General features: G+C 39.5%; 1 pseudogene; it reads right to left on the bottom strand.

Annotated features, from left to right (window-relative positions):
* Positions 1-28,339: 28,339 nt before the first annotated feature.
* On the bottom strand, positions 28,340-58,295 carry LOC140666883 (uncharacterized; annotated as a pseudogene).
* Between the last annotated feature and the right edge of the window lie 13,794 nt (positions 58,296-72,089).

Here is a 72,089-nt window from a genome sequence, read left to right as displayed (position 1 = left end):
ATTCGTGGATTACAAGATCTAAATTAGTCTACAGACGTTAAACTCGCTATTATATAACTATATGTATGTATGTATATCATTATAACTAGTAGTAAAGGTTTATATATTTATATATATGTAATAATGGTATAAATGCACATGTAATATGCCGTGATATATTTACAATGGATGGATGAGGAGTGTGTAAGTGTGTATAAATGCATAAATTTAAGACAAGTTTATATTGTGAGAGGTTGAGTGTGTAATTTAAGTGATACGCTTGGAATATGTATGAATTAGTTATAAGATCCGAAACTATTGCGTTACCATGTATATGATACATTGATTATGTGTATGTTAATATACGAATATGCCTGTAATAAGTTTATAATAGGTTTATTGAGAGTGCTTTATTTGTGCGTACTAATGGGTCACTATGTATATAAATTATTTATAGAGTGTGTGTATTTGCGTGTTACTGGGTGGATAATATGTCTATAATAGTCAGATACTGATTAAACATTGTGTAGATGATAAGTTTATAACGCGCGTATTTTTGTATCACCGGGTATATTAAGTGACTATTGTTATATAATTTTATGGTGTGTTTGTTAAGGAGCGTGTATCTATGTAATTATTTCTGGGTGTTCATTATGCGTTTATACTTGGTTTATGTAGTGTATGATGTGTGTATTATCGTACCACCGTATATATAGGTATGGTCATTTTGTTTATTATGCATATGTATATTGTAATTATCATTCATCCTCAATAAAATGATAACGAAGTTTTGAGAATATTATCACGTTCAAGTTATTTCAGACACCTTGTATAAGTAAGAGTTAATTAAGTAATTGTATATATTGAGTGTGACTATTTAACTTTAGTTATCTTCCAGAGCTTTATTCGTTTTAAACTCTTTATGGGATATTTATATTGTTTTCACTATAATATATATATATATATATATGTATTATGAGTGGTTCATTTTAATTATTATTGGTTTTAATTGATTACTTAAATATTGTCTGAGCCTCGAGGAGTTCTTGTCAGGTCATTATAATTTGCCTTTAAAACATCTGTGGATTATGATATCTGCAGCGAGTCGCATATATATATATATATATGTATATGTGCATGCACCAAGTTATCTCCATGGTTGATATATGAAATAATTATAAATGATAGCTGACCGGATTTTTATTGGCAAACCAAATTGGGTTCATGGTAAGGAATTATTATGCAGAAGATGGGTTTGATCGAATCTTTTATTATTGTTAAAATTTGGATTTAATGAAATCACTGCGCTGCGGTGGAATATGAGTAAAATTGACAAGTTATTATATTTGGGTGACAGAATCGTTAGACATGTACGTTATTGTGGTATTAATTCGGCTTTGGGATATAAAACTGCATTTAATAGTGAAGGCATAATTATATATTGGAGGTGCGGATTAAAATAAATAAATTATTAAAGTTGAAAATATGAGGTGTTCCTGAAGCAAAATGGGTCTATAACAATGTGCGCTTAACTTTTTATGGCGGGGCTGTAGCCCTATAAGTTGCTACCTTTTTTGGTTCCTTATGAGTCAAGGCGCCAGGAAATAATTAATTAAGGTCACTGGGCGGGTTTTTTATGTGATGTTTAAATCGTTAAAAATTGGGTGCTTTTCGATGTTGCGACAACTTTTGATATATTGAGAAAAGTGATTTAGACTGTGCATAGGAAGTTGCAATTGCACATACGAGTTACTTGGCTTGCTCAGTTTTAATAATTAATGAAAGTTCATATACAGGGTGTCCCGAAAGTACCGATCGGAGTTTATTATATGAAGCTTATGGAATTTAACCAAATGAATCGGTCGGTTGTTAAACACTATTTTATACTAATGTTTGGATAATATGACAATGTTAGTTCATATACCGGGTGTCAATTTATTAAGGTGAACATGTATCGGGAGTTGTATTTCCGCTCATTCGCAGTTACGATCTCTTTCCTTGAGTGATTTTAGCTTGTTATATAGATTTACTTTATATTTTTGTTATACCGGGTGGTGGTTAATTCTCGATGCGTGTGTCTATGGTGATGTGTACGTGTATGTTTGTGTTTAGTAAGAGTGATGACGACGAGGTGGAGTGAACATTGGTTTATATTATCGCTATTACTTAATTTACGTTATTCTATTGACGCATACTTAATATTATGTTTCCTTTTTATTTTTCAGATACTGCAACTAGAGTGACAAAACTAAATGGGTAATTATAATAAAATTAAGATGTTCGACCGACTTGGTGGGTCGTTTCTCTTCTCTTTTTCAGGTGCTGAGGAGGCGGACCAGAAGGTGATATACCGGGTGGCCGGAAAATAGGTGAGAATTTTCATTGGACAATTAATTAATTATTTTCCTTCATTTTTAGGTAGGTGATAGGGGAGAACCAGTGATGGGGATAAAACAGGAAAAAAAAAGGAAGAAAAAGAAAAAAAAAAGGAAAAGGATGTTTTAGCCGGAAACATAATAAAAGGTATTTATCGGCTTAATCTATTTTTGATAATAACTATATATATATATATGTATATATAAAAAGAAAAGGAAAGTAAAAGAATTTTATAGGTGCTTAACGCTTACTATGTCTACTTAACAGGTGACGTATGGAGTCAACGGACGGCGACTGGTGTCAAGCGGAGGCGCTGGACGTGACACTATCAAGGCCAAGCGACAGGCGTGCAACGCTAGGGTCATTGAGCCGTGCAAATCCGATCCACCTGATCAAAACAGAGCTCGAACATACACAATCCGAACAAATTCCCGAAGCGTCATCTCAATCCCTTTCGGCGAGCTCAGAAATCTAACGGACAAATTCTTATTAGATACGGGTGCTGACATAAACATTATTAAAGCGAATGCCTTGCTCCGAGACACATTAGTATATCAAGATAGAAAAGTCGAAATACAGGGCATAACGAAAGAAAAACAACAAATTCTCGGAACTGTACATCTAAATTCAGAAAACGGCAATCATGAATTTCACGTAGTACCGAGTAAATTTCCATTGACAGAACAAGGAATTATCGGATCAACCTTTTTACGTCTTGAAAATGCAAAAATAGACTTTGAAAAACAAACGGTTACTATACGAAATAATAAAGTATATTTATTAGAATATAGTAATATGTCAACATTATCGACTAGAAGCATATGCCCATGTATAATTAAAGCTAAAAAAAAATAATATTAATGACGGATTAATAAATCGACAAGAAATATCAAACGGCGTATTTCTTATAGATAGCATCGTAAAAGTAATTAACGGTAATATACATACATATGTAATTAACACGACAGAAAAAGAATTGAATATCGAGACACCCATAATTGACGTAGAGCCAGTGTTAATCAACACGAGCCCGAGGGACAGCCCTGCGTGCGTAATTAATTTGGTGATCTCAAATAATCTAACAGATAGATTAATACTATTGAAGGAAAATCTAAAATTAAATCACCTAAATGAAGAACAACTTTCTATATTACCTACGATAGAAAATTATAACGACATATTTCATTTACCGGGAGATAAATTAAAAGGAACAAATCGAATCGCACATTCTATCCCTACTACGGATAACGCTCCTATAGCCGTTAAACAATATAGATACCCACCTATCCACAAGGAAGAGATTAAACAACAAATTAACAAATTACTTGAACAAGATATTATTCAACCGTCTCTTTCATCATTTAATTCACCATTATGGTTGGTACCTAAGAAAGCGGATGCTAATGGTAACAAAATATGGAGATTAGTGATAGATTTTCGTAAATTAAATGATAAAACTATCGGCGATGCTTATTCTTTGCCTAATATAACAGACATTTTAGATCAATTGGGAAAAGATATTTTTCGTGTTTCGATTTAGCGTCGGATTTTCACCAAATTCCGATGAGTCCGCAAGATTCAATAAAAACAGCTTTTAGCACACCTAACGGTCATTTTGAATATAAAAAGATGCCCTTTGGATTAAAGAATGCCCCTGCAACATTCCAACGTTTAATGGATAATGTTTTAGCAGGTTTACAAGGAAATGTTTGTTTTGTTTATTTTGTTGTGCCTCCGTGAGGGGGCACAGAGTTTTTTCAGGATTCGTTCAGGGAAGGCCGGGGATACGGCGGGCAGTGGCCTCTTTTTATTTTAATCTCTCTTCCTTTGCAATATCGTGTATCCTCTTTATTTATATATAATAAATAACATTTTTATTGTCTATAGTGTGATATTTCTCTGGTATGATATTAAGTCACTGCTCCCAGCGAACGTTATGTCACTCGCGTTTATTATCGGTTAAAGTGAGAGAGCGGTATCTCTCGTATGCTCTGTCGCACAGGTAGTCTGATACGCGATGACTTATCTCCGACGCGCGTATATCTCTTAGTTATTCGCGTATGACTCTGTTGAATCTGGTCAACAGCTGCTCGTGACGAGTATTACTCGTTAGAATCTCTTTTACGACTGCCCGTCGCTTCATCGCGGCGGGTGCTGTTCTTTTCTCCGAACTGCATGGTTTTTCGGAGAGGGTCCCTTAGCAACATGACCAAATATGGTTATGTTGCTGAATTCGCGTTTTAGTGCAGGCGAGGAAGTTCAAAATCAAATTTCCTCGCTTGTACTTTTTGCAATTTGGCGACATTTTTCCGGTGCGTCTCCGAGAGCGCTTTCCGGTCTCGCGTTCGCGCTCGGTCTCGGGTGCGCGTGGCTCGCTGCGTCAGCGACTCGCGCGATTATCGCTTCGGTCGCGATGCATTCCTGCATCTTTATAATTATATGTATATATATATATATATATATATTCATTAATTAAATATATAGCCTTTTCTGGGGCTATAACAATTTAGACGATATCGTCATTTATGCGAAATCTTTAGAAGAACATAAACACTTAATCAACTTTTTGAACGATTAAGAGAAGCCGGTCTTAGCTTGCAACCAGATAAATGCGAATTTTTCAAAAAGGAATTGATTTATTTAGGCCATATAATTTCAGACAAAGGGGTAAAACCTAATCCAGAAAAGGTGCAAGCAGTAAAACAATATCCCGTTCCAAGAAATCATAAAGAACTTAGACAATTCTCTTATTATCGACGTTTTATCAAAAATTTTAGCTCGCTTACTCATCCATTTACGTCACTTCTTAAGAAAAATATACCATTTAAATGGGAAATGCGATAGCAAATAAATTTTGAAAAAATTAAACAATTATTGTCAAGTGAGCCTATTTTGCAATATCCAGATCTTAATAAAGAATTTATATTAACTACGGATGCTAGTGATGAAGGAATCGGTGCAATTTTATCACAAGGAAAGATAGGAAATGATCTTCCAACCGTCTATGCTTCTAGAACGCTCAATAAAGCAGAACGTAATTACGACACTACGGAAAAAGAACTCTTAGCCATCGTATGGGTAACAAAGCATTTTCGACCATACTTATATGGTTAAAAATTTAAAATAATTACTGACCATATACCATTAGTTTGGCTTTTTTAATGTTAAAGATCCGTCATCTCGTTTAATGCGTTGGCGATTAAAACTGGAAGAATACGATTACGAAGTTCTACATAAAGAAGGGAAACAAAATACTAATGCGGATGCTCTTTCAAAATATACTGTAAATGTGACATTTGCGGAGGCGGAATTGATTCAGTCCAGCACTTCTTGCTGGAATGTCCCCTCTTTGACGCGCAGAGAGAGATACTGCGAAGCGTCGTACCGGAAGGTGAATGGCAGTGGCCGGATGTGGCACGCTTCTTCGTGTCAAACCCAGAGGCCCTTTCCGTATTCACCGATTTTTGCCGAGAATCCCTCTGGCTGAAGGGATACGAAACGTAGATTAAATATTAGGTAGGCGCGTTGTTCAACCGAAGAGGTCGGAGCCTTCGGGTATGGGGGTGTGAGCCCGTAATCTTCTCGGGACAACCACGCTCTCGAGCAGCGTTCGCGTCGCGTTAGATAAAATTAGGTAGGACTCCATTTACCTTATTACGCCCACCTATCCCACTATTCCCTTCGCCCGACAGGGTCAGAAGCGTTCATCCAGGTCGGGATGCAAATGGACAGGCCTCCCCGTGGTCCCCGTGGGCACGACGGATAAGATAGCGGGGTGAAGGAGTCGGATAGTGGCGAATGCCAGCCGGCGGAGTTTATGTCACCCTAAGGAAGGAAGGATGGGCTTATTCGTCGTGGCCAAACTGTCCATCCTGCACACACGAACCAGCAGGCGCTACTGGATTTTTCCATCGCCCGTCTCGGGACGGTTCCGATAGACAGTGGATGTAAAAATGTGGCGTATGCCTGAAAGGGCGAGGTAGCACGGGCCTTTCCCACTCGTGGGAACGGCTCACACATTAACTGTAAATGTGACAGTCACACACGAACCAGCAGGCGCTACTAGATTTTTCCATCGCCCGTCTCGGGGCGGTTCCGATAGACAGTGGATGTAAAAATGTGGCGTATGCCTTAAAGGGCGAGGTAGCACGGGCCTTTCCCATTCGTGGGAACGGCATCACACATTAACTGTAAATGTGACAGTATCTTGTTGGTGCATACTTTGGATATCAGAAACTTAATAATGCTAATGTTTTTTTTCTTTTTTTGCACCTTTAAGTTAACGACTTAATTATTAATGGTTATATTTATAACGAAGACATTATTAAAGTCTCATTATTTGCTTTAATAAAGCGATGCACCTGTCAAATCTTTTACATTATCTATAAAAAGTCATACCGGGTTTAACAGTGGTTTAATCAAGGGCAAATATATAAATAATAGACTCTGCTTTCCATGTAAAAAGAAAACAATACTTTAAGAACAGATGAGTTATTTGCGATTAATACCTATAAAGATTTTCAAATTAGTGTTTCTATTCTACATAATGTTCTCAATTTTTTACCTATAACTAACACTCCGTTAGATTATATGCATTTGATCTGTTTAGGAGTTATGATAAAATGATACTACTGTGGACGAAAGGTCCAACTTCTATATGTTTAAATGCAAGAGTTATTAATAAAATATCACATTTACAGATTTTACTTAGAAATACTACACCGGTTGATTTTGTTAGAAGACCTAGATCAATAAGAGACGTTAAGCAGTGGAAAGCAGCAGAATTTAGAAATTTTCTATTATAATCAATCCTGTTGTATTAAGAAATATATTACAAGAAAAAATATATACTCATTTTCTCACATTACATGTAGCTGTAACAATTCTTACACGTCGAAATTTATGTCAAGAAGAATTAAAAATTTTGCTGAAGCTTTGCTTCATTATTTTGTGAGTCGATTGAAATATTATACGATAAACAGTACATATCGCATAATGTGCATAATCTTTTACGTATATGTTCTGATGTAAGACTGTATGGTCCACTCGATAATTTTAGTGCGTTCAATTTCGAAAATTTTATGACATTTATAAAAAGACAGTTACGGAAAAATGAAAAGCCATTGCAACAGTTGATTAAAAGGTATAATGAAATTGAAAATTGTAATTTCTTATTTGTAGAATATAATAATAATAATAGTAATAATAAGATATATTCATGTACAAATTTACACAAGAACGGTCCAATACTTGATAACGTTGATGTTGAATTGTAATATCTCAAAATATTAAATGAAAAATTTACTATTAATTGTAAAAATTTTTCTAATAATTGCTGCTTATTATAAAACGGTAAATATATTCTGATTATAAATGTTACACAAAAAATAAAGAAATTTGTGTTATTGGTACAAAATTGAAATATGTAAAAGATTTATATAAATCACCATGTCATGAAATATAATTTTGTGCGTAACATAATATACATATTTTTATAATAAAATATGTATACATAATTTCTACATGATCTTCGTTTATTTTGCGCAACACAGAAATGGATAACGAAAAATATATCATTGCGGAATTTAATGATGGTCTGCAGCTAATACCTGCTACATGGTACAACGCAGATACGTTTACATGTATTTGGCCTAGTCACTTTAAAACAAAGCTTCGTATTAATAAAGCTATAACTACAAAAGAAATAATTACAAAAGGTATGTCTTGTAAATAAATGCGAAATCTACGTAAACATGCACAATAACTAAAGTTTCCAACTCAAAACTATCATATTGTTATGTCCCAGCACCAAAAATTTTTTCATTAGCTTTAAGAAAACACCAAACCTATAATCTAAGTCTAAGTAATAAGTTGCCGACTACATCTTAGCCGATAAGTTACTCATTATATAAGTTATTTATTATATTTGTTACCGACTCTAGCCGATAGTTCAAAAACGCTAATCGTAAATAGCCGCCTTCCCACCATGAGACTCCCCCGCTATTCCGAACCCTTAGATAACCCTTTCTACGCATCCACCCCACTCTTCAACCTTGACCCGCACAAACTAAAGAACGGAACAGTCTCGAAATTTGACACATTAACTCAAGACTTTGAGCGATGCACTTCTTTCTCTAGAAGTGCTCCTCATTCTTGCGATTCCATTTCCAAATACTATTCCACTCCAACACATTTTTCCATATCCATATTCGTTTCTATTTCAGTACGCGATCCTATTTCACACAGTTCCACCTCAACACTATTCTACCTCACACGAGCGTACTCCATACTATTATTTCATTATACTGCATCTGTACACTCAACACCAACTCTCCGCGCCGATAGCTCTCAGATTTTATTCACGCGTTACCTCTGTAAACCATTCAATGTAAGTGTAGCTAAAAATATACATATATTTATGAAATTTCATTATGTACTAATAACTGAAACGTACCTAAAGCCAGTTCGCATCTACGTTCGGCGTCATATTAAGTGCTACTCCGATTCCCCGATAAAACCTGGTTTCGACCATTAACAAAGACCAACAACACAGCGGTGCGGACGATTGCACGCTCATTACTATTCCTATCCTGCTAACATCGTGCTAATATTCTGCACATGCCCCCTCCCTATCTCAAAACCAATGGTCGAACCCAATAAGTACGCGAAATTAATTCGATCTTTTTCGTAGATGCCAAAAATAAGAAGAGGCGGACACAAATATCACGCGCGGCGTTTGAAGCGGATAGCGAGTTCCTCGGGACAAAACGCCTCTATTTCGACTCAGAGTACGAGGCGTACTTCAACACCGCCTTTCGAGCGAAGGAGGCCAAACCTCTGAGGAAAGACATCCGCATAAAATCCATAGGATATTTTCGGTGGCCGTGCAAGCTAACACTGTTAGACACGCAGCGACTGTTCCCCCCTCTGCCGCCTCCGAATTACGTGCCGGGAGACCCAAGGAGGACGCGTTACCTCCAGATACGCGACGAGATTTTATACTTGAACTATGTATTCCACCCCCGAGCATTGGGGTTCCGCGGAACAGCCAATAATATTAGATTAATATTACACGGAACGAAACGTAACAATATCCTGTAATAGAACTACGTAAAACACGAAAACTTGGAAACGTGCACATTTTCTCGTGCCGACGAGAGATACCTTTTACGACCGACCCTTTTTTTTGCTTTCTGCGTTTCACTTGGGCCAGCTCACTCCTGACCGAACCCTTTCAAAATAGTATTTTTCCTTCGCGTTGCTGAGTTCGTTTTACGATTGACCTTTTTTTTTTGCTGTGTTTTGCGTTGACCAGTCTCGATCTCGACCAGGTCTTCCCGAAAAGAATATTTGGCTTCAAAATAATATTCGTTTCAAATAATATATAACGCGCGCTTGTTCTATCCGACAAATTGTAAACAACCAGCATTTAAACCTGATAAATAAATACGAGAAACCTACTTTTCATTATTTGATTATTCGTAGTCCTAGCTACCCCTTCCCCTGTCCTCGACTGCGACTAACAATAACGTTTTATACAAATAATAATAATAACTAACTATAACCTATTAACAACACATCTACATGTGTTACGGACGACTGCGCCCTGCTCAGGAGGGCCACCCCTCCCCTCCAGCCGTCGAAACGCACCGATTAGAGAACGTTCATTGCACCTACATCTCAGGATTTGCTCATAAATCAGAACTTACTCCGTATTGCGCGTCTTGCTTCGTGAATTCAGATAATATCGAGAGGGACTCTTACGCATACTTTAACGTACACCTCGCCATCGACAGCACGCGCTATACTGGTGTATATTGCATGGCCTGTCTCCGTAACCTAGCGGAGTTTTTCCCATTCGACTGCAAACTGTGTGTCAACGCCTACGCCGACTTCCTCAGAGGTTTAGAAATAGAAATATCTCCTACTATTCGTTAGCGGACCCGATTAAAGTATTCGTTAGTGAAACTATTCTTGAGAGATTCACATTGCAAGACTTCTCTTAATCGTTAATCGCCGTTTTCGCCACTGCCGTATCACTACATATACGGCATCTGGTAACATCACCGCCGACAATAAAAAAAAACACAACGCATCGCACCATCACACCTCCTAATACATCGCCTTCAAGAGGTGAAACATTCATCGTTCGGATAGCCTTAGTCGCGGGGAATCCCCAGAAGTTTAGCTTCTGAAATAAGCGACTGATCAGGTGAAAGGTCCGAGCACTCTCTGGAGCCGCGACCCCGCTTGATGTAACAATATCGTGTTTCAGCTTCAGTAGTTCTTCGACTAAAATAAAATACGGGATTCATTTTATTGTCATTCTGCTTTTGCATCAGAATTGCTCCGAACCCATGAATACATCACAGTGTAATTCCGTATTAGCTTTTGGATTATATACAGCTAAAATTGGCGCTTCTACTAATTTATTTTTTAACATTACAAATGCGTTTTGTTCACATTCTTCAATTTTAAACGTAATATTCTTTTTTAGAAGGTGATATAATGGTCGCGCAATAATAAAAAAATCTTTAATTAATCTTCGAAAATATGAAGCTAATCCAACAAAAGAATGGACTTCTTTAATTGTCTTGGGTTCAGGGAAATTCTGTACTGCTATAACACCCCTATCTGTAAGTTGTTTTCCCTCTTTCGATACCTTATAATCTAAATATTTCACCTCCGAGTATAAAAAAGCACACTTCTCCAGTTTCAGTTCGAGTTTATTATTAATTAAAACTGTAAAAACTTTTTTTTAAATCTCAAGATGTAATTCCAATGTCTCAGTCAACTAAAATATCATCTATATAAATTACAACATTGCCATATCTTTTATTAATTATGACATGACTTCATTTACAAACCGTTGAAACAATTGTGGTCCAATCTTAAGGCCGAAAGGCATTCGTAAATACTCGAACTGACTTAATGGAGTTACAAATGATGTATACCTTATCGATTCTGACGCCATTGCAATATGGTAAAAACCGTCTTTAAGGTCCATTGAACTATAAAATCGTTTGCCCCGTAATGCATCCAACTGGTCATCAATCAAGGGTAATGGATAATTGTCGCGTACCAGAATCTTATTTAGCGCGCGATAATTTACGCACATCCTAATATCTCCTGATTTTTTCCGAGTTAACGTAATTGGGGAAGCATACTCTGAAATACTTTTTCTTATTATATTTCTATATAATAAATGCAATAAATCATCTAAAATTTACTGAACTTTTTCTTTTTCTGAAAAACCTAATCTTTGAGTGCCAAATTGCACCGGTTTATCATCTTTCAAAATTAAAGTTGCTTCTATTTTAACATCAGGAATTTCTGGTCTAACAGGTTTTACATAATAGTCGCGAAAGATATTTTCAAATAATTTACGAGTACTTGCCGAAATATCACAACTTACATTGATATTATTGTACTCTGATTCATTCCAAATAAGTAATATTTCGCTTACTGCTTTATCAAAATCTGGATTATTAGTCAAACGATAATTAAAAGATTTTAATGCATTTCTACCTATTAATAATGTAACAGACATCGTGTTATCCGACACTACACCAATAGTTTTATTATATCTATCCATCGTTATATCAGCTTTAATTATTCCTTTTACCTTTAGTTTAGAATTGTTAATACCATGATATCTACTCCATTTCGGTCCTGGAATTTGCAAATTTTTATTATTTATTAAACTTTCCTGAATCAGAGTAATTGGACATCCTGTGTCGATCTGAGCGATACATGAAAATGATATGCCTCCTTGAACCTGTAAATCAGTCACTCTCTGAAATTCATCTCGATGCTCTCCGTGCACATTCACGAAATGAATTCGTCATCCTCGTCGTTCTCTTCGGAATGTTCGTAATTGTCGGATTTGCTTTCCTCTGACACCGATTGTTTATCTTCTTTAATTAGTCCTACTTGTCCGTCGACCTTTCGATTAGTCGAATTAAATTTTTTTTTAACTCGATTCCTTGATTTTCTTATTTCTTGCAGAACAGTCTTTCGCGTAATGGCCTGCCTCCACACTGATAACATTTTATAATGCCTCTAGCATTTAATTTTGGACTGTCTTTTGAGACTGTTTTCGAAGCAGTATTAGACTTGAAGTTCTTAGAATTTTTACGATGAGTTTGAAAGATATCTTTTAAATTAATTCGCTGAAATGCTTTTGAAAGATTGCATCTTCGCTTGATTTTTTAATGTCTTCGATGGTATTCCTTCGATTATATAATCAACTATTTCTTCTTCGCAATTGGAACTTTATTTCCTTTAATCATTTTATCGTGGCAGTAGTCGCTAAATAATTCATTTTTTTCCCACATTCGATTTTCTTTCTAATCTGTTTAAAAGTTGGTTAAACATCGTGTTTATTTTCTCCAAAAGTCTATCCACCTTCATCGACAAATGTTCAACTAGAGAAAAATACCAATCGGCTGCTTTCCCATGCAATTTCGACCCAACCAATATTTTTGCAGCATTTTCATCAAGCTCATATGTATCTCTCAGTAAATTAATTTGAGCTCTCCAACGTTCAAAATCATCGCCTGAACCATTGTATTCACTGAGAAGATTGCTGACATTCTTGATATTCAATGTAGTTCGGGAAACTGTAGACAAACTATTTCTTGGGCTATTTCTTAGTGACGCTCGTAATAAATCATTTTCCCGACGTAATAGTTCGATCTCTCTTTGCATTATTTCACGTTCTCTTGATAATAATTCAATTTCTCGTTGAAAAAAATTATCACCTTCCGGAATGATCTCTCTTGCTCGTACAGTCTCCTCTTGATCGCCATCCTCAGAGTTATCTTCAAATATTTGCTGTTGAATTACTTCAGTCCCCAATCCAGGCCCCAGAAGGATCTGCCTAATGTATCCTTGCAATCAGTTCAGCCTTACATCTTGACGTAGACAATTGATGTTGTCGTAAAATATCTTTTAATTGTATCACACTAAGCGCATTTGCATCCATTTTGTCACAACTAGTACAATAGATTTTCCTTGTATGCATACAGCAATACTTGTTTCAATAAATTCTTCCTTTTGCACGCACACAGCAATGCTAATATGCACACAGCAGTATTCGTCTCGTACGCACATAGCAGTACTAGATTCTTATATCCCACTTCTGAATTTGTAGCAAATAAACACAACTCAAATTTTATAAGAATCTTTTATATTTTTTAAATTGTATAACGTCCATTTATTATTTTCTTTTTTTTATATCTATGTAATGCCGCCTTATTTTATTTCACACCGCCGTGTTATACCCGCTCAACCAACTTCGCGCGCTACAAGATAGACAGAATTTACTTGATAGGACTGAGATTGTTTACAAAATTGACTGCAATGACTGTGACGCAACGTACATCGGACAAACTAAAAAACATTTAAACACACGGATAAAAGAACACAGAAATAACATAAAAATGCACGCTAGCAATCATTCGGTCATTAGCAAACATAGGACAGATTTCATGCATAATTTTAACTGGTCAACACCGACAATATTGCATTGTGAAAAGCATATTAAAAAAAGAGAAATTGCAGAAATGTTTTTTATTAAGTTTTATGATAACAATTAATTTAAAAAAAAGACATTAAAAATTTAAACCCGATTTATATAATAACATTCTCAGTTATTTTTAAAGAACTTTGATCTCAGGCGCGTTTTGTTTGTCACTGTTTTCGAAGATATGCTTAGTCTACTTTTTGACGTGTACGTGTGACGTTTAACTTACAACGCTTTAATTTTTTAACGTCTTGAAAGATACGTTTCATTTGCGAGCTCTGTTGTTAGAGTAAGATAAATGTTAACAAACATAACTTAATAATTATTAAAGTTATTTAATACTGTATTATGTCAATTCTTATGCAAATTGTTGATTTTTACGTTTTAGACTTGAAAAGAACCTAAACCAAAGATCGAAACGTTGTCATCATAAAAAGCTTGTTCTAACTTTGAATAAATGAATTTAGCTTATTTCTGCCAGTTTGGTCGCTTAAATATCAAACCTTCCGAATCATTTCATCACTGGCAATATTAATTATTACTAAAAAATTATTTTGTATAAATTATTGTCAGGTTAATACAGGAAACTGTGACATTGATAAAGATGAAATATTACTTAAATGTACAAACTTTGATGAAACAGATATGTTGGAAATTCAGACAGCTATTGATAACAATGCTTCTTCTGTTAATCTAGAAATAGATAACTATGAATATCGCTCTATGCCAATAACGGAAGAAAATGCATTTACGTATATTTGTGGATACTTATTAAAACGCTGTTTTATAAAGCATACATGTGAAACATGCCAATTACTACTTTTAGAAAAAAAGTAGTAATCTAAATACTTTAAAATTATATAGCTATTTTAGAGTATATGATAAAATAGAAAATACATTTGGCCGTTTGGGACTTCCGCTTCCGGTGCGTTCAATGGTGATACGTGGCGAGTGAGAGATTTCTTCAAGTGAAGTGTACAAAGGTTATAGTAAGAGAGGAGGGCTGAGAGTGTGTGAGGGTGAAAGACGAAGAGTGAGAGTGACGGGTGAATGTGAAGAGAGCAGAGGGAGCGAGATATAGGGAGGAAGAGAGGATCAACAGGCAAGGAAAATAGTGACAATTAGGTATAGAGAATAGAATAGTGAAGAAGGGTAAGTGGGCAAGAGGAAGGAGGCATAGAGAGCTCAGGCATAGAGGAAGGAGTAGACAGAGGGATAAGACGGATAATAAGGGGATAAGGCGTGAACGTAGGGGGCGTTAGGAGAAAATAGAAAGGCGCGAGAAAAAGAAAGCATCAATGGCGGAAGGTATAGGGAGAATCGGGAAGCTTGGAAAGGAGAGAAGAGGGAGCGAGGGGAATATGGAGGATTGGATAAAGAGGAAAAGAGAGGAGTGGGAGAGAAATGAGGAGCAGATATTTGTTAAAAGTAGAAAAACGGCTAGATCTCCGGACAGGAAAGAAGAGAGAGGGTTAGAGGAGATGATGAGGAGGTGAAAGGAAGAAATGGAGGGGATGATGAGAAAGGGAATGAAGGGGTGGAGAAAAGAGTTAAGAGGGATAGAAGAGAGGTGAAAGGAGGAGAAGGAAGAATTAAAAAATTATATTAAGGGGTTAGAGAAGAGGGTAATAGAGTTAGAAAAGGGGAAGAAGGGGACGGGGGAAGGAAAAAGGGGAAAGAGGGGAGATGGTGAGAAGGGTGAAGGAGATAGAAAGGAAGATGGAGATGAAAGATAAAGAAGAGAGAAGGAAGAATATAATAAGAGGAGCGAAGATTAAGAAAGGGAAAAGAAAGGAGATGGTGGAGGAGATCTTAAGGGACATAAGGGCGGAGGTGAAGGTAAAGGAGGTAAAAAAACTAGGAGGTGACAGGGAAAAGATAGGGAAATGGTGTTAGTGAGGCTGGAAGATGAGGAACAGAGAAGGGAGATATGGAAGAAAAAGAGTGGGCTGAGGGGGAGAAAAGAAAGAATTTTGGAAGACTGGACATGGCAGGAAAGGAGGATGAGATGGAAAATGGAAAAGATTGCAAGAAAGGAGAAGACAGAAAGAAGGATAAGGATGGGGTACGGGAGGACGATGATAGAGGATAAGTGGTGGAAATGAGATGAGGAAGAGGAAGGGTTGATAGATGAGGAAGGGTGGAGAAGAGGGGAAGAACAAGGGGGAAACTAGGGAGTAGGGTAAGTGAGGAGAGGAACAAGGCTGAAAAGAAAGGAAGAGAGGAAGAGAAAGGGGAAGAAGGGGAAGAGAGAGGATGGAAAGTGGTTTTTTGGAATGTGGCAGGTTTGAAGAAAAAAGATGAAGAATTCTGGAAAGGGTTAAGAGAGTGAAATGTGGTGATGTTATCGGAGACGTGGTTAGATGAGAAGGGTTGGAAGAGAATGAAAAAGAGGTTACCAAATGAGCTAAAATGGGGGGTACAATTGGCAAAGAGGGAGGGAAAGAGAGAGAGGCCTAAAGGAGATATGTTGATGGGTATAAGGAGAGAGTGGATAGAAAAAGGAAGTGAGATAGAAGGGGGAGTGAAAGGTATAAAGGTGGGGAGGGTGAAATGGAGGGAAGAAAAATGGAGGATGATAGGAGTATACGTGAGGGAGAGATTAGGGAGGATGACAAGGGAATTAGAGAGATGGGTAAGAGTGGAGGAAGAGGGAACGAAAACGTTAATTTCAATGCGAGGACGGCGGAGAGGGAGGAAGAGCAGATGAGGAAGAGGAGGAGGAGAAGGGAAGGCAATCAAAAGATAAAAAGAAGAATAGGGAGGGTAGATATCTGAATAGAATTTTTAAAGGAATGAGGGCTGGGAATCCTTAATGGGAGGACTACAGGAGATGAGGAAGGAGAGTTCACGTTCACAGAAGGGAAGAGTGATTGATTATGTAATAGGAGATGGGGAGGTGGAGGAAAAGATAAGGAATGTAAGGGTGGGGGATAAGAGAGATTCAGACCATCACCCGATAGAAGTATGGGATAAGAGGAGAAGGAAGAGGTAGGGAGGAGAGAAAAAGGAGAGAGAGGTTCTGGAGAAGTGTATGGGATGAAGAGGAAAAAAGAAGTTCAGAGAAAAGCTGGGAGAGATAGAACGAAGAAGCAAGAAGAATGAAGGATGGGAAGAAATCGAAAAAAAGATAAAGGAGGCAATAAAGGTGATGGAGGAGGGAAGGGGAAGAAGAGATAGGGGGAAAGAAGGTTGGTGGGATGTGGAGTGTAGAGAGAGGAAGAGAGCAGTAAGGAAAGAGTTAAGGATTTTGCGAAAGGAAGGAGGGGAGGGGGAGAGGTATAAGAGAAAGAAGGGGGAGTATAAGGAGTTGTGTGAAAGGAAAAAGAAAGAAGATAATGAAAAATGGGAGAAAAGGGCAAGGGAAATTAAGGAGGGGGAAGTATGGGAATTAGTAAATAAAGAGAGGAAAAGAGGTAGAAAGAGAGTAATTGAAGATATCGAGATGGATGAGTGGAGGGAACACTTTATGAGGTTGCTGGGGGAAGTTGAGGAAAGGGTAGTAAGGGGGTATAGGGAGAGGAGGAGGAAGAGATAGACTTAGAAGAATTTAGAGAAGTGATAGGGAGAATAAAGAATGAGAAAGCAACGGGAATAGATAAGATACCAGGGAAAGTGTGGAAGTACGGAGGAAGGAGGTTAGAGAGGTGGACATAGGAGTTTTGTAATAGGGTATGGGGAGAGGATGGGTGGCCTGAGGGATGGAAGGAGGGGATGATAATACCAATAGTAAAAAAGGGGGAGGGAGTGGGAGACTACAGGGGGGTGACATTGATGCCAACATTATATAATACATCTTGTGTATGCGGCAATACTGGCGGAAAAACTGAGAGAAGAAGTGGAGGGGAAAGGAATTGTACCGCCGAATCAGACGGGATTTAGGAAGGGGATGGGGACGATGGATAAAATATATGTATTGAATTATCTGATAGGGAGGCAATTGGAGGGGAGAAGAGGGATGGTGGCATTATGCATGGACTTGACGGCAGCGTTTGATTCAGTAAATAGAGGGATAGTAATGGAAATGATGAGAGGGCGGGGAGTGAGAGAAGGACTGATAAGGAGGATAGAGGAGACTGGGAGAGACAAAAAGTAGGGTAAGGATAGAGTAGCGAATGGGGGAGAGTTTTTGGACGGGGAGGGGAATGAAGCAAGGATGCCCGCTAAGCCCGATGTTATTCAATATATTGATTGCAGATCTGGAGGAGGAAATGGGAAAAGTAAAGTGGGGAGGGGTTGTGTTAGGGGGAGAGAGAATATACACGCTGGCGTATGCGGATGACTTAGTGCTGGTGACGGAAGATGAGAAAGGAATGAGAAGTATGATGGATAGGCTAGAGGTATATGGATAGAAAGGGGCTAGAAGTGAATATAAGGAAGACGAAGATTATGAGGTTCAGGAGAGAGAGGGGAGGAAGGATGTCAAAGAGGAGCTGGAGATGGAAAGGGAAGGAAGTGGAAGAGGTAAAGAAATATAGATATTTAGGATATACGCTACAGAGAAATGGGGGACAGGAGACACAGGTGAGGGAAAGGGTTAGGACGGCAGCTTCAATAATGGGACAGGTATGGGGGATAGGAAAGATAAGATTTGGAAGGGACTGAGGAAGGAGGATATGGCTCTTTGACAGGCTGGTATGGACGGTATTGGGGTATGGGGTAGAGATATGGAGATGGAGAGAGAGGGAGGGGATGGAGAAACTAGAGTAGAGACACTTAAGGTGGGTACTGGGAGTGGATAGCAGGACACCAGGATACATGATAAAGAAAGAACTACAGAGGGAGAAAATAAGAGTGAAAGCGAGAAGAAGAGCATGGGACTACGAGAAAAGGTTAAGGGAAGGAAGGGGGGTTGAGTTAGCAAGGTGTCTAGAAGAGATAAGAGATAGGAGCAAAGTAGGGGAGGTTGGGTCGAAGTGGGAGGAGGAAAGCGAAGGGTTTTTTAAAAATAGAGGGATAAGAATGAAGGAGATGGAGGAAAAGGAAAAGACGGGGGAGGACTGATATAAGGGAATAGAAGATAGCGACAAAGAGAGGCAGAGGAAAGAAAGAAGGGGAAGGATAGAGGAGGCTAGATTTAATAGATGGTATAAAAAAGTTAAGGGATACCGGAATATTTAAAGAAAGAATGGGGAGAGCAGATAGGAAAGGGTGGCTAGATTTAGATTGGGGGGAGATGAAGGAGAGTAGATACTGCGAAGAGCAGGGGAAAAGACAATGTAGACTATGTAGAGGGCAGGAGGAGACGTGGGAGCATATATGGGAGGGTTGTAGGAAGTGAAAGAGAGGAGAAGGGAGCTGGCAGGATAATGTGAGATGGGTTCTGGGAGAGGAGAGGGAGAGAGAGGAATGGATAAGGAAGGTGGAGAGAGAGAGGGATGGGAGGGAGGAAAGTGATAGGAGAGAGAATGAATGAGGGGGAGAGAATGAGAGTGAATGGTAGGATGAAAGGAGAGAATGGAATCGAGGGGAAGGGAAAGAGAAAGGAAAATAAAGTTTTTAAGGCAAGAGGAAGCAGAAGTCCGGCGGAAAGAGGGTGGTGTGTGTGTGTAGGGAGGGTATGCGATTGGGGGGGGACATAGAAGGGTCGCCCACGATCGCAAGCCCTTCAAAAAACAAGTTAGGTTAAGTTAAGATACGTTTAGCGGTAAGTTAGGTTAAGGAAATTTTGTATCGAGTTGAAAACCCCAAGGAGAATCAATAAATATACCTATCTAACTATTTACATTTGACTGTTTGCTTATTCCAAGTTCTCTATTTCTACAATATATTTAAAAAATACATACAAAATTTTTTGAAAATTTCTTTATTATTAAACAATTTAATATAATGCAAAATTTGACATCTATTCTTTCAAAAATAGAATTTTCTCGTCCATGTAATAATTTTCCGAAAATTTATTTAATTAAACTTTATATTAGAATCCGTATATTTTATAATCGAGATTTCAAAGAACAAAGAAAACATAATAAAAAATAACAATTCTACATAATAAATAAAAGTTTATTAATATTAATCTTCATATTTATTAATATTCATAATATTTATATGATAATAGTTATACATATGTATATATGTATAATATTATGTTTCATAATATACATAGTTTAAAATTTGCGCATAATATAATTGTCTGATAATTTAACAATTAATATTTATGTTATTATCTAATTACATACTTGTAATAAATTTTATAATGTATAATTTTTGAAGAATTATATATATTCTCGTATATTTCATTATATTTTAACCAATATTTAATTTCCTTTTAACAAAAGCTTGTTTAATCATGTTTAAGCGTGTGATATGAACTATATGTATACTTAATTATTGATATGCATGTAAATTGCATAATAAATTAATTACTATAATCTGCACGTTAACTGCATCATGCAACTGTGTATGATAATATATAAGGTATAAGAAATCTAATATATTCTTAATTATTGTTGGTTTTCCATTTATTAATAAAATTATATTTAATTTTTATAGATAACTTCTACTGCCATAAATTATGGCAGAAATACAAAAAATTATAGAGGCTTCCGCTTCCGGTGCGTAAGATAGTGACACGTGGTGAGAGTGAGCTGCCGATTAAGCTGTGTGTGAAGTGTGTTAGAGAGTGAGTTAGTTGAGTGAGTGTGCAAGAGGGTGAGAGGGTTTGAGCAGAAGTGAGGAAAAAATAAGAGGAAAGGCGGATGAAGAGGGCTAGGCAAGAGGAAAGACAAAGATAGAACTCGACGGCGAGAAGAGTGACAGTTGGGCGAGGAGCGTATAGTATATAGAGAAGAGACTGAGAAATAGGAACTGGGAGAGATAAATGGCGCGAGAAAATAAAATGGCGAACAGCAAGTTCGGAAAGTTGACGGATGGCAGAGAAAGGAGGGGAAGCTGTGAGAACATAGAGGAGCTTCTAAAAAGAAAGAGAGAGGATCCGAGGGAGGAAGGGGGAGAGGGAATCTTCAGTAAGAGTAGGAAGACGGCAAGATCACCGACGGAGAATAGGGAGGGAGGGTTAGAGAAGATGGGGAGGTGGAGAATAGAAATGGAGGAGATGATGAGGGAGGATCTAAGAGGGATAAAAGAGGAGATCAAGAAGGAGGTCAAAGAGGGGATAAGGGAGCAGAGAAGCTTATTGAGAGAGGAGATAGAGATAATGAGGAGGGAGTTTAGGGAAAGAGAGGAGAGATGGAGAGTGGAGAGGGAGGAAATGAGGGAGTGCATAAAGCGGCTTGAAGAGAAAATTAGGGAACTCGAGAAAAGCAAAGAGGGTAGGGAAAAGTAAAGGGAAGAGAGGAAGAGGGGAAAGAGGAGTGGAGAGAAAGGTGAGAGAGATAGAAAGAAGAATTGAGATGAAGGAGAGGGAGAACAGGAGGAGAAACATCATAATTAGAGGTGTAGAGGTGAAGGAGGAGAGGTGAAGGGAAGCGGTAGAGGAAATTATTAGATCGATAGGAGTGGAAGTGAACGCGAGGGAGGTAAAGAGAATGGCAGGTGAACGAGAGAAAAGGGGAGAGATGATATGAGCAAGATTAGAGAATGAAAAGCAAAGAAGAGAGGTTATGATAAAGAAAAGGAATTTGAGGGTCAGGAGGGAAAGGATCACGGAGGACTGGACACGGGAGGAGAGGAGAATGAAATGGAATTTAGAAGAGATAGCAAGAAGAGAGGACTCTTATGTCTATCTTATACAAGATATACATGGCGGTACTAGAGGATTGAGGGCAGAAGTGAAGGGGAAGGGTCTAATACCACCGAACTAAATGGGCTTCAGAAAGGGGATGGGGACGATGGACAGTGTCTATGTCTTGAATTATTTCATAGAGAGACAGGTGGAAAAGAAAGGGAGGATGGTAGCACTGTTTGTGGATCTGAAGGCGGCTTTTGACTCGGTCAGGGGGGTACTCCTCAAAGCGATGAGAGAGAGGGGGGTGAGGGAAGGCCTGGTCAGGAGGATAGAGGAAGTACTGAGAGAGACGAAGGGGAGAGTAAGGGTAGGGACGGAATTAGGGAAGAGTTTCTAGACAGCAAAGGGAGTGAGGCAGGGATGCTCGCTGAATCCCATCCTTTTTCATATATTGATAGCTGATATAGAGGAGGTGATGGGGAAGGTGAAATGGGGAGGAGTAAGGTTGGGGGAAGGAAAGGTGTACACGCTGGCGTATGCAGATGATATGGTTTTGGTGGCGGAGGAGGAAGGTGGAATGAAAAGCATGATAAGAAGGTTGGAAGAATACATGGATGGAAAGAGGTTGAAGGTCAACGTCTCCAAAACCAAGGTAATGAGGTTCAGAAAAGGAGGGATAGGATGACCAAAATGAGCTAGAGATGGAAAGGGAGGGTTCTAGAAGAGGTAAAGGAATTCAAATATCTGGGATACATGCTGCAAAGGAATGGTGGGCAGGAGACGCAGGTGAGGGATAAGATTAGGAAGGCTGCGGCGGTAATGGGACAGGTATGGGGGATAGGAAAGAGGAGGTTTGGTGGGGACTGGGGAAGAAGGTTATGGCTGTTTGACAGACTGATGTGGACAGTAATGAAATATGGGGTTGGGGGAAAGGGAGGGAATGGAAAGAACAAAGGAGAGATATTTGAAGTGGCTGCTGGGAGTGGATGGGAGAACACCGGGATATCTAGTAAGAGAGGAGTTACATAGAAAAAAATTAAAGGTGACAGCGGGGAGGGGGGCACGAGGTTTCAAAAAGAGGCTAAGGGAAGGGAAAGGAAGCGAACTAGCGAGAAGGTGTTTGGAAGAGATTATGGTCGAGGGAAAGAGGGCAGGAGAGGGATCAGGATGGGAGAGAGAGAGGAAGGAATTTTTTAGGTGAGAGGGTTGAGGATAGAGGAGATAGAGAGTAAAGAGGAAGAGAAGGAGGATTGGTATGGGGGCAGAGGAGAGGGAAAGAAAATTACAGAGGGGGAAGAGATGGGATAAGATAAAGAACTCGTGTTTTAACAGATGGTACGGGGAGGTGAAAGGGATAGGGATACCGGAATATTTGAAGAAGGGATGGGAGGAAAACAGGTGGAAAAGAATAGCGAGATTTAGGCTGGGGGGAGAGGTAAGGGAAAGTAGATACTGGGAGGAAGAGAAGAAAAGGGTATGCAAGTTGTGTGGAGAGGCAAGGGAGACATGGGAGCATGTGTGGGAGAAATGCCGGACATGGAGGGAGAGAGAGGGAAGCTGGCAGGAAAATGTAAGATGAGTGCTGGCGAAAGAAGGAGAGGGGGAGGAGTGGATGAGGGAGATAGAGATAAAGAGGAAAGGGGGAGAGAGGGAGAGAAGAGAAGGGCATAAGGGAGAAGAAGAAGAAGGGAGAGGTTTTAGGAGAGAGAGTGAAAGAGGTTGTTTTGAGTGAGAGTGTTAGTTCGAATGATGGGGCGAAGGGGGGGGGGGTAGAAACATGAGAGTATGATATGGAAGGCAAAAGGAAGCGGAAGCCCTGGATAGGATGTGTGTGTATGTGTGTGTGTGTGCAAACCCTCGGGGGGCATGGTGGCAGGAGGAGGGAGGCCACGGTGCGTCCCGGAGGAGAGGTAGAAGCGGTTTTGAGAGTAGTTTTGTAAGATAGTTTTTAAGATAATTTTAAGTTTTAGGTTAAGACTTAGGTTAAGTTTTAGGATATAAGAGTAATGGTCGAAGATGAGATTGTAATTTAGAATTGTAACCCCAAGGGGCCCAATTTAAATAAACATTTATTTATCTATCTATCTACAAAAAATTATATTCAGATATTCACCTTAATATTGTTACGGCTTGCCGCGCGTCATACTAGGCGCGCGGCAAGCCGTAAACGCAGAACGCACTGTACGTGTCTCTTTAAGTACGCCCTTTGTACGTCCTTTGTATATCCTTTGTAGACCGCTCCGCCTACTGTCTCGCCGCGCGCCTAGTATCAAGTAACAAGTAGGAGGCTTCTTCGTGCCGCGCGCTTATCCTGGCACGTATTGGCCGATCTTTATTAATTTATATCTCATTAATTATTGCGAATTTAGCAAAATGATATAAGATTTTTCTCTTCAGTTTAACACGATCTATCTACCCACGAGAGTTGATCCGCCAATTCGGGGACACCCTGTATATCGATCCCGTGGACGTAACAATGTTTATCAATTTTAACATCTTCCAAAAAGTATAATAGCATCGATATTGATATTACTACTCGAAGTATTTATATTTATACTTATAAATGTATCAATTTATTCATGTATAATTTATCGATTATATATCAATATATTTCTATATTTCTATATGTAAATAAAATGTTTTTTTTACTTTAAATGTTGTCCAACTATATATTTTTGCTTTTAATATTTAATTAATATATATAATGTTTATTCTTATAGGATTACATAAAGATGGCGGATGGAGAAAATGGGCGAGTTAAGAAATCGGATTATTTTTGAGGTTTTTAGAAGGATAGGGAAAGTGGAAAATAAAAAGTAAGGACAGATGGGAGAGCGGAAGGACAGTGCTGTGAGTGAAAGTGGAATGAAGGAAAAGGTCAAGCAGGGAAAAGAAATATAAGGACGAGAAAATTGGAACGAGAGAATGGAGAAGGATGACGTGGAAGAATTGGGAAGTGAAGGAACGAGAGGAGGGTGGAGCGAGGAGAAAAGGAGTGGATGCGAGAAGACGGAGGAAGTTGGTAGAGGAATATAGGATGAATTTGGTGAGAAGTGAGACAGAAGAAGAGAAAAGAAGGAAAAATGGTCAGAATGAGAATGGAGCCAAGAGGTGAAAAGGGGAAGGAGAAGACGGCAGAGGCAAGTCGGTACGGAAGAGCGGAGCAGAAGGGCGGCATGGCGGAGGGAAAGGGGAGTGGAGTAACGGCAGCGGACGACAGGTGGCGATAAGCGGTGGAAAGAGATGCAAAACCGAGAGATGGATCCGATAGATCGATATCGGAAGAAAGATGGTGGAGATATCGATCATAATAGGGGTGAGAAGAAGGGCTAAAGCATAAATGGTGTCAGGTTGAGAGAGAAAAGAGGAACAGTGAGGGTAGAAGTGCAAGTGTTACGTGAAAGAAGAAGAAAGAGAGAGGAAATGAGGAAAAAGGGACAGGGAGAGATGGAGGAGCTGAGGGGGATAAGGAATGAGATGAGAGAGTTGAAGGAGTGCTTGGGGGAAGTGTTAGGTGGTAAGGAAGATTTGCGGAGAGCTAGAGGTGAGGAGAGAAAACAGGGAAGGAAAGGTGGAGTGTGAGAGGAGAGAAAAGGCAAAAAAGGAAGAAAAGGAGAGAAGAGCGGCGGAATGGCAAGGGGAAGAAGAGGGAGGAGAAAGAGAAAAAAAAGGAAGAAAAAGAGAAGAAAGAAAAGTGGGAGAATATCTGGAAGAGGATGGAGGGAAGAGTGGAGAGAGTAAGAAAGGAGAAAGAACGTAAGGAATGGAAAGAAGAGCGAGAGCGAGAAGGGAAAAAGAGGAAAGAAGGAAGAAGAGGAAGAGAAACGTTTTATGGAGAGGAATAGAAGGAGGGGATCAGAAGGAGAGGAGGTTTATTGTGAAAGGGATTGTAGAGAGGGAAGTAGGCAAGAAGTTAAGGATGGAATAGATAGAGGAAAGAAGAAAGGAGGACGGAACGTAGATGATGCTGACAGAAATGGAGAAGAGAAAGGACAGGGATGAGGTGCTAGGGAAGGAGAAATTAGAGGAAACTGGGGTGTGGGAGTAGACGAGGACCTGACGTTGGAGAAGAGGAGGACGAAATGGAGGATCGGGGAGGCAGAAGAGAAAGAGCGAGAGGCAGGAGAGTGATGGCGACATGCAGGGAACTAAGCGTGGATGGGAAGAGATGGAGATGGGTAGAAGAAGAGAGGAGATGGGAGACAGAGGAGGAAGAAAAGGAAAAGGAAAGAGGCAAGAGGATAGAAGAAGAGTATGTCTGAGAGAAAGAAAGAAAGGATTGAGGGATAGAGGGAAGGAGAGGCGAGAAATGGATCAGAAAGAGGAGAAGGTGCTATTAGTTTGGAAGGAAGAGAGGAGGGAAAGGAGAGGGATATCATAGTCGAGAAGAAGGAAGAGAGAAGAGGAAGATGGCTGAGAGGAAGAGAGGATGGACACAGAGTCAATTGTTAAGAGACGGAGAGGACAGAGGGAATCCAGAGGAGAGAAGAAAGAGAAGGGAAGTAGGAAGAAAGGGGCGTGAGAAGAGAGAAAGGGCGGAGAGTGTGAGAGGAAAGAAGAGAGGAAAAGGGAAGAGAGCTCGGAAGAGAAAGGAGAGGAAGAGACAGGGAGAAAGTAAGGGGGAGGAAAGGAGGAATAGGGTTGAGAGAGAAAGGGTAGGGTGCGAGGGAAGGAGAGGGAAACAGTTTGTAAGGCTGTACAATGGCCAAGTTCGGGGAAGAAAAAGGGAGGGTTAAAGTGGAGGATGAGGAAGGGGTTTGATAGAGATTCAGGGAGAATCTCGGGAGTATAATTATGTAAAGTGTAAATATGAAATGCTGTATGTTTGGATAAGAGAAAGGAGATTGTAAAGGGTATGGTGTTCCTTGAAAACACCCCGGAAACCTGCTGGACCCGGAATAAATGTATCTATCTATCTATTTATTCTTATAATTTTATTTTGTATTAATAATATTAATAAAACGATATCATAATTATATTAATCATATTTGATATTAAATAAAATATAATTAATAAAATAAATGGTAAATCTATTCAAGCATTGTCAAAACATTTGGCGCATATATTTGGACAATAATAGTTGTCAAGCAGTTTCTATTATTCAAATTAAAGCGCCCTTACACAATCAACAATATGGCAGATGGTTGTCATAAAGATCAAAGGTATCGACACAGAGTGTACTTACTGTTCTTACTTATACTGTGCCCATAGGCGCTGAGTCTCAATAAATAGAGTGTGGCCGTTCGGCCCCCGAGACCGTTAGTAACGGCGTTCCGTTATATGACAATACGACTTTTTATTTATTGTAGGTATGATAATAATTTATTAGCTATTATTCGTTTAATTCTATGTTTGACCGGGACGGCCAAAAGTTAGGATGTCCGAGCTGTAGGCAATATAAGTATTGTAATGATAATAATAAGCGACGCAGAGACCGTAACGGTCAGATACATGTTTAATTGCGGGGCTGTCTTTCTAAGTTATCGTCTCGAAAGTCGAAGCCAGAATGCGCAGGGTTTACCTTCCACCAACGCGCCGACAAAAATCAAGTGATCCGTGATTTCGTCAAGTAATTGACTCGATTTTCGGAATGGGGAAACTCTTCGGTACCGCTCTGTATAAAAGAGTGCGATACTGACAAGGGAACAGTTGGAAGTGTCCCTCACCAATTTTAATGACCTTCGGATATGTTGTAGAGCATAAAAAATATTAGACTTATATTTTTTTTAGCAGCGTATCTCAACGTTTAGGGGTTGAAACAACCCTTCGAAGAATAACGAATTTCGTTTTTAGCGAATATCTTTGAAAATATAAGATATATGAAAAAATGTTTCATACAAAAGTTTTATGGTATTTTGTACTCTTTACATTAGTGTCATTATATTTTTTTAAAATGTCAAATTTTTTTTCAAAATTTACGCATTAACATCTGCGTATGGCTCTCATTGCCAAGTTTATAGTTACGTATTTGTAAATATTTATATATTTCGAATTATTAAATTCACGCTGGCTAAAATCGTCTTTTTCGGTTATCAATCAATAGATTTATAAACAAATAGACAAGAGAAATATCGGTGTGAAACTGAATAGCTCAGCGGTAAGAGCAATCGCCCAGCAAGCGAAAGACTCGGGTTCGATTCCCGATTCAGCGACTTCGCCTTGTATTTTTTTCTCGTCTACATCTCTTTAGGGGAGTTAGAGAATTCTCAAAAATGAGAATCTATTTCTTGGTAAAATACACCAAGTAAATTATGTGCCCTGTGCACGATTCAAATTTCGCGAAAGAATTAATTTCTAAAGAAATTTTACGCATTAACATCCGCGCATGGCTCTCATTGCCAAGTTTATATTTACGTGTTTGTAAATATTAGAGCCTTATATATTTCGAATTATCAAATTTTTTAATAATTTACCACCCCCATCCCTTATTTTGCAAAATTTTAAAAATTTTGTAAGAACAAAAATTAAAGAGTATCAAAAGCCAAAATCCATCCATGTATAATAGTATATGGATTCCATGAATCAATTTTGAGAAAACAAGATAACTTCGTGCTATAGGCGCTGCGCTATAAATTGTTGCGCTCTTTCTTTAGTTGTGGCACATTAAATAACTGTCTCTTGTGCATATATTGGGATTGAAATTGTTACTAACGTAGTTTCATATGAATAAGAATTTTTTATTAGACAGAAGTAAAAGAATACCAACATTTATTGCATGGATAAGAAAAACTGCTAAAAACTTTATCAGTATTCATCAGTAACTGAAAACATATTTTTTAAAGAAATCAATACAGAATTAGTTTATGTATATAAATGTATATGTCTTACATTTATGACATATATTCATTACAAAGATGATGTTCATGGAAAAAAATGTGTTATATAAAGTGATTTTCTACACCAAGAACAAGTTATTATTGCTGTTTTGCCATAAATATCGCATTTTACTTTAGAATTTTTTTTAAAAACAAAATTATACTGGTGTTTCAAATTCTGTCAATCTATTCTGCATGTATCCACTTTGAAACCACGCATATTTAAATAAATTTTGAAACCTAGGCGACGAGATCTGATAGTGCATTAATGATTGTAATTTTAAGATATTATTTCTAGCATGAAGATCCAAAACAAAATCTAACAACGTAACAGTATCAGAAAAGTATTTAATAAAATTATTCCACAACCAAAATCAGTATACGTCTAATGGCTGTATTTTTCCCGTTGTAACGACGGGAATAGTTAGGAAAGCAATATCTGTTGCAGAATCTGGTTTAGTTTCTGAAATTATGTTAGGACAATGTCCACTCCATGAATCTAATAATAGTACTGATTGTGGTCCGACATTCGGAAAAAATACTTCCTTTAACCAAATGTTTACATAATTTGATGTTAATTTGCCTAATATTGAAGTCATAACAAAGATATTAGGCGCCTTAAATAATGTTTCCTGTACTCTTGGACCAAACGTTCCTGTAACTTCTTTTAATACTATAAAGAGAGGTGATAATAATCTGCCATCAGCCGAAATAGTCGGTTGAATTATATGTATAGCTATGCGTGGTTGATGATACAGACTGTACTATATAGATTCTATCTTTTTTATATCTTTTTCGGCTAAAGTACAACCTGAGTGAAATTCTAACTGAAATCTACTTTGATACGAATTATAAATATTTTCCACTCTATATCGATTAATATAATATTTTACATTTGTAATAAATGTATCGCATTTATTTTCCAAGTCTGCTTTTGGTAGCACAGATTTTTTTGTTACGAATTTTGTTATTTCCGAGACACAATATTATGTGCTTTTTTGAATCTTTTTACCCATGTTTCTGAGGCTTTGAATCTTGGCGCATTTTCTTTTACTTGTGCTTGAAAAGCCCATCGAGCGATATCAATATCATGATTGATGATTTTTCTTTCAAGTGCTTCATTAAAATGGTTAATTGTGTATTTAGAAATGTTTTTTAATTTTTCCAACCCACTACCACCTTCAATGATTTTTTCCCATCGTCGTAATTGCCGTATCGATGTAACTTTTTTAAATTTTTGTTTAACTCCTTCAAGCGATCTTGGTCTAGTTTTACCGCTCCTTCAATATTCCACAGCTTGCCTCTTATAGTCATTCAATATTGTTGCTTCAATAAAACTACTGTTACGTCCAGACTCGGGAAGGATGAGTTAGAAAGAAGGGCGTAACAACCAGCTCTTGAAACCGTACGGATTAGAATGTAGATTTCGAGTCGAACGAATTATCAGGTCCAAAAACAAGTGAACGATAATGAATATCGATATTACTTGTTATTTCGGGATTTCCGCTTCCGGTGCATTGAGTAGTGAGACGTGGAGAGAAAGAGGCTGTGAAAAGTGAGGTGAACAGGTGGATAAAGTGAGAGAGGAGGTCTGAGAGTGTGTGAGGGTGATAGAGGGAGAGCGAAAGTGACGAGCGTGTGTGGAGAGAGTAGAGAGAGGGAGATATAGGGAGGAAGAGAGACAGAGGGAAGGGAAGAGAGGAAGGAGGAGATATAGAGAGAAGGATGAAAGAGATGGAAAGAAAGATGGAGATGGAGGATAGAGAGAAAAGAAGGAGTAATATAATAATAAGAGTAGAAGTAAAAGAAGGAAAAAGAAAAGAGGTGGTAGAGGGGATAATAAGAGATATAGAAGGAGAGGCGAGGGTTAAAGAGGTGCCCCCTCGATGACGCACCACCTTGACGTGGTGGGGGGGCTCACCCGGAGAGTGATCCCGGTGTGGTTGTCGGGTTCTAGGACTCACAACCTCCGCGTGATCCCGAAGGGTGCTAAGAGTGCGTCGAAGACTGATGGATGCCGAAGCATTTTAAGAAGTCCCGCTCGGTTCGGATACCGAACAACGGTACGGAGGGGGTATCATCCCAGCCCCCTCCGGGTCGTCATCATGCCATGGGCTACCTACGGATTTGCCAGCAGGATCCCTAGGGGAAATGGCGTCCGCTGTGATATCACAGATGGACTCCTTCGCTAAGGTCTTGGCCGAAACGGGGAGTTCACCAATGGAGAGGCTTTTCAGTCCTCGGTTGGGAACGCGAGAACCATCGTTGACCGGGCTGGGGAGCGTATGAAGACTGCCGCACAGACAGAGAACGCTGTCTGCAGATGTTGGAGCATCTGCATACTGCGGCGGTCATCCTGGATGGCTACAGTTCATCGCTGGAAGAAATCTTCCAGGCGATGGCTGTGGAAGGAAGGAAGATCGCCGAAAGGTTTAGACCTTTCTCGACGGCGGTCTTTCTTGAGAAAAGTGAGATGGCGGGTGGGAGAACCGCCATCAGGGAGGTGGAGGTCCAGGCCTCACCTCCAATAAGGGAGGTGGCGACTCAGTTGGGGGGGAAGCTCGCGACGCGATGTCGCAGACCTCCTCTGCTGAGTTCGCCAACAACGCCGGAATGGCCGCCCCCGCTTCGAAGGGAGAAATCTTTCTCCCGACGATGGCGGAGGTAGAGATGGTGGAGGCTTTGTCCGACACCACTGAAGTGATGAAGGGTGTGGAGGAGTCTGCCTCCTCCACACAAATGCCCTCACAGAGGGAGGTCCCCTGTGATATAAGGGCGATGCGGCGGGAGGCGTCAGTCCTTCTCCCAACGGATTGGAAAAGGATCGGCGCCTTGATAAGGAAAGAGGTGCAGCTGGCGATAATACCGCCAACTGTGACCGCTCCCCTTTCACGTCTGCAAGGGGATGCGGATGGAGGGGAGACGGAAGGGGGCTCCTGGTCGTAAAAAACGGAGGGCCAGTTGGCCCTAAAAGGAGGAAAAAGAAGAGAGGAGGGAATGGTGATAAAACCACCCCTTCCCTTTCTGAGGGTGGAGGGGCGAAGCCTTGCGAGGACAGGGCCGTCTTCTCAACTCTCAAGGGTAGGAGCAGGGGTGCCCGGGCCTGGACACGGATGGGTAGCACCTGGATTCCCAGGTGCTACAAATGCCTCGTGTTGGGGCATGTGGGCTCCGGGTGCGCCTCGAATGTGTCCAGGGGACACCTGTGTTACAGGTGTGGATCCCCTGGACACAAAATAGAGGGATGCCGTTTGCATCCCTGCTGTCCCGTCTGTAAGGACGGGGTAGGTGATTGCGGTCACGCCCTGGGAGAGGGAGCTGTGTGCTCCTCTCCCGGCGGGGGCGCGACGGCGGCGATCATCGGGGGCTTGCCCCCAGTACCGACTCTCTCCGGCCCATCGAGACTGAAGAGAGCCAGGAAAGGGGTCGGATGACAGTTCCGGGGGGGTAAGGGTGAGGGGGATCAGGTTTTGCCTGCCCCTAATATTTCCCTCCCTCCCAAACATCCGACCGGGGCCGTGAATACGGAGGGTTCTTAGCCTCCCTCGCCCAAAAGGGCCGCTAACATCCGCGGCCATAGTGTGAGGGGTGGGAATAACCCGCCCCTCTCCGGGGTCAAGGGAGGAGCAGGTGCGCGAACACCTACTCCCCCATTACACCTTGACCCCAAGGAAGAGGTGGCGTTGTGTATGGTTCCGCAACGTCGCCAATGGTGGCGCCATTGAGGTTATTCTCAATGGCGCACCATGGGATGGAGTTCCTCCCCGAACATCAGGGGGGAAAATGCGGGGGTGGGTCCTGGTAGAATGCAAAAGCGAAGAATGCAGCGCAGAGAATCACCGTCTGGTTTTTAGTGGGTATACCCCGTCTATAGGGGGAGTCCCACGTACCCCTGAGGAGTTCCCGCTCCACAGGGGATGCGTAAAGCATTTTCCAGACGTTAAAAAAAAAGGGTTAAAGAGGTGAAAAGGCTACGGAGAGACAGAGAGAAAGGCAGGGAAATGGTATTAGTAAGGTTGGAGGATGAGGAGCAGAGAAGGAAGATATGGAGGAAGAAAAATGGACTGAGGAGGAGGAAGGAGAGAATATTAGATGATTGGACATGGAAGGAAAGGAGGATGAGGTGGAAACTGGAGGAGATTGCGAGAAAGGAGGAGAATGCGGGGAAGAAGATAAGATGGGGGTAGGGGAGGATAATGATAGAGGACAAGTGGTGGACATGGGAAGAGGAGGAGGGAAGGTTGGTAGATGAAAAGGGGAAGAGTAGAAGAGAGGATCAAGAGAAAATTAGGGTGCAGGGTAGACAAAGAGGGGAACAGGAGGGAGAAGGAAGGGGAAGAGAAGGGAGAATGGGAAGGATGATAAAGAGAGGAGGGGGGAGGGAGAGCGGTGTTTTGGAATGTGGCTGGATTGAGAAAGAAAGACGAGGATTTCTGGAGAGGTTTGAGAATATGGGATGTTAGTAGTGTTATCGGAGACATGGGTAGACGAGAAGGGCTGGGAGGGGGTGAAGAGGAAATTATCAAGAGAGTTAAAATGGGAGATACAAGTAGCAAAGAGGGTGGGGAAGACTAAAGGGGGATATGTTGATGGGTATAAATAGAGAGTGGCTAGAGAAAGGAAATAAGATAGAGGAGAGAACGAAGGGTATGATGATGGGCAGGTTGAAATAGGGGGAAGAGAAATGGAGGGTGCTAGGAGTGTACGTGGGGGAGGGCGTGGGGAAGATGACGGGAATTGGAAAAGTGGATAAGAAAGGAAGAGGAGGAAGTGAAAACGCTAATAGGGAGGAGTTTCAATGCGAGAACAGCAGAGGAGGAGGAAGAGTGGACGGGGGAGAGGAAGAGGAGAGGGGAAGGCGATCGAAAGATAAGAAGAGGAATAAGGAATGCAGACAGTTGATAGAATTTCTGGAAGAATGGGGAATGGGAATACTTAACGGGAGGGTAAGAGGGGATGAGAGAGGGGAGTTTACATTTACGGGGGGAAGGGAGATACAGTAATTGATTACGTGATAGGGGACGGGGAGGTGGAGGAAAAAGTTAAGAAATTAAAAGTGGGGGATAAGATAGATTCAGATCATCACCCTTTAGAAATATGGATGAGGAGAATCAAGACAAAAGGAAGGGAAAAAAGAAGGAGGGAGGAGCGGGAAGGGGATATGGGATGAAGATGGAAGGAACAGGTTTAGAAAAGTGTTGGAGAGGTCGGGGGAGTTAGAACAGGGAGGAGAAGGGAGAGGATGGGAGACGAAATGGAAGACAGAATAAAAGAGGCGATAAAAGAAACGGAGGAGAGAAGAGGAAGAAGAGAGAGAAAGCAGGAAGGATAGTGGGATGAGGAATATAAGGAGAAGAAAAAAGAGGTGAAGAAAAAGTTGAGGGAGTGGCGTAGGGAAGGGGGCGAGAGATACAAGAGTAAGAAGAGGGAGTATAATGAGTTGTGTGAGAGGAAAAAGAAGATAATGAAAGATGGGAGAAGAAGGCAAGGAAGGTTAAGAAAGAAGGCGAGGTGTGGGAGCTAGTGAATATGGAGAGGAAGAGGGAAAAGAGGAGAGTGAATGAGGAGATCGGGATGGAGGAATGGAGAAAGTATTTTATGCGGTTGCAAGGAGGAGTAGAGAGTAGAGTGATCAAAGGGTACAGGGTTAGGAGGGAGGGGGAGTGGGATGAGGAAAAGATTGGGATAGAAGAGATTAGGGGGATAATAGGGAGAATAAAAAATGGAAAAGTGGCAGGGATAGATGGGATACCAGGGGAAGTGTGGAAGTACGGGGGAGGAGAATTAGAGAGATGAGCATGAAGATTCTGTAATAAGGTGTGGGGAGGGAAGGGATGGCCAGAGGAATGGGGAGAGAGGGTGGTGATACCATTATTAAAGAAGGGGGAGGGAGATAGGGTGGGGGACTACAGGGGGTGACGTTGATGCCAACGCTGTATAAAGTCTATGCGACAGTGTTGGCAGAAAGGCTAAGGGAAGAGGTAGAGAAGAAGGAGATAGTGTCTCCAAATCAGACGGGATTTAGGAAGGGGATGGGAACGATGGACAATGCATATGTGTTGAATTATCTGATAGGAAGGCAACTGGAAGGAAGGAAGGGAAGGATGGTGGCAATATTTGTAGATTTAAAGGCGGCGTTTGATTCAGTGAATAGGGAGGTTTTGTTGGAATCGATGAGAGGACGAGAGGTAAGAGAAAAACTGGTAAGGAGAATAGAGAAGATAATGGGAGAGACAAAGAGCAGAGTGGGACAGGCGATGGGGAAGAGTTTTTGGACTGGGAAGGGAGTAAGACAGGGATGCTCTCTGAGTCCAATGTTGTTTAATATCTTGATTGCGGACTTGGAGGAAGAAATGGGGAAAGTAAAGTGGGGAGGAGTGATGCTAGGGGGAAAGAGGGTGTACACATTAGCATATGCGGACGATTTGGTGTTGATTGCGGAGGAGGAGGAAGGGATGAGAAGTATGATGAACAGGCTGGAAAAAAAAGGCTGGATAGAAAGGGGCTGGAGGTAAACATAGGGAAGACGAAAGTTATGAGATTTAGGAGAAGAGGGGAAGAAGAATGACAAAGATAAGTTGGAGGTGGAAGGGGAGGAGGTGAAAGAGTACAAGTATTTAGGGTACACGCTACAGAAAAACAGTGGTCAGGAGGCACAGGTGAGAAATAGAATTAGGAGGGCGGCAGTGTTAATGGGACAGGTATGGGGGATAGGAAAGAGGAGGTTCGGAGGGAACTGGGAAAGGAGGATATGGCTTTTCTATAGGTTGATTTGGGCAGTGTTAGGGTACGGGGTGGAGATATGGGGATAGAAAGAGAGGAAGGGGATGGAGAGGATACAAGAGAGATATCTAAGATGGGTTCTTGGAGTAGATATCAGGACGCCGGGATATATGGTGAGAAAAGAATTGCAGAGGGAGAAACTAAGGGTGAGAGCGGAAAGAAGAGCATGGGATTTTGAGAAGAGGTTGAGGGAGGGAAAGGGAGGGGAGCTGGCGAGGAGATGCATGGAGGAGATGAAGGATAGGAGTAAGACAGGGGAAGTGGGCTCAAAGTGGGAAGAGGAAAGAGAGGGTTTTTTTAAGGATAGAGGGATAAGAGTGATGGAGGAGAAGGAGGAGAGGGGGAGGATTGGTATAAAAGAATAGAGGACAGGGATAGAGATGAACAGAGGAAGGAAAGAAGGGGAAAGATGGAGGAGGCAAAATTTAACAGATGGTACAAGGAGGTGAAGGGGGAAGGGATACCGGGGTATCTGAAAAAAGGATGGGAGCAGAGCAGATGGAAAAGGGTGGTGAGGTTTAGATTGGAGAGCAAGATAAAGGAGAGTAAATACTGGGAAGAGGAGGCGAAAAGACGATGCAGAATATGCGGAGGGGAGACGGAGACATGGGAGCATGTGTGGGAGGGATGCAAGGAGTGGAAGGTGGGAGAGGGAAGTTGGCAGGATAATGTGAGATGAGTTTTAGGAGAGGAAGGAGAGGGAGAGGGATGGATGAGGGAAATTGAAAAGGAGAGGGTTATAGGGGGGATGGTGGAATGAAAAAGAATGAAAAAAGAGGAAAGAATGAGAATGAATAGTAGAAGAAGGGAGAGAATGGTTCGAGGGTGTCACGTCCAGCGCCTCCGCTTGACACCAGTCGCCGTCCGTTGACTCCATACGTCACCTGTTAAGTAGACATAGTAAGCGTTAAGCACCTATAAAATTCTTTTACTTTCCTTTTCTTTTTATATATATATATATATATATATAGTTATTATCAAAAATAGATTAAGCCGATAAATACCTTTTATTATGTTTCCGGCTAAAACATCCTTTTCCTTTTTTTTTCTTCTTTTTCTTCTTCTTTCCTGTTTTATCCCCATCACTGGTTCTCCCCTATCACCTACCTAAAAATGAAGGAAAATAATTAATTAATTGTCCAATGAAAATTCTCACCTATTTTCCGGCCACCCGGTATATCACCTTCTGGTCCGCCTCCTCAGCACCTGAAAAAGAGAAGAGAAACGACCCACCAAGTCGGTCGAACATCTTAATTTTATTATAATTACCCATTTAGTTTTGTCACTCTAGTTGCAGTATCTGAAAAATAAAAAGGAAACATAATATTAAGTATGCGTCAATAGAATAACGTAAATTAAGTAATAGCGATAATATAAACCAATGTTCACTCCACCTCGTCGTCATCACTCTTACTAAACACAAACATACACGTACACATCACCATAGACACACGCATCGAGAATTAACCACCACCCGGTATAACAAAAATATAAAGTAAATCTATATAACAAGCTAAAATCACTCAAGGAAAGAGATCGTAACTGCGAATGAGCGGAAATACAACTCCCGATACATGTTCACCTTAATAAATTGACACCCGGTATATAAACTAACATTGTCATATTATCCAAACATTAGTATAAAATAGTGTTTAACAACCGACCGATTCATTTGGTTAAATTCCATAAGCTTCATATAATAAACTCCGATCGGTACTTTCGGGACACCCTGTATATGAACTTTCATTAATTATTAAAACTGAGCAAGCCAAGTAACTCGTATGTGCAATTGCAACTTCCTATGCACAGTCTAAATCACTTTTCTCAATATATCAAAAGTTGTCGCAACATCGAAAAGCACCCAATTTTTAACGATTTAAACATCACATAAAAAACCCGCCCAGTGACCTTAATTAATTATTTCCTGGCGCCTTGACTCATAAGGAACCAAAAAAGGTAGCAACTTATAGGGCTACAGCCCCGCCATAAAAAGTTAAGCGCACATTGTTATAGACCCATTTTGCTTCAGGAACACCTCATATTTTCAACTTTAATAATTTATTTATTTTAATCCGCACCTCCAATATATAATTATGCCTTCACTATTAAATGCAGTTTTATATCCCAAAGCCGAATTAATACCACAATAACGTACATGTCTAACGATTCTGTCACCCAAATATAATAACTTGTCAATTTTACTCATATTCCACCGCAGCGCAGTGATTTCATTAAATCCAAATTTTAACAATAATAAAAGATTCGATCAAACCCATCTTCTGCATAATAATTCCTTACCATGAATCCAATTTGGTTTGCCAATAAAAATCCGGTCAGCTATCATTTATAATTATTTCATATATCAACCATGGAGATAACTTGGTGCATGCACATATACATATATATATATATATATGCGACTCGCTGCAGATATCATAATCCACAGATGTTTTAAAGGCAAATTATAATGACCTGACAAGAACTCCTCGAGGCTCAGACAATATTTAAGTAATCAATTAAAACCAATAATAATTAAAATGAACCACTCATAATACATATATATATATATATATATTATAGTGAAAACAATATAAATATCCCATAAAGAGTTTAAAACGAATAAAGCTCTGGAAGATAACTAAAGTTAAATAGTCACACTCAATATATACAATTACTTAATTAACTCTTACTTATACAAGGTGTCTGAAATAACTTGAACGTGATAATATTCTCAAAACTTCGTTATCATTTTATTGAGGATGAATGATAATTACAATATACATATGCATAATAAACAAAATGACCATACCTATATATACGGTGGTACGATAATACACACATCATACACTACATAAACCAAGTATAAACGCATAATGAACACCCAGAAATAATTACATAGATACACGCTCCTTAACAAACACACCATAAAATTATATAACAATAGTCACTTAATATACCCGGTGATACAAAAATACGCGCGTTATAAACTTATCATCTACACAATGTTTAATCAGTATCTGACTATTATAGACATATTATCCACCCAGTAACACGCAAATACACACACTCTATAAATAATTTATATACATAGTGACCCATTAGTACGCACAAATAAAGCACTCTCAATAAACCTATTATAAACTTATTACAGGCATATTCATATATTAACATACACATAATCAATGTATCATATACATGGTAACGCAATAGTTTCGGATCTTATAACTAATTCATACATATTCCAAGCGTATCACTTAAATTACACACTCAACCTCTCACAATATAAACTTGTCTTAAATTTATGCATTTATACACACTTACACACTCCTCATCCATCCATTGTAAATATATCACGGCATATTACATGTGCATTTATACCATTATTACATATATATAAATATATAAACCTTTACTACTAGTTATAATGATATACATACATACATATAGTTATATAATAGCGAGTTTAACGTCTGTAGACTAATTTAGATCTTGTAATCCACGAATAACATTATGCGACATCATAGATAATTGTTAATTAATAAGTTAATTAGCGTAATGCTCTCATATCTCTACAATTATTTAAGTACAACGCTATAATACAATGCGGCGATAAGTAATTAATCAGATAAGTTATCGTAACGCTAGTAATAATTGCGATATATCTAGAAATAACGATATAGATATTACATTATAATGCTAGTCCCGAAGGTTCTAGAACATTCAGGAACCGCCGGATCACGTGAAAATTTCGGACAAACACCGTGATAGCTTACTATTGCCCAGCGCGTGATACCCGTGACAAACAAGCATGACCAGGATCGGACCACGTTGCGCGCGCTATAATTCAGAAGGTGGGAGCCCTCAGCGACCACGGGTATATAAACGGGAGCACCGTGTGCTCAAAAATCTGAGTATTCAGTTCTCGCCTAGACAGTTCAGATCATTAGACAGTTCAGATCATATTTAGTATTCGGCTTTCGCCCGACAGTAAAATCTGTTGTACGGTTCGTTCCGACCATTCAGTTTTCGCATAATCAGTATTCGATCAGCAGTCAATACTCGATTCATACAGTACCCAGTAAATTCATTGTACGTACAGACAGTCATTTATACGATTTAATAATCGGTTATCCTTATAACATTCAATCATACATACGCTCTCGCAAGTTTTCGCGCAGTGTAATTAATATTATATCTTCGAATCAGTGGTTTCTAGTTCATTACGGTATTATTCACACAAAATCATTAATTCAGAGAGACTTCGAGACTAGCATATCGCGAATACTATTAATTAGCCTTCAGTTCTTACGTTTACTGTCGTATAAATCTATTCTTGATTATTTGTATCTACTGTTACTATTATATTTCCTTTCTCTTTATCGATTTCCACGGCGCTCACAATACATATCGAATTCTATCTATCACTTTTAAAGATATTTTATCTAAATTTTCGTTTGCAGTGAATTACTTCTATCAACAATATAAGCGTATTATCTTTTCCTCTCCATGCAATTGTTAATGCCGCCTATCTATAATATCGTTTACGCGTCCGAAACCAGTCTGTGCGTGAAATCATAGTCGAAGGAAAGTTCTATTAACTAATGTTGTAATACTAATATTGTAGATCCACATTCTTGTGTACACCCGCGTTACAGTGTGCTTCCCAGTGGTTCCTGTAACACATAACAATTTAGTGAAGTGAGTACGTTGTCGTAATTATTAAGATATATTCGTGTAATCATTAATCATATTGTTTACGTGTAATTACTCGAAATATACATACTTGTGTCAGTTCGCGGCCCCTGTCCATTCCGGGCGTCGGTCATCTTTTCGGTGTCAATTCTTCTCGCCGTTAACCTCTCGCGTCTATACCTGTAAATATAAAGACAAGCTTTCTATTCTAATTTTAATATTGAAATTATCGGGCAAATTAGTGCTACTTATCTGACGAGGTCATCCTTCCTTCAAGCCTACTTCGGGCTCTCTCTTTCATCCTGCGGCGACGCGCGCCTCCTCCAGGGCGTTCTTGTATTCCCTATAGCTTCTTCCTATATATTTTTTTTTTCTCTTTTCTTTCTTTCTTTTTTTTTCTTTTCTTTTCCCTTATCCGCTCACCAGTGGCAAGGTCCGCGACGTCCGCCTTGACATACCCAGAGCCTCAGATATCTGTAACTTATAATCGAAGAGATTAATATTTTATTCGGACGTCTTCATAGGGAATGTCATTAGACAGAGAGCGATAACCATTCTTACCTACACCGTAGGGCGCCTCCTCCAGGGCGACCTACATCCTTCCTACGTAGTGTGCCTCTTTCAGGGCGATTCTACGTCCCTTCTAGCAGTGCGCCTCATTCAGGGCGGCTCTGCCTTCATCCTTCGTAGTGCGCCTCCTTCAGAGCCGGACTACCCCTCTCTAGGTCGCACGCCTCTCTCAGGGCGAACGACTCTCTTCTCCGAGGAGCGCCTCTTTCAGGGCATTCCGCCTCCTAGCGTGCAGCGCGCCTCTGTCAGGGCGATCTGCCTCCTCTCAGTCCACGAACCGCGCCTCTGTCAGGGCGTCTCTCACAATTCCTCCGATCGCTCTTCTTGATCTAAAATATAGAATAAATATTAAATTAAAGTAAACTCATTAAGGCTCACCCTGTCCCCGCAACCCGTCAGATAAGGTCAAGTCAACTCGTTTACCAATTTACTTTAACGCGTATGTTTTTTTTTTTCCTTTTCATCACTCGCGTTACTATTACTAACCCCAGTCTATACCCCTCCGCGTATTCAACTATGGCGTCGATTATGATTTCGCTTACCTTCTTAGCTGCGTCATGGGTCGGTCACGTCGAGCAGGGCGTGCTCACCAATTGAAGCGCCTCATCCGGTCACTATACCAAGGCGGCTCCTACCTGACGGTCCGAACAGCTGCGTCGCCACCAGGTAGTCAGAGCCCAGCATCCGTCGGGTATTTCACTTACCCTCCACCGGGAACCCATACATCGGAGTCATCAACCCCTGACCAGCTACACGACGCCGTCACACCACCGGCATCCAGTAGCGGGGTCGTCGCTTCCTCACATAGGCCCTTACCGCCTATCGAATACCGTCCGTGGCCCGTGCCCCTGCCGTTGATAGACTTCGGGATTACGCAACCGAGGATCATTTCCTCCCAGGCTTTCTTCGGGCGAGTATGCATCCTGTCGTCCGCTGAAGCACCTATCAATTCGCCTCCTGATAACCGTCCGTGATTTAATTGTCTAATCGTCTTGAAAAATATAATATAACTGTACATATATGTTTATTATAAAATAATGATAAATACATAAAAATCAGTATACGTAAACAATCTGCATTCATTGTCTACTCACTTCACATCCTCCCTATTATCTATTACGTCCCGACCTCTAGTTTCCGGTGCACCGCTACGCTGATCGTGACAGGTTTACCGCTCGGCCACCGCGATCCGCGTACACCAACCATCGTAACCGCACCTCGCTCGCGAACGCAGAGGACGTAACAACTGGTGACAGCGGCGGGACGTAAACAACTGGTGACAGCGGTGGGATGTTACCGCTAAAAATCAGTGCAAAAATAAAAGTTACTACTCTTCGTTATCGAAAACGAGTACATTTTCTCATGAAAATCTTTCTTTCTTAAAATCATCATCGCGAATTATTTCTTTTACTAGTCTCGAAGGAAATTAAAAGTAAAGTTACAATTAAAGTTTTTTCAAACCTCAATAAATAAATAAATCGGTCGTTGTCCATCAATCCTTATACCTTAATACTACTTCAAAATTCTTCGTAAAATATATGTATCCATGTTATATGTATCCAAACTAATTTAACCACTAACCTCTTAGGTGATAATTACCTGTTCATAATCGTGATAACTGGTGATTGTACGCGATTCCGCTTTCGCATACCCGCAACAAAAAGAAATTATATACGCACAATCGTTCGCAACCGCGAGTCCTGCTATACCATCGATAATAAATACTTACCTTTAAATATGGCTCAATCCGATGATCTCTCGGGGAACATAGAACGCGAAAACCATGAGGAAGCTTTTAGAGATCTACGCGAAAAAGAAAGAGAATTAAAAATCCGAACTGAAATGTTGGAAAACATGATGCGCGCGTTCGCTAAAAATCTACCCGGTTTGCAGGCCTCGAGCCCAGCGGACGTAACAAATAACGCGCCTCCATCGTTTAACATGTCGAACGCCTCGTATAACGATATCAAGCCCACGACCTCAGCCGCCGGAATCGACGGTTCTCATTATCCTATGGGATATCCGAAATCATATCTGCGCGACGCTCTCGAACTGGTGCCGAAATACGACGGGCATAACATCCCCGTGCTACAATTCGCTAGGGCATGCAAAAGGGCAAAAGAATCGGTACCGTTGGTAGACGAAGCATTATTTGTCCGTATGCTACGAAATAAATTAACGCACCACGCATATTTAGCCGTAGAGGATGAAATCCACCCGACCGTGGAAAAATTTCTCGACTGCCTCAGGCGAACTTTCGGTCCCGCTAGAAGCTCGAACTATTATCGCGGACAATTAAGCATGGCATACAAAAAGCCGAACGAGCACATACTTGACTACATCGGGCGTGTTAAGGATCTGAAAACGGCCATAATTGAAGGAGATCAAGTCCAACTCGGTAGACCGTTATCCGAAAATGAGATTGCCGGAATAGAAGGTTTCGCGTTAGAAGCGTTTTACGAAGGACTTCCACGCGAATATAGAATAGAACTTCGCGCTGAAGGATATAGTAGCCTCCCCGACGCCTGCTCTAAAGTGGTCACAATTAATAAACGCCTAGAAAGAGAGGAGATAAGATACAAGAGCACTCGAAACGCGAACGGTAACAATAATCACAATAGTAACGCTGCACCGGCCCCCGTGACGCAAATTCTCCAACGCGATCAGACTGCGGTAGCGAATACGCCGCCCGGTCCCGGGAATGCACACGAACGAAAAATTTGCGGGTACTGCCAAAAGATCGGACACCTCATACACGAGTGCCGTAAACGACAGTATCGCGAAAAGTACAATAACAATAATAATAATAATTTCAATAATAATAATAATTATTCCAATAACTCTCATAATACGCACGCTAATAGTAATATGAATAATCCACCTCCGCGAAATTCGGGAAACCGAACAGAGGTCTCGGTCAACGGAGCGTCCCGAGGCCCTTTCCAAATCCGCTCCACCCTCTGCATGGAAGGGAAACCAGATCCCTTCACGTCCTCCGAGGAGACGACGGAAACGTACCGGCCGTCGAGCTCGCATCACCGTCTTTCCGAGGACCAACAGCCTTCATGCTCGATACAGGAGCACAGCCTAATATAATAAAGAAAGGTTGCATTAAATCCGATATTCAAATCAGCAACAAGGAGACTATCCAATTAACGGGTATCACCGAAAATGTTGTCACCACTCTGGGATCCGCCATAGCATACGTTTCGGAAACCCCAGTAGTTTTCCACGTGGTAGCCGACGAATTCCCTATAATCACACAGGGCATATTAGGTTCGTCGTTCTTCACTGAACATAACGCGTGCATTAATTACGGTAATAAGTTAATCACGTGGCGCGACTGCGCGTTTCCATTCAAGGACAAGGAGTCCATTGTCATACCCTCACGTATGAAGCTGGGAATCACGGTCCGCATAGCTAATCCGGAAATTAAAACGGGTTATCTCGCCCCGATACGCGCCCGCGACGCGGTCTTCGCCGGAGATGCACTTGTCACGTGTATCAACGACAAGGCATATATCGGCATCACGAATACATTAGACGAAGAAGTAGAAATTATAATACCTACCGTTACGCTAACAGAAGTAACAAAAATATCACAGGACCCCCCTTCCAGGGAGCCTCTGAGGCAACCCTCTAGCCCATCGGGCAATAGTCCCGTCAAAATTCAAGCGAGCAAAAGCCTTCGCACCCAAGAAGCACGCACTGCACCTGCAACGAGTCAAGATAATTTTACTACATGCAAAAATAAACAACCAAACAAACTACACAATAACACAAAGACCAAGATACACATTGAAAACAACAAACAATCAAACTCATCATTTAACAAACAAAATACGCTACAAAACCAAAATACATTTACCCCCTCTCTTCCTCTTCTTAATACACCAACACAAAACGTCGATCCCGACTATCATCTCTACGGGCAGGAGCACTGCCTTCCCCTTGTCGCACCAAGGTGCGGCGTCGACCTAGGTCGACATCCCAATACCTCTCCCGATTATCCCCCATCCCTTTCTACAAAAAATGCAACACTTCAAGCTACAATCGTTTCTACGCACACGTCCCTTGATTCTAATACTATTATCACAAATCATTCTCACATTACTTACACAGAAAGGGGATCCTTATCTCCGCCGGCGAACGACGATGCCGCTCTCGCGTCGGTGCGAACCCCTTCCTCTGGTCTCGGCCCAGGCGGTCAATCTTCTATAATTGCTCTTCCTTACTTTCCTCTAAACCCCGCAAAAGCGGATGACTCACCCCCTTTGTGCGTAGCTACAAATAAGCAACCTGAAACAAATAATAATATACATCATTTCACTCTCATCGACCAGCGTGCATCTAATCTTGCGAAATACAACGACATACACAAAATGCAAATAGTTAATATGGTAAACGAGAAGATACATTGGAAAAACTTAAGGAACTCACCCGAGATACTCACCCAGCGCGAACACAATCATAAGGAAGACTCTACACCGGACAGAATTACTCAAATAATACGACTCTTGCGCCTCGATCATCTTAACGACCTAGAAAAAGAGAATATTTTTGAACTAATAAAACGACACAATGACAGATTCTACGTACCAGGAGAATATCTGGACCAAACTTCAACAATCACCCATAAAATAATCACTTCGGACGAGATACCTATACACACGAAGCAGTATAGATTTCCGCCAATACATCGAGAAGAAATAAATAAACAGGTCAACGAGCTCCTTCAGAAAAATATAGTGACACCATCCACTTCACCGTACAGTTCCCCCGTCTGGATCGTTCCGAAGAAACCGGACTCAACTGGAAACAAGAGATGGCGAATGGTCATCGATTACAGAAGGCTCAACGAAAAAACGCTAGGAGACGCCTACCCTCTGCCAAATATCAGCGATATCCTCGACCAGTTGGGCAGTGCGAAATATTTCTCCGTCCTCGACCTCGCCAGTGGGTTCCATCAAATCCCAATGGATCCCAAGGATGCGCACAAAACAGCTTTCTCTACACCACATGGCCATTACCAATTCTCCAGGATGCCATTCGGACTCAGAAACGCACCGGCCACTTTCCAACGATTAATGGACCAAATATTGACCGGACTGCAAGGTATAGAACTTTTGGTGTACATGGACGACATAGTGATATACGCAAGCTCGTTACGGGAACATGACATTAAAATGGATAAATTAATGAAACGTTTAAAAACCGCCAATCTCACTTTACAACCAGATAAATGTGAGTTTTTGCGACATGAAGTCGTCTATCTCGGGCACGTAATTACAGATACTGGCGTACGCCCTGACCCCCAGAAAGTCTCAGCTGTTAAAGACTTTCCAGTTCCAAGGAGTCTGAAAAACGTACGACAATTTCTAGGCTTATCAGGCTACTACCGCCGCTTCATCCCCGATTTTTCAGGAATAGCTAAACCAATGTCGGACCTCCTGAAGAAAAACAGTACCTTCTCATGGAACAAAAATACACAACACGCTTTTGAGACTCTTCGAAGACGACTCTGCGAAGAACCGGTACTGCAATTCCCGGATTTCACGCGAGAATTCCTGCTCACTACGGACGCATCCGACTACGCTATCGCTGGAGTCCTAAGCCAAGGAACAATCGGCCAAGACTTGCCAATCGCGTATACGTCCAGAGTACTCAATTCAGCCGAAAGGAACTACTCGACAACAGAGAAAGAGCTGCTAGCCATAATTTATTGCGTCGGACACTTCAGACCTTACCTCTACGGGCGCAAGTTTACGCTCGTGACGGATCACCAACCGCTCGCCTGGTTAAACCGAGTGAAGGACCCGACCTCTCGCCTTATGCGATGGCGCCTGAAACTCGAAGAATACGAATATACAGTCGCATACAAGACAGGTGTCACGAACAAAAATGCCGATGCCCTGTCCAGAAATCCTATAACCGCTACTGTTTCCATTCTCCCGATCGAAAAAAAACGCATACGTCTCCCTCAGAAAGTACGAGACCTAATTACAAGCACTGACGATGACAGTTCTGATGATGAAAGGCGTCGGAAAGTACCTACCAGAAGGTCTACGGTCGAGAGTGAAATAATCACCTCACGGCCGTATGTTGTAGCTTCCGACTCTTCTGAGGAAATATTTGACAGTAAACCTCTATCATCCGGTCCACCTCCCCCCACATCTTCCCATCCTTCACCTTCCCCACGTTTCACGAATAACCAACAATCACCACCGTTAATTACGAAAGGACTCTTGGACCTCCTTGACGAACAGACGAACAATGAACGCGTCGATAACGTAGCGCAATTTCAGTCACGAGGAAAAACAATATCACACTTACCTTCTATACCCCCAGAACCTCCACCCGACCCCGTGACAGAACCGCCGGACGAAACCACTGTTGACGACAACAGCGATAAGGAATTCGATACCTTGGAAATTCTTCCCGAAGAAGAAACTCTGCAAATGAGACCAGAATTAATAACCACCCATAGCACAAGATGCCGTATAAAAAAACGCAACATACCATTACTGAATTGCAACGATAACACAATCATACTGGTCACCGTTGATAAACACCCCTTCGATAAAGGAGCTATGGAATTACAGCAAGATGGATACCTACCTCCGCTAGACGACTTAATGCTCGGAAGAGCGCGAGTCTATCCATCCATAGACGCGGGACGACACATTATAGTACTACCTGCAAAAGAGAAAAGAACAACATTATTGGACGAAGAAATCTTAAAGGAATGTTTCAGATCAACCCTCGACGTGATGACGGAATTACAACTACATACTGTTAGCATACGAGAGACACCCAGCCTCGACACGATACCATGGGATCGAGTCTTACAGACACTGCAAGCGATACTCTCCGAAAGGCCCGTCACCATCAGCATATGTCATGGACCAACCGTCACCCCTCCGGTAGAGGACCGTACAGCGATAATCCGCGAAAATCACGAATCTGCCGTCGGTGGACACAAGGGCGTCACGAAGACGTACCAGCGAATTAAACAAAGGTTTACATGGAACAAAATGAAAGGCGATATATTAAACTACATCAGGAATTGTCGAACGTGTCAATCTATGAAACTAGTCAGAAGGAAGACTCGACAACCAATGATATTGACCGACACACCTGGACGCGCCTTCGACAAAGTGGCTCTCGACATAGTAGGACCACTCAGAACCACTCCTAGCGGCAACTCATACGTTCTAACGATGCAAGATCTCCTCACAAAATACTCAGTATACGCACCACTACCAGACGCTAGAGGCGAAACCACGGCGAACGCCTTTATCCACTATTTTATCTGTCGTTTTGGATGCCCCCGAAGCATACTCACCGACCAAGGGACGAACTTTACCGGTGTACTCATGAAAAGCGTAACCAAAAAGTTCCGTATCCAACACTTCCGAACGACTGCTCACCATCCACAATCTAATGGGTCACTCGAAAGGTCGCACCTCGTTCTAATGGAATACCTGAAGTGCTTCGTCAATAAGGAAGAAGCATGGGACGACCTCATTGAGCGTGCCAGTTTTTCGTATAATACCTCAGTACACGAAGGTACCGGGTACACACCTCACGAATTGATCTTCGGACGTGTCGCCAGAGTTCCATCGGGACACAACCCCGAAGAAGATCCTGAAACATATCACTCCTACTTAACAAACCTGTTCGAAAAAATCTGTGATATACAGGAAGTCGCTAGAGCTAATCTCATTAGGGCTAAAGAGCGCTCCAAAAATTACTACGACAAACGCGTAAACCCGACGACTTTCAACGCAAACGATAACGTCTTTCTATTAAACGAGAGTAAAACAGATAAATTCGGAAAAGAATATCACGGCCCGTAACGCATTATCGAAATCCTCGACCACGAAAACGTGCGAATTCAAATTAATAAATCAACGCGAATAGTGCACGTCAATAGACTACGGAAAGCCCACTACGGCGAACCAGGATGACTACCTTTCTTCTGTTTCAGATTGGATTACTCAGTTATCTTCTCCATTTTCTGGTTCAGACCGGAACGTACTGTTCTACATTTTTCTCTTAAGCAGAATCAACATAGAGTTCACAATGGCCTCACTGATCGTCTTCCTAGCGTATCTGGCAACCCAGGACTGCAACGCCCTCGTAGGCTACGACTGCAACACGCCGTGCGACAACGGGACCACCATCTCGCTGCTCGATAACAACGCCTGTCGATTACACGGGAAGCTTCCAATCACCCGAGATGTGAGCGTGGAGATCCTCGCGAAGCCCAGACTCACCACAGCGGACGTACTAAGCTGCCGCATAGAGATAGACTACGTGATCAGCCACACGGACCACACCACGAGGGAATCTACAACACCTACCAGCAATAAACGACATTACTTATCTGTATCTGCTCCTGTATGCATGCACATACACGCACAAGGGAAACTGCAATTCGGGAACCAGACCCTTGACGGCCTTTCCGCCAACCGCGTGAATAGCCGCACTATTCCGCCGACCGAAACCGTCAGCGCCCACAACCTGCCATCAGACGACCTGAAAACAAAACGCGTCATAAACGTGTACTTGCACATAACGTTCAAACGGACCATTGTCAAGATCGACACGATGGAAACCAAGATATTCTTACCTAGTGGTGCTAGTTGCACATACATCGACCTTGAATGCACCGACGAAGAGGGCTTTCATAATTTCTGGTCCCCCTTTGTTCACGGAGGATGCACTCAACTACGGCATACCGTCTTGTATAGAGGAATTGCCAAAAGACTACAAATTACGGGACGTCCCACGGCATACGCCTTAACGGTAGAAAACACCAACCTGCTCGCGTTTGCTCGAGCGCGTCACGACGTCTGCAACGCCACTGTGATACAGACCGAAAACCCCCGACTAGTAATACGGGAAATCAACGACTCTTACGTAAAGAATCAACCATCCGTAAATAAGGTGCACCGATCTCACCACTCGTACTTTTCGTACAAGAGTAACACAAAGACAGACCTGAGCGTAGAAAATACCTACGAAGACCTTGTCATGAGGAAATGCCTCACGGAAGTAACAAAATTACACGCCTTGACCGCCATGGCTCACCAAGACCCTCCATCATTTGCGTACGCCGTCACAAAAACACCAGGATACTCAGCGCGCGTACGAGGGGAAGCTGTACAAGTATTTCGATGTACTCCTGTACCTGCACGGATCAGGGCCACGGAAAGCTGTTTCCAGGAGCTCCCAGTAATAATAGACGGGAAGCCCATGTACCTAAAGCCAAGAACACGCGTTATATCTGGCGAAGGCACAGAAATTGAATGCGATCCGCTTGCTACGGCAATGTACAAAATGAGAAACAAATGGTACGTATTCACTCCAGAGTTGAAAGTGTCTGCTATCGATCCTCAAGGCCTCCAATCAAGAACGCTACCATGGGGTCAACATATCGACGAGTTAAACGAGATTCACGAGCACTCGGACGTACAGAATCCAAGCACAGACGACTCTCCAGGACGACCAGACCACTCGAGCCCTGTATACATCGTGGAGGTCTCGGTAACAACAACAGTTATTGGTGGAATTATAATACTCACCTTATTTATCATCTTGAAAAGCCTAGCAAGAAAGTTAAGCTATCGAAACTCGAGCCTGAAAAATAAAAACATATTAACAAATGATGATATGTTAATGACTGATGATAGTGCCAACTCTCAAAAACCAACCAAACAGGAAACACCTGCCAAGACACTCAGCAATTCTCCATTATCGCGCCCAATGATAGATCACCGAATCCAGAAGGACATCTCTCATGAATCCACGGATACGATGACGATTCACCACTCTTCCAAGGAGAGGACTCCCGCCATATCTTCAGAGATCGCCAACCTGCGAGAAGCCTACTTGCACTTGGAACGAAAGATCAACCGTCTATCAACCGCACCGTAAGCCGAGTTCAACGAGCTCACCGTCGCATCATTTCACGCTGCTCCACTTTTAAGGAGGGGGGTGTCACGTCCAGCGCCTCCGCTTGACACCAGTCGCCGTCCGTTGACTCCATACGTCACCTGTTAAGTAGACATAGTAAGCGTTAAGCACCTATAAAATTCTTTTACTTTCCTTTTCTTTTTATATATATATATATATATATATAGTTATTATCAAAAATAGATTAAGCCGATAAATACCTTTTATTATGTTTCCGGCTAAAACATCCTTTTCCTTTTTTTTTCTTCTTTTTCTTCTTCTTTCCTGTTTTATCCCCATCACTGGTTCTCCCCTATCACCTACCTAAAAATGAAGGAAAATAATTAATTAATTGTCCAATGAAAATTCTCACCTATTTTCCGGCCACCCGGTATATCACCTTCTGGTCCGCCTCCTCAGCACCTGAAAAAGAGAAGAGAAACGACCCACCAAGTCGGTCGAACATCTTAATTTTATTATAATTACCCATTTAGTTTTGTCACTCTAGTTGCAGTATCTGAAAAATAAAAAGGAAACATAATATTAAGTATGCGTCAATAGAATAACGTAAATTAAGTAATAGCGATAATATAAACCAATGTTCACTCCACCTCGTCGTCATCACTCTTACTAAACACAAACATACACGTACACATCACCATAGACACACGCATCGAGAATTAACCACCACCCGGTATAACAAAAATATAAAGTAAATCTATATAACAAGCTAAAATCACTCAAGGAAAGAGATCGTAACTGCGAATGAGCGGAAATACAACTCCCGATACATGTTCACCTTAATAAATTGACACCCGGTATATAAACTAACATTGTCATATTATCCAAACATTAGTATAAAATAGTGTTTAACAACCGACCGATTCATTTGGTTAAATTCCATAAGCTTCATATAATAAACTCCGATCGGTACTTTCGGGACACCCTGTATATGAACTTTCATTAATTATTAAAACTGAGCAAGCCAAGTAACTCGTATGTGCAATTGCAACTTCCTATGCACAGTCTAAATCACTTTTCTCAATATATCAAAAGTTGTCGCAACATCGAAAAGCACCCAATTTTTAACGATTTAAACATCACATAAAAAACCCGCCCAGTGACCTTAATTAATTATTTCCTGGCGCCTTGACTCATAAGGAACCAAAAAAGGTAGCAACTTATAGGGCTACAGCCCCGCCATAAAAAGTTAAGCGCACATTGTTATAGACCCATTTTGCTTCAGGAACACCTCATATTTTCAACTTTAATAATTTATTTATTTTAATCCGCACCTCCAATATATAATTATGCCTTCACTATTAAATGCAGTTTTATATCCCAAAGCCGAATTAATACCACAATAACGTACATGTCTAACGATTCTGTCACCCAAATATAATAACTTGTCAATTTTACTCATATTCCACCGCAGCGCAGTGATTTCATTAAATCCAAATTTTAACAATAATAAAAGATTCGATCAAACCCATCTTCTGCATAATAATTCCTTACCATGAATCCAATTTGGTTTGCCAATAAAAATCCGGTCAGCTATCATTTATAATTATTTCATATATCAACCATGGAGATAACTTGGTGCATGCACATATACATATATATATATATATATGCGACTCGCTGCAGATATCATAATCCACAGATGTTTTAAAGGCAAATTATAATGACCTGACAAGAACTCCTCGAGGCTCAGACAATATTTAAGTAATCAATTAAAACCAATAATAATTAAAATGAACCACTCATAATACATATATATATATATATATATTATAGTGAAAACAATATAAATATCCCATAAAGAGTTTAAAACGAATAAAGCTCTGGAAGATAACTAAAGTTAAATAGTCACACTCAATATATACAATTACTTAATTAACTCTTACTTATACAAGGTGTCTGAAATAACTTGAACGTGATAATATTCTCAAAACTTCGTTATCATTTTATTGAGGATGAATGATAATTACAATATACATATGCATAATAAACAAAATGACCATACCTATATATACGGTGGTACGATAATACACACATCATACACTACATAAACCAAGTATAAACGCATAATGAACACCCAGAAATAATTACATAGATACACGCTCCTTAACAAACACACCATAAAATTATATAACAATAGTCACTTAATATACCCGGTGATACAAAAATACGCGCGTTATAAACTTATCATCTACACAATGTTTAATCAGTATCTGACTATTATAGACATATTATCCACCCAGTAACACGCAAATACACACACTCTATAAATAATTTATATACATAGTGACCCATTAGTACGCACAAATAAAGCACTCTCAATAAACCTATTATAAACTTATTACAGGCATATTCATATATTAACATACACATAATCAATGTATCATATACATGGTAACGCAATAGTTTCGGATCTTATAACTAATTCATACATATTCCAAGCGTATCACTTAAATTACACACTCAACCTCTCACAATATAAACTTGTCTTAAATTTATGCATTTATACACACTTACACACTCCTCATCCATCCATTGTAAATATATCACGGCATATTACATGTGCATTTATACCATTATTACATATATATAAATATATAAACCTTTACTACTAGTTATAATGATATACATACATACATATAGTTATATAATAGCGAGTTTAACGTCTGTAGACTAATTTAGATCTTGTAATCCACGAATAACATTATGCGACATCATAGATAATTGTTAATTAATAAGTTAATTAGCGTAATGCTCTCATATCTCTACAATTATTTAAGTACAACGCTATAATACAATGCGGCGATAAGTAATTAATCAGATAAGTTATCGTAACGCTAGTAATAATTGCGATATATCTAGAAATAACGATATAGATATTACATTATAATGCTAGTCCCGAAGGTTCTAGAACATTCAGGAACCGCCGGATCACGTGAAAATTTCGGACAAACACCGTGATAGCTTACTATTGCCCAGCGCGTGATACCCGTGACAAACAAGCATGACCAGGATCGGACCACGTTGCGCGCGCTATAATTCAGAAGGTGGGAGCCCTCAGCGACCACGGGTATATAAACGGGAGCACCGTGTGCTCAAAAATCTGAGTATTCAGTTCTCGCCTAGACAGTTCAGATCATTAGACAGTTCAGATCATATTTAGTATTCGGCTTTCGCCCGACAGTAAAATCTGTTGTACGGTTCGTTCCGACCATTCAGTTTTCGCATAATCAGTATTCGATCAGCAGTCAATACTCGATTCATACAGTACCCAGTAAATTCATTGTACGTACAGACAGTCATTTATACGATTTAATAATCGGTTATCCTTATAACATTCAATCATACATACGCTCTCGCAAGTTTTCGCGCAGTGTAATTAATATTATATCTTCGAATCAGTGGTTTCTAGTTCATTACGGTATTATTCACACAAAATCATTAATTCAGAGAGACTTCGAGACTAGCATATCGCGAATACTATTAATTAGCCTTCAGTTCTTACGTTTACTGTCGTATAAATCTATTCTTGATTATTTGTATCTACTGTTACTATTATATTTCCTTTCTCTTTATCGATTTCCACGGCGCTCACAATACATATCGAATTCTATCTATCACTTTTAAAGATATTTTATCTAAATTTTCGTTTGCAGTGAATTACTTCTATCAACAATATAAGCGTATTATCTTTTCCTCTCCATGCAATTGTTAATGCCGCCTATCTATAATATCGTTTACGCGTCCGAAACCAGTCTGTGCGTGAAATCATAGTCGAAGGAAAGTTCTATTAACTAATGTTGTAATACTAATATTGTAGATCCACATTCTTGTGTACACCCGCGTTACAGTGTGCTTCCCAGTGGTTCCTGTAACACATAACAATTTAGTGAAGTGAGTACGTTGTCGTAATTATTAAGATATATTCGTGTAATCATTAATCATATTGTTTACGTGTAATTACTCGAAATATACATACTTGTGTCAGTTCGCGGCCCCTGTCCATTCCGGGCGTCGGTCATCTTTTCGGTGTCAATTCTTCTCGCCGTTAACCTCTCGCGTCTATACCTGTAAATATAAAGACAAGCTTTCTATTCTAATTTTAATATTGAAATTATCGGGCAAATTAGTGCTACTTATCTGACGAGGTCATCCTTCCTTCAAGCCTACTTCGGGCTCTCTCTTTCATCCTGCGGCGACGCGCGCCTCCTCCAGGGCGTTCTTGTATTCCCTATAGCTTCTTCCTATATATTTTTTTTTTTCTCTTTTCTTTCTTTCTTTTTTTTTCTTTTCTTTTCCCTTATCCGCTCACCAGTGGCAAGGTCCGCGACGTCCGCCTTGACATACCCAGAGCCTCAGATATCTGTAACTTATAATCGAAGAGATTAATATTTTATTCGGACGTCTTCATAGGGAATGTCATTAGACAGAGAGCGATAACCATTCTTACCTACACCGTAGGGCGCCTCCTCCAGGGCGACCTACATCCTTCCTACGTAGTGTGCCTCTTTCAGGGCGATTCTACGTCCCTTCTAGCAGTGCGCCTCATTCAGGGCGGCTCTGCCTTCATCCTTCGTAGTGCGCCTCCTTCAGAGCCGGACTACCCCTCTCTAGGTCGCACGCCTCTCTCAGGGCGAACGACTCTCTTCTCCGAGGAGCGCCTCTTTCAGGGCATTCCGCCTCCTAGCGTGCAGCGCGCCTCTGTCAGGGCGATCTGCCTCCTCTCAGTCCACGAACCGCGCCTCTGTCAGGGCGTCTCTCACAATTCCTCCGATCGCTCTTCTTGATCTAAAATATAGAATAAATATTAAATTAAAGTAAACTCATTAAGGCTCACCCTGTCCCCGCAACCCGTCAGATAAGGTCAAGTCAACTCGTTTACCAATTTACTTTAACGCGTATGTTTTTTTTTTTTCCTTTTCATCACTCGCGTTACTATTACTAACCCCAGTCTATACCCCTCCGCGTATTCAACTATGGCGTCGATTATGATTTCGCTTACCTTCTTAGCTGCGTCATGGGTCGGTCACGTCGAGCAGGGCGTGCTCACCAATTGAAGCGCCTCATCCGGTCACTATACCAAGGCGGCTCCTACCTGACGGTCCGAACAGCTGCGTCGCCACCAGGTAGTCAGAGCCCAGCATCCGTCGGGTATTTCACTTACCCTCCACCGGGAACCCATACATCGGAGTCATCAACCCCTGACCAGCTACACGACGCCGTCACACCACCGGCATCCAGTAGCGGGGTCGTCGCTTCCTCACATAGGCCCTTACCGCCTATCGAATACCGTCCGTGGCCCGTGCCCCTGCCGTTGATAGACTTCGGGATTACGCAACCGAGGATCATTTCCTCCCAGGCTTTCTTCGGGCGAGTATGCATCCTGTCGTCCGCTGAAGCACCTATCAATTCGCCTCCTGATAACCGTCCGTGATTTAATTGTCTAATCGTCTTGAAAAATATAATATAACTGTACATATATGTTTATTATAAAATAATGATAAATACATAAAAATCAGTATACGTAAACAATCTGCATTCATTGTCTACTCACTTCACATCCTCCCTATTATCTATTACGTCCCGACCTCTAGTTTCCGGTGCACCGCTACGCTGATCGTGACAGGTTTACCGCTCGGCCACCGCGATCCGCGTACACCAACCATCGTAACCGCACCTCGCTCGCGAACGCAGAGGACGTAACAACTGGTGACAGCGGCGGGACGTAACAAGGGGATGAGAATAGTTAAGAAAGAAAGATGAAAGAAACAAGCAAGAGGAAGGAAGCAGAAGTCCGGTGGGGGGAGATGTGTGTGTGTGTGTGTATAAGGGGAGGTGCGAGCAGGAGGGAGCCAAGAGGGTTGCCCACGGTCGCAGGCCCCCCAGGAGATAGGTTAAGTTAGTGATAAGTTAGGTTAAGCTAGTTTTAAGGTAATTTTGTAAGAGTTGAAAACCCCAAAGGGAATCTCTCTCTCTCAATAAACAAACTTATCTATTTATCTATCTATCTATCTACTTATTATTTTGGACATTCGTCAAAAGGTCTTTTTTGGTAAAGGAAATTAATCTTTATTATGCGGATAGGATCAAGTGCGATCTTTCAACCGATGCTTTCAACTGATAGAGGGATTAGAAGTCACGGAGAGAATTGAATTTTAATATTACATAAATTTATTCATAGTTTTGAAAGTATATTACATCAAATTATTGCTAAGTTTGGTTATAAATGTGTGTATATAATATGTGTATACATGTGTTTGTAATTGAATTATAATTATTCTCTAATTTGTGTTTGCGTGAGTACGTGTGTGTGTTAATTGCGGGTGTTACATAAGTACGGAGGTCATCACCCAGAATAATGAAAGGGAGAGTGAGAGTCTAAAGTTTTATGTTCTGGGTGGAAAGATTACATATTTTATTTTTGTTGTAATAAGAAAAAAAACTGTGTGCGTGTTTTTCTGATTCTATCTAATTAAGTTCGCCTTACTATTTTGGTGAAGTTTTACGTTCGGTAGTTTCGTGGTGTTCTCTTCGTCTCGGTGTTGTTCTGCAGCTGAGCGTTGAGGGTTGTGCTCGTGGATCATACACTGAATTTGCGGGGAGCGTCTCAATTGACCACAGATACTTTTGACCACGTTGCTTTTGACCACGTTGCATTTGACCACTTTGCTTTTGACCACGTTGCATTTAACCACGTTACGATTGACCACGCGTTGCATTTGACCACGTTGCAATTGACAACACGTCGCAATTGACCACGTTGCAATTGACCATGTTATTATTGACCACGTTGCATTTGACTACGTAGCTGGTCAATATTTATGTGGTCAATCGCGACGTGGTCAATCGCAACACGTGGTCAATCGCAACATGGTCAATTGCGACGTGTGGTCAATTGCAACATGGTCAATTGCGACGCGTGATCAATCGCAACGTGGTCAAATGCAACGCGTGGTCAATCATAATGTGGTCAAATGCAACGCGTGGTCAATCGTAACGTGGTCAAATGTAATGTGGTCAAATGACTCCCACTCGAATTTGCGTTAAAAGGAGAGCCCGAACGAAAGTTAAGTTTCCGAGGGAAATTACTGGTACAACACTACTGACTATCGACGCCGAATTTCTGAGATGATTGACTTGAAAAGTTCTAAGTGCTTGAAGAGTGTTAAGAATAATGTTTCTAAGCGTTCTCGAATTTCTTTCTTTTTATATAATTTTCCTGAGGCGTGTTGGGCGGGACCACGTATTGAGATTGGTCCGAAGGTATTTTTTCTCCGCCTTGTTTTGATCGTTGCTGAGCTCGTGAAAATTAGGAAATCTTAGAATTTACTCAGCTGTGTTTATTGTTCGGTTACATAAGAGATTGATAATTTGTCGTTGGTCCCTTCTGTACTCGTTTAGAAATCGTGTCTAAATATTTGAGTTACGGTGTGGCAAGAACGGTCTATTTATCGTGCAACTTTTCCTTATTACTAATTGGGCGGTCATCATTTAATCTACGTAGTGACGAACCGTAATGTGTTTCATCATCGATCCCTTCTGTATTTGTTCGAAAATCATGTAATGTTTAAAGTGTTATTTGACAAGAACGGTCTGTTTGTCGAGTGACTTCTCTTTATCGCTTATCAATTAATTCTTATGAGAGGAAGAAACGTGGAGCCGACAGGACATAACATTACAAATAACTTTTTCTGGGAGATAGATTTTCTCTTCATTTGCCTCTAATAAATCAACTTCTTCCGCTTCTGGAACCTCATATTTATCGTAAAAATCTAATGTTTCTTCCTCTTTTAAATGAAGTTTTTCACCTTTTATTTCTAACAGCATACGTTCAATTTTTTTTTATTTCTCTTTCTTGCAAAGTTATCGGAGTTTGTTGATAATTCAAAGCAGTAAAAGTTCCAAAAAGTAAAAGCATTACGTTGTATGGATTTAACTGCACCATTCTGAAATATTAAAATTAAATATATATCTCAAACTTTCATTATATATAAAAAATAATACATTTCGTAATTAATAAAATTGTCTTTTTATGATAGTTATTTTATTTCATGTCTTACTTTCTCTTGTAAAAATATAATAAGGCAAAATAAATTAAGCTATTAAAACATAATAATAATTTTGTATTTTGTGTGTGTTGTGATGATAGAGAAACCACAAAATATTAAAATAGGTATTCTAAAATTTGAAGTAACCAAAAAATAATTTTATAAACAGAAAATAATGGTAAATGTCTAAAATAGCTACTGGAGCAAAAAATCAATTTTTTTCAATACCAATCAACAAAGCTATTATGGAAATGGAATGTAGAAATGCTTTTAAGGAGGGGCAAGTCTTAAGAAGTTATTGAATAACAAGTTATAAAAATAGGATATAAGGTAAATATTCACATAAGGTCAACCCTTTCAGAAATTAATGACCTTGACATATATTATCAAGATCACTGTCCTGAGTAACGTTTAAAAGGTTTTAGCCGTCGCTCGTTCTTTGTTAGAAAGTTATAAATAAAAAATGTTTCATTTCAAAATGCCATATTTATTGCTTTATCTTCATATATATCTTCAATATTTTCATAATACACACACGCATACACGGAGGGGGAGCAAGGGGGGCCTTTGGCCCCCCTCCCGCACCTACCCCGTCCACCTCGTTTCGCATGTACGTTGCAAGACAAAGCAAAGTTTACATAAGTTTGTAGCTTTTCACGCAAAGCGAGGTGGACGAGGTGGGTGCGGGAGGGGGGCTAAAGGCCCCTTTGCACCCCCCCCGTGTGCGTGTGCGTGCGTGCATGCGTGCGTGTGTGTGTGTTATGAAAATATTCCCTGGTCCATATTTATATTATTCCATGCAAAATTTTAAACTACAAACGAATAATTATATTCTATTAGTCAAACTTCTTTTGTTAATAAGGAGGAAAATAATAGTGCAGATTCTGCCAATAGAGATATTATATATGTATAGAGCACGGGAGTGCTATGCTAGCTCATGAGTGGATGCGATAGCGAAATAGAAGGAGAACGCTGCATATGGGCCCCTGCTGTCCTTGTCTATCGCGCATGCGCAAGCTGATACAAGTGCCACTCTCTTTTGCTCACAGAATAACAAGAGTAACATTTTTATAACGCGTATACGCGATAGACAAGGACAGTAGGAGCCCATGTGCAGCGTTCTCTTTCTATTTCGCTATCGCGTTCTCGGCCCCTTCCCGTGCTCTATATCTAATATCTCTATGATTCTGCCTGAAGATTGAACTGGAAAAAAGCGACTTTATAGTTTTGCATATGAATAGTGAATTAGATAATTTACATATAATGTGATATGAAAAGGATTTCAGAGATCTGTATAAGATTGTTGACAATTTAGTTGTTGTTTCACTTTAACATATTTTACAGATATTAATATTTTGTGGTTTATGGCAAAACAAATTGACATACACAATTTGCATTCATACGCAAAAATATAACGTCGCTTTTTTCCAGTTCAATATTTAGATAGTCTGTACTATTATTTTCCTCCTTGAGTTATAAACAAAATTGTTTGTCTGAAATATGTCACTCTCATAAAATGGATGCAGATTGTGTATGTCAATTTGTCTTGCCTGTTAACTACAAAATATTAATATCAGTGAAATATGTTAAAATAAACCAGCAATAAAACTGTCAACAATTTTATACAAGCCTCCGTAATCCTTTTCGTACCATATATGTAAGTTTTCTAATTTACTATTTATATGCAAAAATATAATTCACTAAACATATACACATACAGGATGTCCCCGAATTGCCAGATCAACACTCGTGGGTAGATAGAACGTGTTAAACTGAAAACAAAAGTCTTATATCATTTTGCTAAATTCGCAATAATTAATGAGATATAACTTAATAAAGATCGGTCAATCCGTGCCAGTATAAGCGCGCGGCGCGAAGAAGCCTCCTACTTGTTACTTGATACTAGATGCGCGACGAGACAGTAAGCGGAGCAATCTACAAAGGGCGTAAAAGAGACACGTACAGTGCGCGCTGCGTTTATGTCTTGCCGCGCGCCTAGTATCAAGTAACAACTGGGAGGTTTCTTCGCGCGCTTATACTGGCACGGATTGGCCGATCTTTATTAATTTATATCTCATTAATTATTGCGAATTTAGCAAAATAATATAAGACTTTTATTTTCAGTTTAACACGTTCTATCTACTCACGAGAGTTGATCTGGCAATTCGGGGACACCCTGTATATAATTAATTCAATCGTCAGGCAGAGTCTACGCTATTACTTACTTCCTTGATTCATAAAGGAAATTGTTTGTCATGTCATTCTCATAAAATGGATATTGATTGTGTAAGAATATGAATAGTGAATTAGAATACATATAACGTGGTGCAAAAAGGATTAGAGGTCTGTATAAGATACAGAGGTCTGTATAAGATTTGTTGATGCTTTATTTTAGTATATTTTAACCTGATATGTTTTGTGATTTACAGAACAAATTGGCATACACAATCTGCATCCATTTTGTGAGTGACATATTTAAGACAAACAATTTCGTTTATGAATCAAGGAGGAAAGTAATAGTCAGACTCTGCTTGAAAGTATCAAAGATTAAACTGATAAAAGCGACGTTATAGTTTTGCATACATATATTTGTGTTAGAATTATCTAATGTATAACAATATTTTTTTTCATGTATAAAATTTTTATATCGCATAAAATACCTGATATAATAATAATAAAATTTTTTCAAATATCATATGTTGTTAAAAAATTATTGCGATATTCCGTCATTATCATATTCATAACACTAATGGAACATTTACTAATCCTGTTTGATATCCACGTAATAATAAAAATAATGCCCTTTATATTTAAATATTCTATATAATAATTAGTAATAGATATTCACAATCATATACAATATTAAACTTTAAATTTTATGAAAATAACATAATAAATATATAATTCAAGAGATTCAAGAGATTTTATATCCTGTAATTATTTTACGTCCATAATTTCGTTTCTTTGAAAATTACAAAATTATTATTTATTGACCTATTATATTTTGTTTAACATATATCAACACATGCTTTTTATTGTTCAATGTAGGATATATTTTTTTCTTTCATTTCCATGTCAATAAAATAATAGAAAAACTTGTCAGTTCTATTAATTAATATAAATTTCTTACCTAATTAATATTAATTTCTTGTTTTTTAGTTTGTATCTATTACATCTACATGTATATACAGGGTGTCCCAAAAATGCCAGTAAATATTTTAATGGCAGGTTCTTTAGAATATTTTAAGACGCAAAGTTTAATACAAAAATGTCGAGGCTACAATAGTTTTCAAACTGAAAGCAATTATATTTCACAAATGATAGGGCTGAGATTTCGCGCTCTCAGGTGCGGCAATAAATAACAAGTGATAAAAAGTGCTCCTATAAATAAGCGCTCTTTTCACGATATTATAAATATTATGTTATCACTTATTATTTTTCCATACCTGAGATTGCGAAATCTCAGCCCTATCATTCATGAAATATAATTGCTCTTAGTTTGAAAACTATTGTAGCCTCGACATTTTTGTATTAAACTTTTCGTCTTAAAATGTTCTAAAGAACCTGCCATTAAAATATTTACTGGTATTTTCGGGACACTCTGTATATACATATACAGGGTGTCCCATAATTTGAACCATCCGTCAGGTGGGGAGCGTCCCGTTTGACCACGTCACGATTGACCACAGCCACTTATATCGACCAATGCTTAGAGTCATCAGCAACGATTAATCAATCAGAGAGCTTCATTTTAAACTGGCCAATTGACGACGTGGTCATCAGCAACGATTAATCAATCAGAGAGCTTCATTTTAAACTGGCCAATTGACGACGTGGTCAATAGACTCCCCACCCGTCAGGTGTATGAGTAGGTTAAACTGAGTAAAAAAATTATTTACCATTTTGCAATTTTCGCAATAGTTAATGAGATATTAATTATAAGAGATCAGCCAATCGGCGCCCGGCAGGAGCGCATGGCACGAAGAAGCCTCCCACTGTTACTTGATACTAGGCGCGCCGACGAAGCGGTGGGAGGAACGTTCTACATTGATAACCTGAAGAGTCACACACAGTCACATAGACACATCGTCGGCGCGCCTAGTATCAAGTAACAGTGGAAGGCTTCTTCGAGCCACGCGCTCCTGTCGGGTGCCGATTGGCTGATCTCTTATAATTAATATCTCATTAACTATTGCGAAAATTGGAAAATGGTACATAATTGTTTTACTTATTGTCAGTAAAGTCGTCAACTCCATTAAATTTTTCATTTACAAAGTTTGTACATCTAAAATGTTATAAAACACATTCCTTATATTTTGTTAACGTTGAAACATTTAAAGTATTTGTAAAATTGGAACAAATGTTTCGTTATTACTCTACTTTTTTTAAAGATTTTCAAAATAAATTAATAAATCTTAATTGGACATTGTATCTAAATGCTCAATTTATAAAAGTTATTAATGATAGTTATATTTTAAATTGTCATAATTTATATTCTAAAATTATAAAAAGATTTATAGTTTAGAGATTAAAAATTTATAATAAAAAAAGAATTGTATGCAGAAAGGGATATGATAGTAAATCTATGACAATGCATGCTGTATTTTAGTGATATATTTGATGATATTTTATTTTTGTGATAATATTAATTTTATTATTATTTATTTATTTTTTATTTTTTTTATAATTTTATTTTATTATTTTTTGATAATATATATATTTTTAAATATATATTATAATATTTGTGATAGTAGTTTATGTTTTCTCATGAGATACACAAATATTATATATTTTAGGTTTTTATAATGCTTGTGATAACAGTTTGTTTTCTCATGAAAATAAAGCAATTTATTATTTCATGCTTTATATGTTCATTTTTTTATTTTTATTTTATTTTGTTGCAATTAATAAGGATTAAATTTGGTAAATATTGACAATAACGGACCCAGTTTTAATCACCTTGACCTTGATATATGTTGTCAAGATCACCTTCCTGAGTAATCTTCAGAAGATTTTAGCCGTCGCTCGTTTTTTATTAAAAAGTTATTAACAAAAAAGTTTTAAAAATTATACAAATATAAATAATCAGAAAAGCAAACATATATAATGAAATATATTTATTATAGTACATATGTTATTATATAGAAAAATAACTGAGAAATATATCTCGTGATATCTGCGTGTTTATGTTTTCGTATGAATCGTCTCTGTATTTACATTAGCAAGGATACATTGTGTCCGCATACTATATGATCGACAAGTACACTTAACTCACTTTTTTGCTGTGGCCACACACACACGCACGCATGCACGCACGGGGGGGGGTGCAAGGGGGGCCTCCCGTCCTCTCCTTCCCGCATCCACCTCGTCCACCTCGCTTCGCGTAGAAAATTGCAAACCCAAGTGAACTTTGCTTTATCTTGTAACGTACGTGCAACGTACGTGCAATGTATGTTGCAAGACAAAGCAAAGTTCACTTGGGTTTGCAACCTTATACGAGAAGCGTGGTGGACGGGGTGGGTGCGGGAGGGGGAGGGCCGGAGGCCATCCTTGCACCCCTCCGTGTGTGTGTGTGTGTGTGTGTGTTATGAAACTAATTATATTTAATTCTTTGTGTTTGTATTAAAGTAAAGAAAATTTTGTATTTATAATAAAAAACTTCTATATAGCAACGATTCACTGCTCCAAATTTATTTTTGTTCATATATGTATCAGTTTTATATCAATATTACTTGTTTATCTCTCTTAATATTCAAAATAGTTGCTATATTTTCTATACTTTTTTTATTAATAACTTTTTAATAAATAACGAGCGACGGCTAAAACCTTCTGCGGGTCAGTCAAGAGAGTGTTCTTGACAACATATGTCAAGGTCAAAGTGATCGGGGCTGGGTCCGTTATTGTCAATATTTACCTTCAATTTAATTAAGGATTTTATTTAATTACTAAAAATTAAATATAAACAGTTTTTTATTATATATATTATTTTGATGTTTAACATAAAAAGATTATAAAATTTAGTTCTAAAACATTTATTTTTTATTTATGTTACTGAAATATAATGTTTATGCTAATAGTAAGGTTAATATGATTCAAATATGAGCGGGAATTGCCCAGATATAGAGGACCAATCAAAATTGGATATCATATGCGAGACTCTTATTAGAGGCTCTCTAGGTCGCACCTAAATCGAGGACATGACTACTCTCAGGCTTCTCTCTGCTATTACATTTCTATATAAAAATAACATTTGAGAATGTCAAAAAAACGTTCGAGAATGCGAAGAGGACCTTATAAGCAGTACCTGCGGCACGTTAATATTCCTATTCCATCCAGCACATTTTATTGATAGAAGTGGCAAAAAAAAGAAAATGATCAAAATCAAATAGTAGTTCAAAATGAGTTCATTGACTTATTTGCAAGTTTTATTATATTGATGTAACGTGTAAAATACTCAATGATATTAAATAATATTTAATCATAGAACACCACTTTAAAGTTGTTTGAATTCCGCGCCTCCTCCGGTAAGAGTCAAGCGTGGTAACCATGGTGTTAGCGCTTGTTGAATCGAGGCGCTTTGAGTCGATTTCCTCTTTTTTCAATAAAAGCTCTCTCTCTCTTGCTTCCTCTTCCGCTTGATTCTTTTCTCGGATACGTATATATCTTTTTGACGATATCTCGAAAAGCTGCGCAGCAAATCTCTGGAATCCTATAGAGGATATTCATTCTTGGCTGGAAAGATCTCGATCGCCTAAAGGACGCTTTAGGCGATTTTTACGAAAAGCCCATTTAAAGACTTTCTTTCATTTGGCAAATTCAGGGTTTGTTCGACCGCAGGTTATGTAATAGTCTCTCCCAGGTCAGGCTACGCCTGCTGAATTTTTATCTGACGGACACCCTCTCATACTTTTTTCTTTTATATTTTCTAGACCATACTGATATTTTCAAAGATCATTCGAGATTTCTGTAAGACGTCACTTTGAGATAATATTTGTTCGAGTCTACAGAAAATTCGATGTATCAAGGAGACGTGATATGCGAATAGTTTTATTAAGATAATATTTGTTCGAGTCTACAGAAAATTCGATGTATCGTGGAGACGTGATATGCGAATAGTTTTATTAATATTCTTTTCTTTTCTTATGCTTTCTAAGAGCATTACGATAATAATTTTACGTTACTTATTCATTAATTAATTAAGTTAGATTAACATATTTGAATAAATGTAATATCGTTTAAAGTGTATTAATGTTCATTGTTTTAATCACTCTTGATTTTGTATTTGATTATTAAAATATATTCTTTTAACCATTTGTTTATCGTTGATAACTCTACATTATATATTTGGTCCTTCGAGCCGGATATCGGGCGGTAAAAAAACAAAATGAGAGTCAACCACATTGAAAACCGACTCGAGCAACAGCTCACATTGCGAGACTTTATCGTAAACTCAGTGGATAATCTAACGAAAGTCGGATCCTCAACATCAAACATCACGTCTCAACGCGTACATGCTCGATTGTCAGCTCTCAAGGAGAATTGGGAAAAATTCTCCTTAATACATGATGCGATTAATCTCTCAATTACGAAACTCACTTCTAATGACAGTTCAAATAAAAATTCATATTTATTTCTCAGACAATATTTTCTCAGCTACATACGATTCTTACCTCGTGGCAGTCGACAAAATGAATTCCTTGCTCGATCATGACTCTGTAAGTAACAATCACATTCCGTCTACATCTCATACTTCTAGTATCCCTGTATATTTTCATCATGCGCGACTGCCTCGAATCGATATACCAAAGTTTAACGGCACTCCCTCAGATTGGTTATCGTTTAAGGATCTGTTTAGTTCTTTAATTCTCGCTAACCCAACTTTATCAGCCGTAGAAAAACTGCAATATCTTAAAACAAGTCTCATTGGATCCGCTGCCCATCTATTAAAAAATACGACTCTCACTGCGGAGAATTTCCAAAAGGCCTGGGAAGCACTGATTGCCTTTTATTAAAATAAACGACTCCTAGTAAATTCCGCATTACACTCCCTTTTAACATTAAAACGTATGACAAAGGAGTCCGCCAGTGAGATGGAGCAACTCTACACAAACATCATGCAAATCCATTGCACTCTTGAAACACTGAAACGCCCGATACATCACTGGGACGATTTTTTTGTGTTTATTGCGGTACACCGTTTGAATGCGGAATCCGTGAAATCATGATAGCATCACTTAGGCTCGTCAAAAGAGCCCCCCACGTGGACACAGTTCAGCGATTTCCTAATTACGAGATTATTATCACTTCAAGCTTTTGAAAAATCTCGAACTGGTAAGTCAAACACAGCATCTGGCCAACAATCATTTAAATCTCACTTTCAGGGAAAATCAAAAGATAAACATTCAAAAAAACCTAGCTTGTGTACGTTGTGCTCCTCCAATCACTACATAGCAAGTTGTCCGCAATACAAAGAAAGGAAATCCTCAAAAATTATAATCTTTGCTTTAACTACCTCGGACCTCATCGAGCATCAGCCTACCGCATAACAAAGCGATGCCTGAAATGTGGTCAAAACACCATACCACAATCCATCAAAAGGAAGCCGCTAAACCCTCCCTCTGACTCAACCTCGACAACACCCTCGGCATCAGCTAAAAACTCACGTCCTTCAAGTATCATGTCAAACTCAATCAACTAATTCAGGTGTTCTTCTTGCAACCGCTCAGGTTTTGGCAATATCATCGAATGGAGAATTCATCAAGGCTTGTGACCTTATCGACCAAGAGTCAGAAATATCTCTTGTTACGGAACGGCTGGTTCAAATGCTTCATCTCCCAAGAATATCCTCCAATATTCCTCTCACTGGAATTGGCGCACAACGGTCAAACACTACCAAAGGTCTAACTCACTTCACAGTTAAATCAATCTCATAGCAATAATTTCGAAATTAATGTATCAGCATATATCCTTCCGAAGTTGACTTCCTCTCTTCCATCAATTAACTTTAAACAAATACATTGGCCTCACCTCGACGGAATTACTCTTGCGGATTACAATTATAAATCTCCAGGAGCTTTTATTGACATCATTTTAGGATCCAATGTTTTCCATAAAATTATCGATAACGGATTTATCAAAGAAGACGAAAATTCCCCAATAGCACAATTGATTAAGTTTGAATGGATTATTTCTGGACCTGTAGTCAATCATCCTCCGAATGAATTGCACGGATACCACGTCATGATTGACAAAGAACTTCATGACGTTCTTCAACTATTCTGGCGAGTTAATGAAATCCCAATGGCATCCTCATCATCATTATCTAAGGAGGATCAAGAGTGCGAACAATATTTTAAATCCATGCATTCCCGCGATAATCAAGGACGCTACACGGTTCGCTTACCATTAAAAAAATCGATTAATTCTTTAGGAGAGTCTCGCCTAAAGGCAATGCGGATGCTTCATCGATTATCTAATCAATTATCAACCAATCAAGATTATGCTCAAGCTTACTATGAATTTTTACAAACCTACGAAAATTTTGGGCATATGGTGCAAGTTCCTCCTGCTCAACCAAAACCGAAATCGGCTTATTATCTTCCTCCTCGCGGAGTTTTCAGGGAGAATAGTTCAACAACGAAACTTAGAGTCGTATTTAATGGATCAAGCCGAACCAGTAGCGGAATCTCACTGAATGACTTACTTCATACGGGACCTAAACTACAAACGGATGTCTTTGAGGTACTCATCTGGTTCCGTCAATTTCGATATGTCTTCTCATGCGATATAGAGAAGATGTATCGACAGATCAATGTTCACCAAGAAGATTGGAACTATCAGCGTATTCGTGGAAGAATCAAAATCACGAAATTTCAACATATCAGTTAACAATCGTAACCTACGGTTTAGTTTGTGCTCTCTATTTAGCCCTACGAACGATTGCTCAATTAGTAAAAGATGAGGGGAGACAGTTTCCTCTCGCAATTTCTCCACTTACTCAAGGGAAGTATGTAGACGATATTTTCGGAGGCGCTGATTCTGTCGAGCAAACTAGAGATATCCTCCAGCAAATCATTTCCTTGTGCATGGCGGGCGGATTTCCGCTTCAAAAATGGACGAATAATGACACAAGAATTCTCAAATCCATTTCGCTCAATCACATGATAATCCTACATCCATAAAGTTTGAGGAAACAACAACTGTATCCATTTTGGGTCTATGCTGGAAATCTGTCACCGATTCTTTTCAGTTACAACAATTCTATTCAACGATCAGGCACAACAAAACGCATTATACTCTCCACAATTGCTAAAATACTTGATCCGCTCGGTTTTCTCGCTCCGGTTATAATTACAGCAAAGATTTTAATCCAAGAACTCTGGGCAATCAAGCTTGGTTAGGATGATCCGCTGCCTTCGCCAGTTGTAAGAAAATGGACTTGTTTTCAAGAACATATCCATGATATAGCTAAACTTTCTTTTCCCAGATGGATCAAGCTCAAACAACATCAGGATGTCGAAATCCATGGATTTTGTGACGCATCGCAACTAGCCATGTGCGCTGCTGTTTATATTAGAACCAAGCAAGCAGATAATTATCATACTCATTTAGTTTGTGCTAAGACGAAGGTCGCACCACTAAAGAAAATGACCATTCTTCGCTTGGAACTCACGGCAGCTACTCTCTTAACCAGGCTAATCTCCAAAGTTTTGAACATTTTAAACATAAAACGAATTCCTGTTGTAATGTGGACAGACTCCGCGATTGTTCACACTTGGATTAATAGTCATCCTTCAAGATGGAAGGAATTCGTACACAATCGGGTTTGTCATATCCACGAAACACTTCCTCAAGCAATCTGGAGATTTATCCCCAAACACCAAAACCCTGCTGACTGTAGAACTCGAGGATTAACGCCCGCATAACTCATTCAGCAAACCTCATGGTGGATAGGACCTCTCTGGCTTTCTGAAAAATCTACAACTTGGCCGAAAGGACCGACATTGTTGAATCAACGAGAAAACCTTGAAGAAAAACCAATTCAAATACTTGTTACTAATTGTCCAAACACCAATCTCTGGAATATTATTTATGTCACGTCCAGCGCCTCCGCTTGACACCAGTCGCCGTCCGTTGACTCCATACGTCACCTGTTAAGTAGACATAGTAAGCGTTAAGCACCTATAAAATTCTTTTACTTTCCTTTTCTTTTTATATATACATATATATATATATAGTTATTATCAAAAATAGATTAAGCCGATAAATACCTTTTATTATGTTTCCGGCTAAAACATCCTTTTCCTTTTTTTTTTTTTTCTTTTTCTTCCTTTTTTTTCCTGTTTTATCCCCATCACTGGTTCTCCCCTATCACCTACCTAAAAATGAAGGAAAATAATTAATTAATTGTCCAATGAAAATTCTCACCTATTTTCCGGCCACCCGGTATATCACCTTCTGGTCCGCCTCCTCAGCACCTGAAAAAGAGAAGAGAAACGACCCACCAAGTCGGTCGAACATCTTAATTTTATTATAATTACCCATTTAGTTTTGTCACTCTAGTTGCAGTATCTGAAAAATAAAAAGGAAACATAATATTAAGTATGCGTCAATAGAATAACGTAAATTAAGTAATAGCGATAATATAAACCAATGTTCACTCCACCTCGTCGTCATCACTCTTACTAAACACAAACATACACGTACACATCACCATAGACACACGCATCGAGAATTAACCACCACCCGGTATAACAAAAATATAAAGTAAATCTATATAACAAGCTAAAATCACTCAAGGAAAGAGATCGTAACTGCGAATGAGCGGAAATACAACTCCCGATACATGTTCACCTTAATAAATTGACACCCGGTATATAAACTAACATTGTCATATTATCCAAACATTAGTATAAAATAGTGTTTAACAACCGACCGATTCAATTGGTTAAATTCCATAAGCTTCATATAATAAACTCCGATCGGTACTTTCGGGACACCCTGTATATGAACTTTCATTAATTATTAAAACTGAGCAAGCCAAGTAACTCGTATGTGCAATTGCAACTTCCTATGCACAGTCTAAATCACTTTTCTCAATATATCAAAAGTTGTCGCAACATCGAAAAGCACCCAATTTTTAACGATTTAAACATCACATAAAAAAACCGCCCAGTGACCTTAATTAATTATTTCCTGGCGCCTTGACTCATAAGGAACCAAAAAAGGTAGCAACTTATAGGGCTACAGCCCCGCCATAAAAAGTTAAGCGCACATTGTTATAGACCCATTTTGCTTCAGGAACACCTCATATTTTCAACTTTAATAATTTATTTATTTTAATCCGCACCTCCAATATATAATTATGCCTTCACTATTAAATGCAGTTTTATATCCCAAAGCCGAATTAATACCACAATAACGTACATGTCTAACGATTCTGTCACCCAAATATAATAACTTGTCAATTTTACTCATATTCCACCGCAGCGCAGTGATTTCATTAAATCCAAATTTTAACAATAATAAAAGATTCGATCAAACCCATCTTCTGCATAATAATTCCTTACCATGAATCCAATTTGGTTTGCCAATAAAAATCCGGTCAGCTATCATTTATAATTATTTCATATATCAACCATGGAGATAACTTGGTGCATGCACATATACATATATATATATATATATGCGACTCGCTGCAGATATCATAATCCACAGATGTTTTAAAGGCAAATTATAATGACCTGACAAGAACTCCTCGAGGCTCAGACAATATTTAAGTAATCAATTAAAACCAATAATAATTAAAATGAACCACTCATAATACATATATATATATATATATATTATAGTGAAAACAATATAAATATCCCATAAAGAGTTTAAAACGAATAAAGCTCTGGAAGATAACTAAAGTTAAATAGTCACACTCAATATATACAATTACTTAATTAACTCTTACTTATACAAGGTGTCTGAAATAACTTGAACGTGATAATATTCTCAAAACTTCGTTATCATTTTATTGAGGATGAATGATAATTACAATATACATATGCATAATAAACAAAATGACCATACCTATATATACGGTGGTACGATAATACACACATCATACACTACATAAACCAAGTATAAACGCATAATGAACACCCAGAAATAATTACATAGATACACGCTCCTTAACAAACACACCATAAAATTATATAACAATAGTCACTTAATATACCCGGTGATACAAAAATACGCGCGTTATAAACTTATCATCTACACAATGTTTAATCAGTATCTGACTATTATAGACATATTATCCACCCAGTAACACGCAAATACACACACTCTATAAATAATTTATATACATAGTGACCCATTAGTACGCACAAATAAAGCACTCTCAATAAACCTATTATAAACTTATTACAGGCATATTCATATATTAACATACACATAATCAATGTATCATATACATGGTAACGCAATAGTTTCGGATCTTATAACTAATTCATACATATTCCAAGCGTATCACTTAAATTACACACTCAACCTCTCACAATATAAACTTGTCTTAAATTTATGCATTTATACACACTTACACACTCCTCATCCATCCATTGTAAATATATCACGGCATATTACATGTGCATTTATACCATTATTACATATATATAAATATATAAACCTTTACTACTAGT

Source organism: Anoplolepis gracilipes, chromosome 6 (assembly GCF_047496725.1).
Source record: "Anoplolepis gracilipes chromosome 6, ASM4749672v1, whole genome shotgun sequence".
NCBI lineage: Eukaryota > Metazoa > Arthropoda > Insecta > Hymenoptera > Formicidae > Anoplolepis > Anoplolepis gracilipes.
Note: the sequence above shows the minus strand (reverse complement) of the source record. Positions and strands in the feature narration are given on the sequence as shown.